Source organism: Ipomoea triloba, chromosome 6 (genome assembly GCF_003576645.1).
Source record: "Ipomoea triloba cultivar NCNSP0323 chromosome 6, ASM357664v1".
NCBI classification, from domain to species: Eukaryota; Viridiplantae; Streptophyta; class Magnoliopsida; order Solanales; family Convolvulaceae; genus Ipomoea; species Ipomoea triloba.
Genome location: NC_044921.1, coordinates 17,265,947 through 17,326,894, shown reverse-complemented (window position 1 = coordinate 17,326,894; position 60,948 = coordinate 17,265,947). Strand labels below are relative to the sequence as shown.

At 32.9% G+C, this 60,948-nt stretch overlaps 6 protein-coding genes, 1 long non-coding RNA gene and 1 pseudogene across 10 annotated transcripts; 2 read left to right on the top strand and 6 right to left on the bottom strand.

Moving 5' to 3' along the window:
* Positions 1–567: 567 nt before the first annotated feature.
* On the bottom strand, positions 568–9,047 carry LOC116022564 (protein EMBRYO SAC DEVELOPMENT ARREST 30). 3 transcript variants are annotated; one of them, XM_031263318.1, is made up of 13 exons: positions 8,865–9,047; positions 8,539–8,691; positions 7,849–8,009; positions 7,281–7,464; positions 7,108–7,192; positions 6,647–6,717; positions 6,474–6,562; positions 6,140–6,383; positions 5,686–5,798; positions 5,277–5,367; positions 4,305–4,433; positions 1,772–2,325; positions 568–1,487 (listed from the first exon to the last, which is right to left on the bottom strand). In XM_031263318.1, the coding sequence occupies exons 4-13, from the start codon at positions 7,440–7,442 to the stop codon at positions 1,061–1,063; spliced, it is 1,965 nt and encodes a 654-aa protein (XP_031119178.1). In that variant the 5' UTR covers positions 7,443–7,464; positions 7,849–8,009; positions 8,539–8,691; positions 8,865–9,047; the 3' UTR covers positions 568–1,060. The 3 variants fall into 3 exon arrangements, with proteins under 3 accessions (XP_031119178.1, XP_031119177.1, XP_031119179.1); XM_031263317.1 differs by lacking the exon at positions 7,849–8,009; XM_031263319.1 differs by lacking the exon at positions 7,849–8,009 and having other exon boundaries at positions 6,140–6,371.
* A 9,614-nt stretch (positions 9,048–18,661) lies between these two features.
* On the top strand, positions 18,662–20,915 carry LOC116022623. Of its 2 annotated transcripts, none has more exons than XR_004099249.1 (2): positions 18,662–19,114; positions 19,859–20,915. It is a non-coding gene; the product is annotated as an uncharacterized LOC116022623 (long non-coding RNA). The 2 variants fall into 2 exon arrangements; XR_004099250.1 differs by having other exon boundaries at positions 19,854–20,915.
* A 723-nt stretch (positions 20,916–21,638) lies between these two features.
* Positions 21,639–22,484, bottom strand: LOC116023582 (agamous-like MADS-box protein AGL62). Its single transcript, XM_031264583.1, has one exon. It carries the CDS (start codon positions 22,482–22,484, stop codon positions 21,639–21,641), a length of 846 nt encoding a protein of 281 aa, XP_031120443.1.
* Positions 22,485–27,996: 5,512 nt separating this feature from the next.
* On the bottom strand, positions 27,997–28,830 carry LOC116023581 (agamous-like MADS-box protein AGL62). The gene has a single exon (XM_031264582.1). It carries the CDS (start codon positions 28,828–28,830, stop codon positions 27,997–27,999), a length of 834 nt encoding a protein of 277 aa, XP_031120442.1.
* Positions 28,831–33,634: 4,804 nt separating this feature from the next.
* LOC116023580 lies at positions 33,635–34,076 on the bottom strand (annotated as a pseudogene).
* A 4,944-nt stretch (positions 34,077–39,020) lies between these two features.
* LOC116023579 (agamous-like MADS-box protein AGL62) lies at positions 39,021–39,830 on the bottom strand. Its single transcript, XM_031264581.1, has one exon. It carries the CDS (start codon positions 39,828–39,830, stop codon positions 39,021–39,023), a length of 810 nt encoding a protein of 269 aa, XP_031120441.1.
* A 3,310-nt stretch (positions 39,831–43,140) lies between these two features.
* On the bottom strand, positions 43,141–44,028 carry LOC116023578 (agamous-like MADS-box protein AGL62). Its single transcript, XM_031264579.1, has one exon. It carries the CDS (start codon positions 44,026–44,028, stop codon positions 43,141–43,143), a length of 888 nt encoding a protein of 295 aa, XP_031120439.1.
* A 1,783-nt stretch (positions 44,029–45,811) lies between these two features.
* Positions 45,812–48,865, top strand: LOC116022571 (CDT1-like protein a, chloroplastic). Its single transcript, XM_031263326.1, has 8 exons — positions 45,812–45,864; positions 46,111–46,458; positions 46,657–46,776; positions 46,888–47,122; positions 47,370–48,032; positions 48,110–48,311; positions 48,395–48,485; positions 48,570–48,865. The coding sequence occupies exons 2-8, from the start codon at positions 46,130–46,132 to the stop codon at positions 48,625–48,627; spliced, it is 1,698 nt and encodes a 565-aa protein (XP_031119186.1). The 5' UTR covers positions 45,812–45,864; positions 46,111–46,129; the 3' UTR covers positions 48,628–48,865.
* Positions 48,866–60,948: the final 12,083 nt, after the last annotated feature.

Here is a 60,948-nt window from a genome sequence, read left to right as displayed (position 1 = left end):
TTTGTTTTGTTAATTCATAATGTTCAGTGTGTGTGTGAATGTGTGTGTGTGTGTATATATATATATATATATATATTGCTGCAGCGACATACATAGGTGATTTTTTTTTTGTTTTGTTCTGTTAATGTTTAGTGCATATGTGATTTTTTTTCTTTTTGTTTTGTTTTGTTAATGTTTAGTTTTGTGATGTAATTGATTTATATAGTTTTGGTTAATGTTTTTTATTTTGTGATGTAATTGATTTATTTTAAAATTTTAATTTATTTTAATTTGAAGAGAAAATAATATTTATTGAGAAAAATATATTAATTTTTTAAAGTGATGTGAAATTGGGTCTACTTTTGAAAGATGAATGGATGGATTTGTAGAGATGTAGTGTAAATAGTAAATGATTTGCAAATTAGGTAATCTGAAAGTGGGACCCATTTTTTAAAGTGAGAAAGTTGCAAGGATAAGGTTAGCCTAAAGTATTCTAAAAAATTTCAGTGAAGTTTAACCAAACAAAATGAATAAATGAATTATTGGGTGTTGTAATTCCACAAAATGAGGAATTTGCAAAATGGATGCTGGCCTGAAATTGTTTGATCTTATTATGAATGTGCTGTGCAGGGTTTCGACAACCAATAAAATTTCACGTCTATATCAACTCATACAAGACAATGAAATTTCAAAGATGACAAATCAAGAATACCTATGCTTAGTAAACGGTTCATTTTCTCTTACTTACAATGATATATAACTCTTGTTTCAGTCTAAACGAACAAAACCAGAGGGTGAAAGGGGGGAGGGAAAAAAGAAGTATACATCTTTCATATTTCCTGTGAAGTTTAAAAAATGCCATTTCCTTTTTGTCTCTCAATAAAAGAATCGCTACCCGGCCGCAAACCTGTGAAAAGAATGAAGAGCTAGCTAGCTGTGAGAGATTCCTGCAATTTTTCAGACAAAATCCAGAAACTGTGCAAATGTTATCAGCAGATCAGCATGCAACTGAAGTCTGTTGCATCAGCAGACATCTGTAATTGAACTGGAATCGGATGGTTCCCAACTTGGGTGGCTGAAATCAATCATCGGGATCCATTTCCTCGTCCTGTTCCAAGGATGGGATTGCATCAGGTCCACTGTTTCCATCAGAGTCTAGTCCCTCCATTTCCATTTCATCTTCGTGAGAGTCACCCTCGTCAGCATCGATCTCCTCAAACTTTACACTTTGCACTATCTCTCTGGGGCATTGCTCTTGTCCTTCATACAACAATTGAAGACTGCTCTTCTTTTCAGAACTCCGAATCTCAGTAGACTTCACGGTTGAACAAGAACATTCTGGTATAGGGTGAGAAAGGAACAACTTGGGTTTCATCCGATTAGATTTCTTCATAAGCCCCTCTTCAGTGATGCTTCTATTGAGATGTTCTCTTACAGTGAGAGTCCAGTTCCGTGGTGGATAGTACAGACGCTCACTGGTAGTATTAAACATCTCTACAAGATATTTCCTGCTTGGTCAAATAGCCATTATCAAACAAAAGCAAAAATATAGGTAATCTGTAACACAAGTAGCCAGGAACATCTCATATTGTTACAAGAAAGGCAATTCACAAGTGGCCCAACAAATAAGCACAATGCCATAATGATAAGGTTGAAGCTGAAAGAAGGATATTTTATATCCTGAATATAGTGATGAGCATAAGATGTGAACATGGAACAAATTGCATTGCTTACACCTACAAGTTCATTTTAGACCAAGCAAATAGAACCATTTGGAATACTTAAGTTTTACCTGTCAGGACGGAATGTTCTAGAAGATGCCATCCTATAAAGCCGGTTTCCCATCACCAAACTGGAAAAATCAGGCCATCCATAATCATCATTATCAAAACCTGGGAAGAACGCATCAGCTTGCACTGAAACAATGTAATCAAGAGCATCCCACAGTAAGCTGTGAGCCTGTTCCCTTAAATCATGAGGTGAAGGGTCTGGCTCAGAATCCTTTTCGGCAATCCAACCATACCAGCCTTCCTTTTCATGGCGATATATAGGTCGATCAGGAGGAGGAGGAAGAGGCCTCGGTCGAGGCCCAGCCTTGTCCCATTCTTCTTTGAGTTGCTTCTGACTTTTCACAGGCAGGAGCTGGATGGGATCTGGAGGAAGTGAGGTTTCTGGGCCAATTAAATTGGCCAGCTCAGTTCTGCTGCACAATGAAGTCCGATCCACTAAGTTGGGGTACATGGCACGTAAAGGAATTAAACTCCGCTGACCACCAAAGGATTCAGAACCTGCCAGGTATATCCTTGTTCTAGGAGGGTAACCCATTGCTCGAAGAAGTAGTCCTACCTACAAATTATAGGCCACTAAAGCATGAGCATAGGCTTCAAAAACAAAGTGAAAGGGCACAATAAACAGTTCTTTCCCATAATGAAAATAGAGAGCATATGAAAAACATTAATATATTTAATCATAATAGTGCAAATTACAATTTTTTTCACCAAAACTTTCTAATTCATTTAATGTTTTAACTTTCCTTCTTCCACAAGTCCTGCAATGATTGAATTTTGAAATACCAAAAGTTTTCTAGTAGAAGTAGGGATTGTATAGCAGTAAATTGCAGGATATTCAATAATTCAATGAGGTAGTCCCTCAGCTTGCGCAGTGTATATAAGAACTCATACTTTAAAATGTTAGGCCATTTGGAGTCTTGGCAAAAACTACAAGGAGATCCTTCAGTTTTAAATAAATGAGATCCTTTTTGTGAAAAGCAGCTTCTAGGAAATGTGGTTTTCCACTTGTCGATGATGAGAAATTTCAACTTCATAGGGTAATAACTTGATAGTCAAGGTTGTTTCTAAGGTCTAGCTTTGATAGGGATCCTTATTCAATTTAGGGGAAATTGCACTTTTAATCCCCAAGATATAAGATAATAATAGATTTGACCTCTGTATTATGGGTCCTTTCAAAAAAAAAAAAAACCCTCTGTATTATGGCCTTATGGGTGTCACGACTTTTAGCTCCCAAGTTATCAGCATGACACTTTTAGTCCTCCTGTTAATGGATCTATCAAAACTCTCCATTACTTTTCAGAAAGTTTAGTTGACCACAACCACTAATAGAATTTTACCTATTATTTCTCTTTTCCCACTAGCACTCTAACTCCACACTTTAGTGGCTAGAAACGCCAAAGATTGAGCATTGACCTTGATTACATGATAACTGATGTTAGTGATCTACATTTCGGCATTTGTAGTCACAAAGTTGGAGTGTAATTTGGGTGGGTAGAAGAAAAAATAGGAGATAACATTCCATTACTAGCTAGCTCTAGTCAATTAAGATTTTTTTTTAAAATAACAATAAATTTTAATAGAATCATTGACAAAAGGATTGAAAGTGCTTCTTTATTGACAACTCAAAGACTAAAAGTGGTGACACCTATAACACATGAACTAAACCCACTATTACCCACTAACTCAAGGACCGAAAGTGCAACTCCCCCTTCAATTTATTCTTGTATCTTTTTTCATTTTCCACTTTATTTACTTTTTCTGTGGCTCTCTTGTCCTCTTTGATTCGACACCTTTTTCCATTAAAACCTTATTTTCATAAATATATCAGGAGAAAGAGCTATTCTCTACATTGATCTATACATTTTTTCATTAGTGACTTCTTTTCATAAATATGTCAATAGAAAAGCTATAATGCATGCCTTGTCATACCAAAAACGCACAGTATCCTTAACTCTCCATTTATGAAAATGAAGAACTAATTTCACTTTTGAATACTTGACCACATGTGAAATTTCACATCTGGTCATTGTGCAGGCGTGCAGCAATGATATAAATTATTGAAAAATGGGAAGTAATGGTCCTTTAGGACTGTTTTTGTCCACTGTAAGCAGTTGGATACTTGGATGGTCACTCATCTACACCTGTCCACAAGGACCAAAAGTATAATTCCACGGTAATTGAGGGCAAAAAGTAGAATTGACTCAAACTACAATCAAAAAGAGATGGAACAACACATTTAATATATTTCATGTTTGTATATTCTTATACATGTTTGTTTGAACATTATCATGCTCTTGCCTAAACATAAGTAGTATACCCATAATCCATAATTATTCAAAAATGATTTCATGCTAATATATTTTGATCTAAAATACTTTACCCCAATTTGGAATGGTATTTTGTTTATCTTTTGATTTTTTAGTGCACTTTTCTCAACACCAAGTACCATCTGAAAAGTATTAGATGTAAAACTATACATTTATGTATTAAGTTATGTCTGAAATAATTAGTGCTAAAAATAAAGATCAATTTTACCTCTTCAGGCATAAGTGGGCATGAGCCATTTCTTCTTCGAGCATGAGAATCCACACTCAACTCATCATTAATGATACCTTCTTTAATCATTTGTGCCCGCCTAGATTGTATAAGCTCTGTGTGGACATCCTTAACCAGTAGAAACCATCATTAGCACTCAACAATCATATATGGAGAAATGTATTAATCCACCAATGATCTTTAGTAGCTAAAATTCTTTTTAAGTGAACAAGGTCTCAAGAAGATAAGAGATATTGACAACAATTCTCCAACAGAAGTATGAATTCAAGTTTTGTCAAACTTCATTAGTACAGGGATAAATAAAAGTAGCAGGGGCTAAGTACTTTTCAAATATGAAAGTGTGGGGGTAAAAAAGATATTTCCAAATTTCACTCGAAAGCAGTTAATTCTAGTCCCTAAGAAACTGCAGACTACTTCATGCAATTTTTAATGTTTACAAGTAGTGAAGAGCAAAATGGGAAAAAAAAAAAAAGTTTATAATTTTAAAACTACTAAAAGTTGCAAGTAATATGGACTTCTACAGAGATTATAGAGTTGTGCATCACTGATTGGAAAAGATCAAAACACTTCCTGCTTATTAACAGAAGACAACATGTTTAGCATTTGAATTCCACTACTACTAAATGGTTACAGTTCATTAAAAATCATGGCCAATAATATTTTGTTACAGGTTAAAATGAAAGAAAATGGTTTAAGTATAAAATGAAAGTTATGAGTTGAAAAAAGGTAAACTGTATAAGTGTATTTGCCAAACAAAATAACAAAAAGAATATCAAAGAGAGTTCCCAATACAAAAGTATAAATTCTTATTTATGTATAAATTCTTATTTATGTGTCAGAGAATGTCAATAAAGCCAAACTGTAGTGCAGAAATATGCTTAAATTTTACAGTAGCAAATTATCAAGAAAATATGTGCATTCAGCAAGCTATCAATTAGGTTTGCTATCAACCTGAAAAAGTTCAGCACAACCATTATATGCTAGGTTGTCTCTCGTAAGCCCTGTATGATAAGCAAGGTAAGGTTGGCCTGCAGCTTGCAACCTGCGTTCAATAAAAGATCTTGATAAGTCTCATAAATAAATAAGTCATCCCTCTTTCCAGCAAGAAGGTTTTAGGAGAATATATATTTAATACAGTTTGGAAAATTATTTTAAGTGGGCATAATCATAAATGTATGTTTTCAAAAAAAAAATCATAAATGTATTAAATAAATAATTAATTTAATTTCAAATTCCTATTTGATGGGCATTTTGTTAAGCCTCTAAATAACCACATTAGAGCATTAATGAATCTTTTCACCAATGAATCCAGATTAAAAAACAATTTAAATCCAGAAGGGCAGAATATTTCATATCTCACCTTTCCACCATCAGCCTGCCAAGAGATAGGATTTCAGTGCGGAATTGAAGTGCATGAAATGCCACACGACATCTAAGCCTTTGATACTCAGCCAAGCTAGGTGGAAGGATGGACTGCAAAGATATGAAACAACATTTGAAAACCACTTTTTGCAGTTCCTACCCCATTTACATGCTTTTGCAGAGGGTACCAAGGCATTGAAGAAAAACTAAAATGAATATTTCCATTGTTTTGGTAAATGAAAATGGACAGGAAAGATGGGATTTAAGTCCATGCAGAATGTCGGGAAAGGTTAAGTCCTAACCCCTTAAGGACTAAAATTGTCAGGCTCATCTAAATTTAAGGCTAGAAGAGAGAAAAGGAATGCATGTAAGCACTGGTTTTTTTTTTTAACTACAACGCACACATGTAAAGGGATCTAGGGTAAAATAGAAAGGAAACTGGATGGAATTACCTGCAGGCATCCTCCATCCGACAAAATTAACCCAATGACCTTTGCTTTCTTCAACTTTGGTAGAACTTCAGAAATATAAAAGGTAGGAGAAGTTGTAATCTTGGGCTTAAAAGTTGCCAACTCTTTTCTTCTCCTTGCATTCTTCAAGGTAGGTGGTAGCTCCTTCACGATGATCACATCATTTGCCAAGCTTGCTATGAACTTTTCCTCATCATAAAGATATGAAAAACTCCTAAATTTTGAACTGAAAATTTTTCAATGCAATTACAAGTCTAAGACATAAGATAGAAATATACAACAAATGTGCTTAACATCTGTGCAAGTTAAAGCAAACCTGATGCCTTTTGATTGAGTACTTTTTTGGATCTCTGGAATGACAAGGGTAGCATTTAGAAGTCTTGCAACAGTGACCAGGTCACAGATCTAAGCAAATGGGTAAGATGTCACAACCTAAGAACTGTAGGGCATGAAAGCTTATGAAACCTTATGAAGTTAATATGAGCATACCGAGTTCCTAATCTTCTCGAAAGAACCAAAAATCTTGGCATAAATGAAGCCATTCCTCTGCTCTACTGGAACTGAAAGAATGAAAACCAATTTCAGATGACAATAAAAGTGTATTTGAAGAAAAAAGAGGAAAAGAGGTTCTAAGTCACCATCAAATGGTTAAAGGATAGTAATTAAATTTTAACATAAAGCAACAAAACCAAAACAAGAGAGTAAAATAAACATAGAATTCCAACATATAGTGTTAATAATTTAGCCTAATTGGAGGTCCTTGGGGAACCCATTGCAGCAATTGCCTGCCTAGAACACAGGATATTAGGTTCTCTTAGATTGTACATGCAAGTAAAAAATAGAAAAACCAAAAAAAAAAAAGAAGGTATCATATAGGAGTATGACACATAATCAGGCAGGATCCATCACACAATTTGAAGCACAAGGCTAGTGTTTATCATGCATATTACCTGGATATGTACTTCTTGGATCTGCAAAATGTTGCAGTGACTCCAAAGACTTGACATTTCCCCACAACCTCCGATATGCAGCACCCTTTTTGAATTTTGAAATGCCAAATCAAGCATAAAATAATATCTAAATAGTACCATTATCATTAAGAAGTGTACAATTTTTTGTTTACCTTTTTAATTGGAAGATTAGGAGTTAGATCATCCGTAAAAACAGTGAAAGCAGTGTACTGTACAAGATCAGCACTAGATTTGGCTAAAAATAAATGAACCAGCAAGGAAACAAATGATAGCACCAGCCCACCTAGTGCCGCCCATTTTATCTTTGATTTCATTGCACTTTAATCAAACTCGAATCTGCAAATGTGATTCCTCAGTTAGTGCACTTGATTAAAGAGCACAGAAGAGAGATGCTTACAATCACAAGCAAAGGTGGTGGGTGTGTATGAGTTAAAGTGTATTATTGTTCCATAATTATGCAAAATTATTGTTTTGCTTAATAATGGTTTAAGAAAATTCATTATGAACCTACATTTTAGATCAGATCTTAAGCTGGGTAGCAAACAGGAAAACATTAAGTATACATGGAAATAATAAAATTATCAGGGAGATGAGTCAGATAGCATACACGTCACTCCTGAAAACTCCAAGAAAATCTTACCAGAAACATCAAGCATGCACAGATTTCTACCATTATCTAAAAGAACTTATAGAATATTTGAAGAGTAACAGCTTCAGTACATGTAAAAGTTTTCTTTTGTGCATGTATGTGGTTGTCAAATTTAGTCTTCAAGTGAGAAGTGGAAGAGATCATCCAAAGCTCTGGTGGAATATATCTATAATCATCATAAATCCATTCCTTGAAACCCTGCCTCACCATCTCTTGAGAATTGAGATTCACCCTAAACATTACGAAAGATTACTATTTGTCAGTTTTACATGTCTCTGGCACGTGAAGATGTTACTATTTGCCAGTTAATCAGTTATACAGGTAAACCATCTTTCTACAAGTGAATGATGGCAAGTGCAAGACCCTGATGTAATGATAGTGTCTCTTTCACCTAATTCAAAAAGACAGCAGGTGCTTTAAATTCACTGGATTTCTCATTCAAATTTCTAAATTGCAGTCACCAAGTGTTCAAATGTGGTCACTAACTCACTATACAAAAGAGTGGAAAACCAAACAATGAAAGAAAAGCAAGCAATAGAAGAAGATTCACGTTCATTAGCCATATTGCAGTTCAAACTTTGATCAATATCAGAACCAAAGGAGCCTTGAATTACAAAATTTGGGCCTAGCTTATTTCCAGCATACATCAAACCAATAATTCTACCACAAAGTCCAAATATCTTATTATCAACCAGCTGAATCAATGGCCACTACAATAACCAAATCAACGGCAAACTAGGCGGTAAAAGAACAGACAGTACCTCATAAGCGGTGAGGATAGGCAAGGGATCGATATGGGAATGGGTGAGATCACAGAGCCTCCTCCGAAATATCCAATTCGAGAAAAGGACGTTCTTTTAGATCCCAGATTGGTTCACGGTTTTCAATAAAGACTTGAGTGCCAGTGAGCAGAGCTGCCATAGTTGCGCCGACAACAGCTTTCGTGGTCAGATTAAAAATAAATAAAATAAAAAAATCATAGGCAAAATACAGCAAAACATAACCATATAATAAGAATAAAACTTCAAATTGTGTAAATTACAAGCGCGATCTTGCGCTTCTAGAAATACACAGACAACAAACAAACCTGAAGCTTGAGAGCGACAGATGGCGCGTCAATGGATCTGGGATTTCTTGAACTGAGAGAGAGAGATAGAGAACGAGAGAGTTGAAGAATGGTGGTCGGAGGAGAAGAGATATGGAATTTCTGAAGAGAGAACGTTTATGAGGAGAGAATCGAGTGCGAAGCGTCACGGTTCAGTAACATGGGTGTGACCAAGTGACCTCACTGGGTTAACTGATTTTAGGGTTTTAACATTTCATAATACCAAATGTTCCATCTGGAATATTAAATAAAATAGTTTAATAACAACGGTTGGGTGAGTGAGATTTGGTGTGATTAAATTGCTTTATTGCATCATCATTTTTATTAAATTTTTATTTTTTCTTCTTCTCCTAAATTTTTATTTCTCTCGTGACAAAATGTAGAATCATTCACTCTAAGCACCTCCCACACCCTGAAACTTTTATTTTTCTAGTTAAATTTTTTATTTTTTTCTTGTGAATGAAGCAATTACAATTGATCGCAAATATTAATTGCAATAAATTCCACTTTTAGTTTTCAATAATAATTACAGTGTTATCACATTTAACCTTACACTTTTAATTTTGTCACATAATATCCCGAATTTAATTTTCTTACTTGATCGATCATATTCTACATAGCTTCGTGTACTTTCACCATTAACAAAAATGACTAAAACATAACTTTATCATTTGTTCAAAGTCCAAATCAAAGCCACTTTTTTTTTACTCCATTATGACATTTCTCCCTCTCTTTTTCGGCTTGTAAGTTCTTCTAGTTACATTCTAACAACTAATGATGAAGTAATAGAATCTTAAATTTTAACAATAGAAAATAACAAAATCTAATAAATAAGTTCAAGTTGAATATCTCTACACATATATATTGTCTATGAGTTGGACACATATATATACCATAGGTGATCAAAACACATGTAATTGGTATCATTATGAAAACTTAAAAATCATATCAAGACGAAATTCTCTAACCATATATCTGTCTATGAGTTAGGCATATGTATACACTAAGTGATCAATATATTATGTAATTGGGAAAATTTAATAAACTAATAAATCAGCTAAACACGAGAATCATTAATCATGTATTCGTCTATGAGTTACATATATATACATATAAATATATAAATATAAATAAATAAATATATATATATATATATATATATATATATAAAATATATCAAGAGGTCACGGGTACTATGTAATTCGTCGATGTCATTGTATTGTTACCTTATCCATTTGTGTGAATATGAGTAGTTATGCAGTGGTGTTGTGTTTGATGTCCTATCCGTGTCTCGATCTTCTTATGTCTGTGTACATGGCCTTAAAGGGGACCATTTTTTTGTCCCTTATTTTGCAGTGAATATGTTTTTTTATGGTGTTTTAATTAATTTTACATGAGCAGTAACTAGTAACAACTAACAAAGAATGTAAATGGGGGCCACTTGTCCCCTTTTAGTACACAACCTAAACTCTAGTAGTCAGTATACTTTTAAATAAATTTTATATTCATACTCATATACTAGGAAACACTCGACAATGGAAGTACGTATTAGGTTGAAACAAGTACAGTCTGGTAATTTATGTTATATTCTTTTATATTTCAACATATAGCATCAGATCACCTTGAGCTATTGCATGGTGGGAAGATGAGCAATACTTCAAGATTCAAGATATAGGGGATGTTTGGTTGCGTGGGATTAGGTAAATGCTAATGAGTGAGGCTTCATTATTTTGATGTGACATTTGGTTCACGAAATTAAAATAGAGAGAATCATAATCTATACTTATAATAAGAGTCAATAATGCTAGAGCCTTAACTGGAACTAAAAAAATGTCGGTGTAATAGTATGCTATAACATATTATACTTTGTGTTCTTCTTATTGTATAACCTCCAATTAAATTCCTAATATATCCTAATCTTTTATAATTTTACCAAATTTTTCCGTTAAATATAACGGAAGTTTAACATTAACAGGGCGTTTGGTTGGGAGGAGGGAATTAGGGGGGAAAAGAATTGTAATTCGGTGGAATTGCAATTCAATGAATAAAGTATGAATTGGAATTACAGTGTTTGGGATGTAGAAATAGGAATACATGGAATTGAGAGGTAAGAAGCGACAAAATGACTAAAATACCCTTAGTACTAATAATAATAATAATAATAATACTAATAATAATAATAATAATAGTAATTCTTTCAAAAAAATATTGATAATAATAATAATAATAATAATAATAATAATAATAATAATAATAATTTCTTTCAAAATAAAATAATAATAATAATAATAATAATAATAATAATTCCTTCAAATTTTTTTTAAAAAAAGGACAAAGAGTATGGGAGGAGGGGCAAAATTGTCTTTACACCAACAAATTGCCCCTCCTCTCCACCACCCCATGAATTGCAATTCAGCATTCGGAGGGAATTGCAATTCTGCGGAATTGCAATTCCCTCCAACCAAATACTGTAGTTTGGAAATTCACTGAATTGTAATTCAATGAATTGCAATTCCAGCCAAACTACATCCAACCAAACAGGCCATAAATTCTTTAGACAATTTGTTTCTTTATTGCAGTTTTTAAACAAATTGGCAATATTCTATAATACAATTCTGTATAGATTCCTAACTTAAAATTAGAATATTGAAGTCTTAATAAGATTCTATTATACAATTTTGTATAGATTCCTAACTAAACCATTATTCTACCCAAAACAACAGTATATAAACACATCCCCTCACTGGTATTCACCCAAAACTAAACCTAACATATTCTGCAACACACCATCTACTTGACATTCTATAGGTATGATTGTCAAAATATTATCATGCTAATTCTATTATTTGTATTCGTACTCATAATGATTACAGTTTTTTTTAAAAAAAAAATAAAAAATCAATGATGGTATACTCATTAATTAGTATAACTTCAATATTGTTATGTAAATATATCTATTGTATAATCTGTTCATCTATACTTGTATCCTTGTATGTAATGTTGTGGTTCTCATTATATTCATCTATAATCTACACATTTTAGTTACTCCTAACTCCCTAATATATGGTTTTTGAATTTATGTTGTGGTTCCCATTATATTATTTCATAACATCCTTTATGAACTTTCTTAAAAAAAAAACATCCTTTATGAACATATTTTCCATGACACAAGGATATTAGTAATGACAAATGTAGTAAAGTTAATTGATATTGATACACAAACTGTGGGCTGGAGTTGTACAGTTCATGTCATTAAGAAAAACAAAACAAAAAAACACTATTGGAACGCTTGAGAAAAAGTATATGCTCATCATACTTGAGGATGAAACAGTAAGTAAATAGTAAAAATTTTCTCCCTTTTCATTATTATTATTATTATTATTATTATTATTATTATTATTATTATCATTATTAGTATTAGTATTATTATTATTATTATTATTATTATTATTATTATGAAGATGCTCTCATTCACCACCAATATCATTGTAAATGCTATATCTAAATGCAAGAAACTCGGGTTCAATCAATAGTGTTTGATAATGACATTGGAATGTATGATATCACTTTACAAACAAACAAATGGTACATCATCTCAAATGTCATTGTCAAACCTGTCCGGGCGAACTATAAAGTACTTGATCACAAATACAATTACACATGGATTTTAAATGGTCGGACTGGTGTCCAAACAAGTGACAATGATGACACGCCATTTGCTCCCATGTAAGTGATTTATTTGTTTCTACTTATTTTAGTTGCAATTTAGTTATTTACAATTTCGTTATGTTTTATTAAAATATATAAGCAACGAGACTATTTCTTTGATTTTTATTAATTTAGCATTTTTTTTCTCTCATTATTATATGACTACTTTAACCAATTAAGGAACACTAATTTAAAAATACGCATTGGGCATTGGTTTAATCGCGCAACGCGCGTGTGATAACTAGTAGAATTTAATAGATAGAAAAGTTATTTCATTATTTGGTAATTATAGAATTACACACAAAAAAATTATATTCAAATATTTTTTTTTGAAAATTATATTCAATTTTTTTTTTGCTGAAATTATATTCAAATATTTAGTTGGTTAAAAAAAAATTTAAAAATATAGTTAAATGACTAAATTACCCATACTCAAAATATATAATAAATAAACACGTGTGCACAAGCGACTATCGAAGTGTGTGTGTGTGAAACGGTTCAGGTAAGAGCCACATGCCCAGGATAGGAATAAGAACCCATTGTACCTGTCCATCTGTTCAAATCTAACGGATCATAAACACTTAAAAAAACACGATGACACTTTTGTAAATAATTTAAACTATGAAGTGCAAGTAAATTGTGTTAAAAGTGCAAGTAATAGTTTCATAGAGTGCACCTAAGTGGAAGTAAAAATATATTAAAAGTGCAACAATATAATATACACTGAGCAACAATATTAACTGCATATAACGTTAGGTGCACCAATGTGAAAAAAGTAAATTACTTGAATTGCACTATTAAGTGAAAATAGTTGCACATTTGAGTATTTTACTTGCACTTTTAACACATGTTAATTCCACCAAAGTTTGAGCTATTTACAAAAATGTCACCACGTTTTTTTAAAAATTACATCTAATCTGCTAGATTTGGACAAATGTACCATTGTGATTGGTTCTCATTATTCTCTTTGGCGCCTGTGATTGGTTCTCGCATGTTCTCGGGTAACCCAACCTTGATTCTCACTTTCCTTTCTGGTCAGTCTAAGTCTAGAGTGACCTCTTCCAACTCGATCGCCGGTTTTAATCGATCAACCGACTTTTCGCTTGCTTAATGGGCGATGGTGTTTATCCGCAAGTCCTTCTTCCCCACTCGCTGGCAGGCTTGTAAATAGCAGGTTATGGCTGTCTTCTGATCGCATCGCACTACGCCGCCTCCTGTCGGTGTGTGGAACTTCATACAGAAGTAGGGATGACCAAGGTTCGGTTCGAACCGAACCGGCCACTGTACAAATCGGACCGAAACTATAACCATATGGGCGGTTCCGATTCCGGTTAAGGTTCCTACGATTCTGGAACCGCCGGTTCTAATTTCAGAATCATGATTAATAATAAAAAATATATGGCCTGGTGTGGTCTACTTCTAGCTACTAGCAATAGCCAGTAGTGGACTGGCGCAAAGGGCAGGCCACGTCTATCCTTTGTGCCAGTCAAAAGACTCAAGTGGAAGTCTAAGACTCATTTGAGTCTTAAAGATGAACTGTTGGCACTTCATTTAATTTAGTGGCTCCCTAGGCACACCTGCACAATGGGAGCTAAAATCTTTCAAAATTTTCGGCTTTAAATCCAAAATTTTGGAATTTTTTTTTAAAAAATTAACCGTTGTTACAGTAACCAAGTTAGAATGTAAGAACGGTTATTTTTTTTGGACACTCTTCATAGGCATTCAGGCTTGATGCTTCAACTGATCAACTCTCACTCTTTTATCCTTTAGTCATTTACTCTATAAATCAGTGAGTTCAAAAAAAATTTTACGCAACTCTCAATATCTAACTCTCTCACTCACTCAATACTCTCTTGCCTACAACTACAATTCTCAATACTTTCTCTCTGAATTCTCAATAGTTAATACCTAATATATTACTTAGAGTTAATTCCAGTAAAGGTCCTCTGAGTATACTGATTTTCCACATTTGGCCCTTGTCTTTTAATTTGGACAAATGTGACACTTGACTTTCAAAATTTTTCCACAACTAGTCCTTCTATCATCTAACTGTTAGTTAGCCGTGAAGTTCATAGGTAAAACTGTCATTTCGTTGCCTGGGTTTCTTCTTCCTCTTTGTTCTCCATTTTGGTCGTTAATGATGCATGGATAGGAACACCAAAGTGGCAAAGCCTCTAAAACAATCGTTTAATCTCCATTCTCAACCCATAATAATAATAAATGAAAGTTCTACTTAGCAGCAATCATTGAATTAACAAACAAAACAAACTTAATCCAATAGCATTAGGGCCTTTCATGATCTTCAATCATTTGCAGGACTTTATAAACATGTTGTAGTAGAAGCAGAGGATAACATATGGGGGACGGAAACTATTTTCTGGACATTTTTAAACCATAAATGAGTATGCCAAGTGTCTACTGGACAAATGTCTTATGAATCAAGCTACTGGACAAATGCCTTATGAATCATAAATCCTCAAACTATAAAGCATCAAGCATAAAAGAAGAGAAAAACAGATAAGGGTAGTAGGAATGTAGGATGCTATTCTGTTATTTCATCGAGCAAAAATGACATGCGCTGAGATCAACAGGCTACAAATCCTTTCCAGCTAATAGGCTAAAATCATTAATTTAAAAAACAAATTGATCGCAAAATCTCCAGCTACAAATCCTTTCTCCCCAATTTGATTGGACAAATACTTTTCTCCACCACCATTAAGAAGCTCATGTTCGCACTTAAGGACGAAACCATGCGTTGAGATCAACAGCAGCGCCGTCCACGGCGGTGCATTTTAGAGACCCAATCAAGAGAGAAACATCTTGCCTCCGCATGGATTGCATAGAGTTGATCTTGTGACTGCTCAGAAGCTGCAAAGTGCACATTTTCCAAACGTTGTGCCAATGAGAACCATACTTTGAGAAGATCAGTTCCTCTGGCTGTACGCGATATATATGGAAGTCTCATGGTACGACCTATCGGTGGAAACATGATCGCAGGTTCGCAGGTCTTGAACACCAGTTCAACTATCTCTGGGGAAGAAACATGACGATAGGGACCGAAATCCAATGCATATACATAATAACACCATGTTTCTTGGCTATCTTATGAAGATCTTGGTGTGGAGTTTTGCCCAGCAAATGAACATGTCCCAAAAGGGGAATACCCTTTGCACCAGGAGGGAGTTTTTTCTTGATGTTCAGCAGCTCATGGAAAAGATAGACAGAGATGGCTACTAGTACGGTTGTCCATATCCAAGAAGCCATTGCTGTAGTGATATGAAGTTTTTTCAGTTTATAGAATTTGTGTTCTTCATATGACTATGGAGAACGAGGAGGAAGAAGAAACTCAGCCAAAAAAAAAGATGATTTTACCCTGGACTTCACGGCTAACTAACACTAAGATGACGGAAGGACTAATGGTGGAAAGATTTTGATAGTTAAGTGTCACATTTGTCCAAATTAAAAGACGAGGACTAAATGTGGAAAATCAGTATACTCAGAGGACCTTTGCTGGAATTAACTCATATTACTTATCTCTACATTTTTTATATCTCTACACTCTACAGATTACATTTTTATTTCTACCAAGTTCTACCATATTTAATTTTTTATACTTTCCAGTTTCAAATGGATAGTTCAAGCAAAACATCTTTTTCTTATGAAGCCCAAGCTAGTGGTAGTCATGGAAATCGTGGCAAATCTTCTGCTGTAGAACCTCCATGGCATTCTTTCGTGAATTTTTAAGAGAAACTCCTTCTTTTGAATCTCCCCGGCATTCGGTTCATGGATTTTCAAGCGAATATGAATACCACCAATTTTTACAACAACATACTACCAAGACATGAATCCAAACCCTCAAATAGCCATAAATAAACCTCAGTATACCTCTTTTGGCTTTCAACCAATTCATTCTTCTTTTGATTCTAACCATGCTACTTTCTCGGAATTTTTGCAGGGCCAGGACGATGAACCCGAAGAAGTTCAACCTTCTGCTTCTAAACAAAAATCTGATCTCTTTAGAGTACACATGAAAAAATTTGCACACCCTGAAGCAGGACAAAATATTAAAATACTAGATAAAATAAGTAAATAATATTAAAAAAAAAATATTGGTTCTGAGTGTTCGACGAACCAATAATATAACATTCTTAGTATTTTGAATTATGGCATTGTGCCATGCAACAATTATTTTTGAAAAAGATTGCAATAATTAAATGTTTAAAAAAATGCGCGGCCAGCTCCAAAATTACCACATGCATCACTGGTGCCTGCAACCCGGCCATGGAGAGACTGCATTATTGCCACTTGCCATGGAACTAGAACCAGGAAAAGCTGAAGTGGCGACGACGGCGCCACCACTAGTGGAGGGATGAGCTCCAAGGACACCACCAGTGAAAGGAAGAGCTCCAGCGGCGCCACCACTAGTTCCAAAGTTGAATTCAGAAGTTGGGTCCCCGGCAGCCATATTTCTAGAGGGGAAAACGCCGCCTGCATATGTGTTAAATGGCGTGCCATTTTCGTGCACCGTCATAAGCTAATGATGAGCTTTCTGCTGAATTTCGTTCATCAGATTTTCCATGCCAGCTTTCAAAGTTACAAGCTGCTCAAAGCTAAGATCATTGTAAGAACGTAACCTCTCATCCATCCATGAGCTTCTTAACATATAAAATGGCTAGGAACAATCAACCTATACTCCATTATGGTTTTGGTCCATCCTTAATAATTTACTTTATTTGTTTTGTATACTGCCCAGCTTTATACGATGATCGATCAAAGATAAGACCATATTAAAAAATTTTAAATCGTGTGACCCGATCCTCAATCCCGCTAATATGTGATTCATCAACCTTTTTTTTTTTTTTTTTTATTCCTAATAAACTTGAACATGTTTTCTATTAGAAAAGATAATATTAACAATGGAATTTGTACTTGAGTTGAAGCATTAATGTTTTTTTTTTGGGTACATACATATATAACATAAAATGTCCTCTTGTGAAGAGTGTTACAACGTAAATGTATTTTTGTTTACAAATAAATATCACACAGTGCATTTTACAAATAAGAGTTTCCACCAATGACCTTGTGGTTTAGTGGCACCTGGTGTCCCGGTTAACACTCTCACATGGATGATATAGGAGTGGGTTCGAGCAGCCTTAGTGGAGGCAACTGTGACTAGATACTACATTGTAACAGAGTCATTAGTACTCAAAAAAAAAAAGTAAAGAGTCTTCTTTTGTTAAAATTATTCCAATTATTAAATATTTGATTACAAATTTAATTTTAATTCCGATACTCTAACCAAATGTCCCTATGTATTTCTTAGACAACTAATATTTAGGGGCGTCAATAGTAGGAGCAACAGTACTACCTTGCTTGAAGAGGCCTCAACAACAAGATCAGAATTGAGTTGTCTGGAGGGGACAAAACCATATAAACGAATGAAAAAATGTATTTAATCCTTGTAGGCAAATACAACATTGTTGTTAGGAGTCCGAATAACCCATTCACAAATATTTTGAATATTTAAATTTAAAAAATCATTTGAAATTTTGAATAATTTTATCCAAGGAAAATTATAATTTATGCCCTTTCATAATATATTAATTACCCTGAATTATTAGTGGTGTAAATGTTGCCTCTCAATTTTTAAAACGATACATATATTGTCCCTCCTGAATGTAAATGTTGCTCTTCAATTTTCAAAACGGTATATATAAGGGACAGACAATAATGTACTGTTTTGAAAATTGAGGGGCAACATTTACACCACTAATAATTCATAGGTGACATTGATAAGTGACATATTATAGAGGGACATAAATTACAATTTTTCTTTTTATCTAAAATATTAAATTTGGAAAATGAAGTAAAAAAAAGTTATTGTAAAAAGTGTTCTTTTCTTGATTGAAAAAATAGAATTTAAAAAAAAAAGGTGAAAATGCCAAAACACTACACAGTACACACTCCCATTTAGCTCTCTAAACTCAATCCACGTTGTTGTAGTTATTGGGCATTTGGGCTGTGTGGCCCATGCTAGCTGGGCCTAAAAAAAAACTTAAAAAAGACGGTGATTCAATTTGGGCAGCCCATCAGGCGCTAATGGACCAGAGATGCACCGGACTGTTATCCTTCCACTGCTGGGAGGAGGAGGTTATCGCTGCTCTGTGAAGCCAGCCTCACGCGGTGCCCTCCGATCTAAAGACAGAGAAGCCTCCGCCTTCGCAAAGACTCCACTGCCCTACTCGCAACTTGGAACGGGCAGGCCAGACGATAGCACCCCAAGCCCAGCCTTCAGGGCAAGCCCAATTGTTCCACCATCATAAAGCTCCCACTTGGGTTACAGGCTTGCGTTACCAAGCCCAGCGATAAAGTCTTCTAGCTAGGGAGTTATTAAGAGAACATATTCTTCATCTGGTTTCGATGTGGGAAACTGTGCGATGGCTGGTTTGGCTTTCATGGGGAAAAAATGGAACAGACAGTGTACTGATGGTTGTTGCGTTGTATCATTGTTCACAAAAACTCAGGTATGTAGATGAAGCCTTGATTTTTTTTATTTTTTTTTGGGTGATGAAAATTGTATCATTTTTGTTGACTGAATGAAATGGCAGATATCATTGGGTTCTGCTGGCACCGTCCACTCACACCCTATAAGCTTTGCTTCATTTTCATTTCCATCTCACATTATTTCGTATTTAGTTTAAATTGTGGCCGCTAAAGTTTTAGAAATGAATTGAAGTTGCAGCAGCGGTTCTTATAGACTGGTTCTGGTCGGAAAATAGTGAAGGAAGGATTATTAGGAAGCCTTAGTACTGACCATATATATGTAAAATTTAGCAGTTTTGGTCATTTATTGAGTTTAGGGGAAATTAGGGTTGTGATTTGAGATTATGCTGACAGATTTTTTGTGATGCTACTTTGTGTTTGTGTACAATTTGATCCTTTTATGGATAATGGATAAATAATGTAGGCAGTTTACATAGAGGCCCTTGCAATGGTGGAAGAGTATCTCAGTTCAGATTGAAATTCCTCAGGTTCCTTATTGTTGCATTGTATATACTAAAATAATAGGAGTCAATATAACGATCTTGTAAAATCTCATCCTTTTTGTGAACCATTTACCACTTCAATTTAGAAGATGAATTTTGGTGAAAGCATCACCATTAAAACTATACTTTGTAGCATTTTTCATGTTTAGAGGGACAGAAATATGCTCAAAGTAAAATGTGCCAAGAATTTGTTTTGTGATATTTTGGGATTATGAAGCTCAGGATTGTAGCTGCTCAAAGGTGGATGCTGTCTCTTATCTCAGATGGTGAGATTCAAGATGACGAAATTGAGAAGTTGAGTGTACTCTCAAGAAGTTCCGATCCCTTGACAACACGAGTACCAGTGTTACAATGAGTTCCGTTCCAGCTCAAATTCAGCCAATTTCACTAATGTGCTTCAGACCCTTCAATTGGAGGTATTCCCAATCAATATCTTGGAATAACACCTAATTATTTATGGGAAACTCAACTCCATTCAACCATTCTTCCATTTATTTATAGTTTTTGCTCCATTCAACCTTTCTCTGTTTTATATGCTTGCTGATGATGCTTAGGCTATCTTTGTATCCACTATTGTCCACTGGTTGAATGTTATGTTGCCTTTATAGATTGGTGAATGTTTAAGATATATGCTATTGCAAATCAAAATGAATTTGGGCTTATCCTACCAGTCTTGAGCTGTAGAGTTTACATTATGAATAATTTATAATCAACTCTAGTTTATGGATAACTGTGATGCCTGAATATCTCCGGGAAGCCAAAGTTTACCAATTACTGGGATGCTTGGAGAAAAATCCATAGGCCTGATATCGTCCCTATGAGACCTGACACAAATGCTAGATGGAAAAAACCTCCCCAGGGAAGCTTTAAACTGAATGTGGATATGATGCAGCAAATGATACAGGGCTGGGTTTTATTCTGAGAGACTCCAATGGTGAATTCGTAGCTGCTGCTGGAAGGGCGAAACTATTGGGATTAGGGAGGCTTTGAAGTGGTTAAAGACACTTGGTATCCAAACAGCTCAAGTTGAATCTGATGCTCTCTTAGTAATCCAAGGATTGAGAGATCTTAGATATTCGTTTGCTAAGCGATCCGTGAATACGGTAGCCCATTTGTTGGCTAGGAAAGCCGTCTTCAATGGTGATCGTAGGGAATGGAGGACTTTTCCTCCCATTTTCCTTTCTGATCATCTGATGTACTTGCAGTTGATCTTCATTAATGTTATTGACTTATTGTTGTCTTTTTGTTTTTCAGATATATTTATATAGATTGTTATCTCTACAATTCTTCATTGTATAACTCTGATTATCTAAATAGGGTAAAGTTGGTAATTGAGGACATTGAGAGAGAAGATGCATCTTTGCGTGAAGATTTATAATGCATATATGGACTTCTCTGGACTGAATTGTGCCTTTCGCCGAGGTAAAGAACTTTGTTTCTCAGCATACTGACTACTGACTTAATGCTCGCACTTGAGTTATGAGCTCGCGTTACCAAGCCTACCTAGCTAGGTTCTTATTAAGAAAACATATTTCTCATCTGATTTCAATGTGGTGAGTTGTGCGAGGACAGAGAAAAAATTAAAGCAGAGAACTGTCATGTACTGATGTTTGTGCATGGTTTTTGACAGCTATGAGATTTGCGTTGTATCATTTCACCAAAAACATAGGAATGTAGATGAAGCCATTATTATTATTATTGTTTTTGTTTTTGTTATTATTATTATATCGAAAATAATATAAACCTTTGAACATAAATAAACAATCTAATTTAGATTGTAGGTAATAAATTGAACATCATTGAAAACTTTTAGAATACCTTACATTGTAATAGTGAATCAAAGCAGGACAAAATATCAAAATACTAGATAAAATAAGTAAATAATATAAAAATATATATATTGGTTCGACGAACCAATAATATAACATTCTTAGTATTTTGAATGGCCATGCAACAATAATTATTTTTGAAACAGATCAGATTGCCATAATTAAATGCATGTTTAAAAAAATGGGCGCCCAGCTCCAAAATTACCACATGCATCACTACTGGTGCCTGCAGCCCATGGAGAGCCTGCATTATTGCCCCCTGCCATTGAACTACAACCAGGGAAAGCTGATGTGGCGGCGGCACCACCACTAGTGGAAGGATGAGCTCCAGGGACACCACTGGTAAAAGGAAGAGTTCCGGGGGTGCCACCACTAGTTCCAAAGTTGAATTCAGAAGTTGGGTCCCCGGAAATTATATTTCCAGTGGGATAAAAGCCACTTGCATATGGGTTAAATGGCGTGCCATTTCCGTGCACCGCCATAAGCTGATCATGAGCTTTCTGCAGAATTTCTTTCATCAGATTTTCCATCCCACTTTTCAGAGTTACAAGCTGCTCAAAGCTAAGATCATCGTAAGAACTTCTCATCCATCCATGAGCTTCACGATTCGCCTCCACAACTCCATCAATGGCCTCACCCCTCTTCTTCTCAAGCTCAAATATGGCCTCCAGGCGCGTCAGCTCCATGTTCAGCTCCTGGACCCTTGCATTCCGCTGAGCCTCAATAATCTGCTCCGTCGCCAACGCCCCGCCGCCGGTCTCATTAACCGGCGCTGGAATGTTCTCGCCGAGAAACCTCTCCACCACCGCCTCAACAGTGGGGTGGCCAAAGGAGAAAACCTTGTTCCCCGCCGGCGAGAAAACAATAATAGCAACATCAGCGCCGCAAAGGGTGGAAAGCATACTGGCCTTCTTGAAAAGTCCGGCGCGGCGCTTCGAGAAAGTGACTTCAAGACTGCTCTTGTTCTGTATCTTCACCATCTCAATCCTTTGCCTGCCCCTACTTGTTCTCGCCGCCATAGCTAACCTTAGCTTCTCAAGGATATGATATCACAACTTTAATTTTAATTCGCTACTTTATGTTTTCCTGAGCTTATAACATAAGCATATTTATAGGATTATTAAGCTCGTTTTGAAAATTACTATTTACTTTATTCTTAACCTATAAAATGGTTTGGAACAATCAACCTATACTCCATTCTGGTTTTGGTCCATCCTTAATAATTTACTTTATTTGTTTGTTTTGTATACTGCCAACTTTATACGATGATGGTCGATCAAAGATACGGCCGTATTAAAAATGTTTACGTGAGCCATAAATAATATGTATTAGGAAATATAAATGAATTGAAGTACAACTGTATAAGTTTTAAACTGTGTGACCCGATCCTCAATCCCGCTAATATGTGATTCATTAACCTTATTTGATTACAAGTAATTTAATTAATAAATATAAAATGATAACATTTGATACGAATTTAAACATACACTTAATTTGCGTATGTTGTTTAAGACTTATTTACGGCTTGTCAATTAGTCTTTCCAGCCTACATATATAAGAAAGTAATAATAATATTTGGTGACTACATTATTCGTACAATGCATATGCTAAAGATAATATTAACAATGGTATTTGTATTTTAGTTGAAGCATTAATGGTTTTTTTTTTTTGTATTTTGCTTACAAATAAATATTACAATACATATTACAAATAAAAATATCAGTGTCGTAATGTCCTACACGTACGTCTTGGAACAATCAACCTATATTCCATTATGATTTTGGTCCATTCTTAGTAATTTACTTTATTTGTTTTATACATTGCCAACTTGATACGATGATGAAAGATAAGACTGCTTTAAAAACTTTTACGTGACCATAACTAATATGTATTAGGAAATAAAAATAAAGTGAAGTACAACTCTACAAGGTTAAATCCCTATGACGTACTCAATCCCGCTAGTACGTGATGCAACCTTATTTAATTAATTGTTAATATAATGTGGTTGCTCAATATTTACAAGTAATTTAATTAATGAATATAAAATGATAATGTTTAATACGAATTTAGACACTTAATTTGTATATATTGTTTAAGATTTATTTACGACTTGTCATTTGGTCTTTCCGACCTACCTAAGAAAGTAATAATAACGTTTGGAAGGTGACTACTCTATTCGTACAATGTATGCTAAATATCATATCAAATTTGAACATGTTTTCTATTAAAAAAAGACAATATTAACAATGATATTTATACTTGCGTTGAATTAGTAATGTTTTTTTTTTTTTGGATACATACATATAAGAACGTAAAATGTCGATCTTGTGAAGAATGTAATAGCGTAAATGTATTTTGTTTACAAATAAATATCACACTGCATTTTACAAATAAAAATCTCATTATCGTAATGTTCTACACGTATTACATATTAAAGTACATGTATTAGGAGAGTAGGTGATACGTACCATAATAAACATGAACGAATGTAGAATTTTGATTCCTCAACTTTACTATAAGATTATGTTAGTTATAATTGATTATTCTCTCAGCGATTTCAAAATTATTTAAATTTAATTCAACTATTTATGATACTATTAATTTTAGTTACGCTATTGTGCTATATTTTCTGCTATCACACGACTTTATAAAAGTTCAATTTTAATATCTCGATTGTGATTTAATAGTATTTTTTTTAAAAAAATAAATTAGTTTTTGTCTCTAAAATCATATAGTAATAAAGAGATCAAAATTCAACAATTATATTTCATAGTCATGTATAGTAAATGGTACGTACAATCAATTTCTTTGGTATGTGTTAGGTGATACTAATGTGGAAAATATGTTACAAACCATTTTATCCCCTCGCTTCATATGGGCATAATAAATATGACAAAATATGGTAGGAAGATAATTTAATACTAACAAATAAAGAAAAAATTAAACTCGAATTATAATATTTAATTTGGTGATTGTCCATATTTTGACTTTCAATGTTGTGATCGAAAATAATGAAATATTTTAATTCCTAAAATTGTCGGTACGTGCTCAAAAGCTCTAGCTTTCCAATCACCTCCAAAAACGCGAGAATTTGAGTTGTGATTAAATTTTAACACAAATTGAAATTTTGTCTACCCAAAAAATACAATGCAAAAGCCTTTACATTATTTTGTTCAGACTTACAATACGAGAGAGAAAGATGAAGAAGTTAATTGAAAGTTGAAGTTGATAAAAATGAATCTAGAAATGAGAAATATTTATACTAATAATAAGAATAATCGTCTCTACATATTGTTGGGTATAGCATCCACCATGCAGAAGACATGAATTTAACACTAACAAAAATGTTAATAAGAAATTAGACATCATGTGAAAATAGGATAATCAAACAACTACAAATTTGTATAAATTATTTTTGTGGTAAAAAATGATACAATCCAAAAAGTATTTGTCTAATAATAAAATCTAATTTGGTATGTTACAAAAAATATTTTCACAGCGTGCAAACCAAACGGCATTAACACGCACAAGATTTTTGTTTTTCTCCATCTCCCTCTCTATAAAGTTTCAAATCGGGTCACCTGAAAATGCTTTCACATAAAACTAGGGAAAAAGTCTTCTAACGTTCCAATGTAGGACAAAGCGTGAAAGAAAAGCTTTTGATCTATAGACTTTGCATTATTGAAATTGTAAATTGATTCGATGAACTAGCTAGTGACATAATATTCTTAATATTCTTTTATCGGATTTTCCATATCATTTTTCCAAAAAACAAAAAAAAAAAAAAACAAAACAAAAAACAAAAAAAAACTACTACAAATTGAGTTCATCGTCAGAAGCTCTCATATACATCCATGGGCTTCTTGATTTGCTTCCACAATTTCATCAATCGCTTCACTCCTCTTCTTCTCCGACTAATCAATTATATTGCCTCCATGTGTGTCAACTCCATGCTGATGATGAACTTCAAGTTTTACACCAATGGACTTGTAATTTTAAAAGTATCAAACATTATTGCGCTGTTATAACTCATGAACTTATGCAAAATAATAGCTTCATGATAATCTACAGTGAAAATTTTGGAGTTTTCTTTGAACATTATGTTAAGATTGTATTTCGAAAAGACAACGTCACATTAAAAAGAAAAAAAAAACTTATCGGCCATTAAATATTGTCAGAAAAATAAAACAAATTTAATATATATTATTTTGTAAGTCGGTTTTGTCAAGAAACTGACGTAGCATATATTAATTAAAAAATATTTTATACTATAAACGTCGTCGGCTAATCTAATAACAAATATATATATAGTCTTTATTAAATAATAATAATAATAAAATGCTATATCGATTTATGTAGAACCGACGTATATAGTATATAATTTTAAAAATAAATAAATAAATACTATATATTTCAGTTTATAACTTTATATAGAACCGATGTATATAATATTTATTTTTTTTAACATTATATACTACTATACATCAATTTTATTTAAAAACACTAGTACAAAAATGAACAAAGGAGACTCACTTTTGGCCATCTTTCTAAAAAGAATGGTGGTGTATTCTTAAAAAAAGAAAAAAAAAAAACTTGCGGTGGCAAAATTGTAAATATTTGAATAAGAATCCGCGACCATTGCTAACTAAAATGGCCGCGGTGAAAAAAAGCGCGGTTAGTTTCTATGACTGTTTCTTTAACAAACAGTCGCGAAAATTACATGTATTTAAAAAATAATAATAGTTTTCACGACCGTTCCTCTTAGAACATTCGCAGAAACTTAATATTAAAAATAAAAAATAAATTCCGCATCCATTCTTACTGGAACGGTCATCTATCCATCTTCGCAGGTCACTCCTCTCCAAAGCTCCACGCCACTGCCATCGCTCCTTCACCACACCAGCGACGACTACGCCATCGCCAGTGCAGCCTCCACCGCCATCGTTATTGCAGTGAAGCTCTATCGCCTTCGCCATTATTGCAGCGTAGCCAAGCTCCATCGGTCGTCGACGCCCCTGCCCCGCTCTCGTGGTGTATCAATATCTAGCTCTTAAAGCACATAAGCATTTAGGCCCACAATTCATCCCTACTTTTGTAAAAACAAAATGAGTTTGAGCATGGTAAGACTTGATTCTATCACCAAACTCTCATTGAGGTGAAATACTCTCTAAAAACACGTCAATAATTATTACGTACCAAGAATTAATATGGTATCTTGAAGAAAGTATATATCCATAATTACTTAATTAAAAATTAAATATCAAACTTATCGACAATAATATAAACTTTTGAACATAATTGAACAATCTAAATTAGATTGTAGGTAATAAATTGAACATCATTTAAAATTTGTAGAATGAGTTAATACTCAAAATTGTCCTCGACTACAGTGGTTTTTCTCAATTTTGTCCTAAACAACTTTGATGTCATAAAGTGATCCCAGACTTTAGTGTTATCACTCAAAATTGTCCTCCGTTAGTTTAGTTGTCAAAAAGGTGTTAAGTTCAAGGATAATATGGTCATTTCCATTTTAGATCTTCTTGGTCTCCTTAGCTTTATTCCATGTTAACTAAGTGCGAATGTTATTGAATCTTCAACTTGGCGAACAAGAACCCAATTTGCAGTAAATCTGAGGAGTGAGGACAATAATTGCCTAAGAATTACTGCATATTTTCTTGCACCAAATAAGGATTCAAATTAATTGGCAGTGAAGTATATTCATCGCGAAACTGCGATCAATTTTGCCATGTAAATTCTTCCAACAAAAAACCCTAAGGAAGCATTGCATTACTACAAGGACCACTACGGTAACTAGCGACAGGCAGCACCGGTGAATCGTCGTGACGAGGCGGCGGCAAGGCAGTGGCGGTCGGCGTCCTCCCTCAGCGAAGCCGCACCCACGGCGAGCGAAGACCGAGCAGCAGCCATGTCTCCGTCCTCTTCTCTTCTCTCTCTCGTTAGAAGCTCTCTCCTCCACCGACACCAAGCTCGCCACCGCAACCTTTCTCCCTCTCTCGGTGTTAGCCGGCCGTGTGATCAGAACCAACGTAGCAGCGACCTCCCTCCCCTTTTTCCGGCAACGAGCAACTTACGGCGATAGTAGCAAGGTCCGATCCGGCGGTGGTGTTTGGCATTAATGAAGATTTTGTTTTGATTTTTTTTTTTTTTTTTTTAAAATAAGGTAGCATGTTTTGATGAAATGACTATATTATCCTGAACTTAACACCCTTTTGACGGTTAAACTAACGGAGGACAATTTTGAGTGATAACACTTAAGTCTGGGACCACTTTATGACACCAAAATCGTTTAGGATAAAATTGGAAAAAATCACAATAGTCTAGAACAATTTTGGGTATTAACTCTTTGTAGAATACCTTACATTGTAATAATACTAGATAAAATAAGTAAATAACATCACAAAAAATATTGGTTCGACGAACCAATAATATAACATTCCACGTATTTTGAATTATGGCATTGTGCCGTGAACATTGCAATTATTTTTGAAAAAGAATGCCATAATTAAATGTTTAGAAAAATGCATGGCTAGCTCCAAGATTCCCACCTGCAGACTTAGATGCATCACTGGTGCTTGCAACCCATTGAGAAACTGCATTATACCCACTTGCCGCCATGGAAGTAGAACCAGGGAAAGCTGAAGTGGCGGCAGCGGCGGCACCACTAGTGGAGGGATGAGCTCCGGGGACACCACCAGTGAAAGGAAGAGCTCCAGCGGCGCCACCACTAGTGCCAAAGTTGAATTCAGAAGTTGGGTCCCCCGAAACTATATTTCCACCTGCATATGGGTTAAATTGCGTGCCATTTCCGTGCACCGCCATAAGCTGATGATAAGCTTTCTGCTGAATTTCTTTCAACAGATTTTCCATCCCACTTTTCAGAGTTACAAGCTGCTCAAAGCTGAGATCATCGTAAGAGCCTCTCATCCATCCATGAGCTTCACGATTCGCCTCCACAAATCCATCAATGGCCTCACCCCTCTTCTTCTCAAGCTCAAATATGGCCTCTAGGCGCGTCAGCTCCTGGACCCTTGCATTCCGGTGAGCCTCAATAAACTGCTCCGTCGCCAATGCCCCGCTGCCGGTCTCATTAACCGGCGCAGGGTTGTTCTCGCCGATAAACCTCTCCACCACCGCCTCCACAGTGGGGTGGCCGAAGGAGAAAACCTTGTTCCCCGCCGGCGAGAAAACAATAATAGCAACATCAGCGCCGCAGAGGGTGGAAAACACACTAGCCTTCTTGAAAAGTCCGGCGCGGCGCTTCGAGAAAGTGACTTCAAGACTGCTCTTATTCTGTATCTTCACCATCTCAATCCTTTGCCTGCCCCTACTTGTTCTCGCCGCCATAGCTAAACTTAGCTTCTCAAGGATATGATATTATTACAACTTTAATTTTAATTTGCTACTTTATGTTTTCCTAAGCTTATAACATAAGCATATTTATAGGATTATTAAGCTGGTTTTGAGAATTACTATTTACTTTATTTCTTAACATATAAAATGGCTTGGGACAATCAACCTATACTCCATTATGGTTTTGGTCCATCCTTAATAATTTACTTTATTTGATTTGTATACTGCCAGCTGTATACGATGGTCCACCGAAGATAAGACCGTATTAAAAACTTTTACGTGAGCCATAAATAATATGTATTAGGAAATAAAAATGAATTGAACTACAAGGTTTAAACCTTTTGACCCAATCCCGCTAATATGTCATAGATGCAACTTTATTTGATAAATTTATAATGTATATGATTACTCAATATTTACAACTAATTTAATTAATGAATACAAAATGATAACGTTTGATACGAATTTAAACACTTAATTTGTATACGTTGTTTAGGACTTATTTACCGCGTACTTGTCATTTAGTTTGTCCAATATTCGTAAGGATGTAATAATAACATTTGGTGACTACACTATTCGTACAATTCAATGTATACTAAATATCATCCCAATTCAAGCTTGACCATGTTTTCTATTAGAAATTAAAAGATAATATCAATGATATTTGTACTTGAAATAGTAATGTTTTTTTTTTTTTTTGGGGTTATGTGTATGTATATATAAGAACGTAAAATGTCCATTTTGTGAAGAGCAACGCAAATGTATTTTGTTTACAAATAAATATCACAGTGCATTTTACAAATAAAAATCATACTATCATAATGTCCTGGCCTATACGTATTACATATATTAAAGTACATGCATGTATTAGGAAAGTAGGCTATGCATATAATACTAATTACTAAATTAAACATGAACGAATATAGAATTTTGATCCTCAACTTGACTGTAAAATTTTGTTAGTTATAATTGATCAATCTTTCAGTGATTTCAAAATTATTCAATGATTTAATTTTGCTACTTTATGTTGTCCTAAGCTTATAACATAAGCATATTTATAGGATTATTAAGCTCGCTTTGATGAGAATTACTATTATTTACTATATTTCTTAATATATATATATATATATATATATATATATATATATATATATATATATATAATGGTTTGGGACAATCAACATATACTCCATTATAGTTTTAGTCCATCCTTAATAATTTACTTTATTTGTTTTGTATATTGTCAACTTTATTCGATAGTCAAAGATAAGAGCGTATTAAAAGCTGTTACGTGGACCATAAATAACGTATACTAAGAAATAAAAATGAATTGAAGTACCACTGTACATGGTTGAAACTTTGCAACCCGATTCCCAATAATCCTGCTAATGTATAATTCAACCTTATTTGATTACAACTAATTTAATTAATGAATATAAAATAATAGTGTTTTACGAATTTAGACACTTATAATTGATTTTTTTTTTTTGAATACTATTGACCCTATTACATGTAGTATCTGTTCACTGAAACCCAACAAAGTCAACATTTCCCCCACTGAGACTTGAGAACCCATGACCTCCCACTTGGAAGAATCACTTCATGCCGCTTGACCACAAGGCCTTTGGCAGACACTTATAATTGATTATGTTAGTTATAATTGATTATTCTCTCACCGATTTCAAAATTATTTAAATTTAATTCAACTATTATGATAATATTAATTTTAGTTACGCTATTGTGCTACATTTTCTTACTCAACTTTATAAAGTTCAATAATTTTAATATCTCGATTGTGATTTAATAGTATTTAAAAAAAATAAATTAGTTCTTGTCTTTAAAATTAATTATATAGTAATTAATAAAGAGATCAAAATTGAACAATTATATTTCATAGTCATGTAAAACAATCAATTTCTTTGGTATGTGTTAGGTGATACTAATGTGGAAAATATGCTACAAACCTTTTTATCCACTCACTTCATTTTTTTTTGGTGCGCATGAGGGGCTGAAGCACCGATAGAGAGCTAATAGATCCTCCTGGTAGAAGCACTTGAGACATCACGAGCGAGGATTTCCTTAATGCCATCCGGTGGCAGATTCAAGATATAGAAGTACTCCCACGGAGTAGCTTGACCCATGTTAGTCAGGTAGTCCGCGCATTGGTATGAAGATAATTTAATACCAATCATCTAACAAATAAAGAAAAAATTGAAATTATGATATTTGGTGATTGTCGATGTTTTCAACGACTTTCAATGGGGTGATTGGAAATAATGGAAATCATTTTTTTTAATTCTCAAAGTTCCCGGTACAATCATTTATGCTCGATCAAAATCTCTAATTTTCCAGTCACCTTCAAACAATTCTAGAATTTCAGTTGTGCTTCTAACTCAACTAATTGCAATTTTAATTTGTGTACCCAATAAAAATACAATGCAAAACACTTTACATTATTTTGTTCAGACTTAGAATATGAGAGAGAGGCGAAGAAGTTGAAAGTTGAAGTTGGTAAAAATGAATCTGGAAATGAGAAATATTTATGCTAACAATGAGAATAACTTTACTGTGTCTACATATTGTTGGGTTTTAGTATAGCATCCACCATGCAAAAGAAATGAATTTAACACTAACAAAAATGCTAATAAGAAATTAGACACCATGCAAAAATAGGATAATCGAACAATTACAAATTTGTATAAATTATTTGTCTAATAAAAACTAATTAATTGGTATGTTACAAAAAATATTTTCACACCATGCACGCGTGCAAACCAAATGGCATAAGCGCGCAAGATTTTTTATTTTGTCTATCTCGATCTCGCTCTATAAAGTTTTAAACCCACTTAAAAATGCTTTCACGTAAAACTAAGAAAAAAGTCTTCTAACCTTCCAATGTAGGACAAAGCCTTAAAGAAAAGCTTTTGATCTTTAGACTTGGCATTATTGAAATTGCAAATTTATTCGAAGAACTAGCTAGTGACATAATATTCTTTTATTGGATTTTTAATATCGTTTAACAAAAGATAGGGGTGAGCTTTTCAGGATTTGGTTCAATTTTTTCAGTTTTGATATTTTTTAAAAAATGATATCATTCAGTTTAACATTATAGTTCGGTTTGGTTTGAAAAAGAATATTTTGATTTGAGATTAGTTCAGTTCGGTTTAAGAACCCCAATTTTCAACATTTCTTAATTTTCCTAACACACTATCAAACAATACATATTCACCTAGTCCGAATCCAAAGTCTTAAATATTATATAACAAAATAACCATTCCAAGTTCAAAAACTAATTATCAAACATCAGCTGGCTTTTTTGCCCAACCGACGAATCTTCAGTTGGCTCACTTTGAATATTTTGTTGCCAAGATGAAGAATCATCTATCTATATAGCTAATATTTGGAGAACAAGTGTCAAGTACTGTATAGTTAATTTTTGGACATAATCCATCATTGCTTGGCAAAATATATTTTCACCCTGGAATATTATTTTTCACTACACTGAAAATTTATATATTAGTACTTAAAAGTAATATTTCAGTGCACTAGAAATATATTTTCAAGAAATCAAAATTAGAATGATGTTGAAGCACATAAATTTCTTAGGAACATAAAACTAATGAAAATACTGAATATAGTAAAAATAACTCAAGTTAGAGATGATTGTGAGGCGAAGAACAAATGCGACAAATAGCAAAAGTGGAAAGTAAAGAACAAGCCATAATGACATCATATCAAATGAAAAATTTAAGAAAAATATAGTGAGAATATTAGCTGAACAGTGGGGCAGGCAGCAAAGCAAAAGACTTGGATTTTACTTATTATTATTATTATTATTATTATTATTATTATTATTATTATTATTAAAAACAAACGGTATTCGATTCAGTTTGGTTTTTTACCGAACCGTTTAATCGGTTAAGTTTTTGACCGAATTGTTTGATATATAAGAACCCATTACTGTTCGGTTGTTTGGTACAATTCGATTCGAAAACAATTGACAGACCTAAATGGTGATTTCCCCAACTTATTGTTTAGTGTTATAAGTTTGGTGCTTGAATTTTTTCTTACATAATATGGGATCTTGAAGAAAGTATATATCCATAATTACTTAATTAAAAATTAAATATCAAACACATCAACAATAATATAAACTTTTGAACATAAATAAACAATCTAATTTAGATTGTAAGTAATAAAATGAACTTCATTGAAAATTTTTAGAATACGTCATCACATTGTAATAATGGATCGAAGCAGGACAAAATATCAAAATACTAATAAGTAAATAATATCAAAAACAAATATTGGTTCGAAGAACCAATAATATAACATTCTTTTTTTTTTTGAGGAAATAATATAACATTCTTAGTATTTTGAATTATGCCATTGTGCCATGCAACAATTATTTTTGAAAAAGATCGCCATAATTAAACGTTTAGAAAAATGCATGGCTAGCTCCAAGATTACCACCTGCAGAGTTAGATGCACCACTAGTGCTTGCAACCCATGGAGAAACGTTTGAACTAGAACCACTAGTGAAGGGATGAGCTCCAGGGACACCACTAGTGAAAGGAAGAGCTCCCGAGGCGCCACCATTAGTGCCAAAGTTGAATTCAGAAGTTGGGTGCCCGGAAACCATATTCCCAGTGGGGAAAACGCCACTTGCATATGGGTTAAATGGCGTGCCATTTCCGTGCATCGCCATAAGCTGATGATGAGCTTTCTGCTGAATTTCTTTCATCAGATTTTCCATCCCACTTTTCAGAGTTAAGAGCTGCTGGAAGCTAAGATCATCCTAAGAGCCTCTCATCCATCCATGAGCTTCACGATTCGCCTCCACAAATCCATCAATGGCCTCGCCCCTCTTCTTCTCAAACTCAAATACGGCCTCCAGTCAGCTCCACGTTCAGCTCTTGGACCCTTGCATTCCGCTGAGCCTCAACAAACTGCTCCGTCGCCAACGCCCCGCCACCGGTCTCATTAACCGGCGCAGGGTTGTCCTCTCCGAGAAACCTCTCCACCACCGCCTCCACAGTGGGGTGGCCGAAGGAGAAAACCTTGTTCCCCGCCGGCGAGAAAACAATAATAGCAATATCAGCACAGCAAAGGGTGGAAAGCACACTAGCCTTCTTGAAAAGTCCAATGCGGCGCTTCGAGAAAGTGACTTCAAGATTGCTCTTCCTCTCTATCTTCACCATCTCAATCCTTTGCCTGCCCCTACTTGTTCTCGCCGCCATAGCTAACCTTCTCTTCTCAAGGATATGATATCACAACTTTAATTTTGCTACTTTTTGTTTTCCTATGCTTATAACATAAGCATATTTATAGGATTATTAAGCTGGCTTTCAGAATTACTATTTACTTTATTTCTTAATTTCTTAATATATAAAATGGTTTGGAACAATCAACCTTTATTCCATTATGGTTTTGGTCCATCCTTAATAATTTACTTTATTTGTTTTAATTTGTATATTGCCAGCTATATACGATGATGAAAGATAATTAAGACCGTATTAGAAACTATTACTATTACGTGGACCATAAATAATATAGATTAGGAAATAAAAAAGAATCGAAGTACAACTGTACAAGGTTTAAACCCTATGACGTATTCAATCCCGCTAATATATATGATGCAACCTTATTTGATTAATTTATAATATAATGTGATTGCTCAATATGTACAAGTAATTTAATTAATGAATATTAAATGATAACGTTTGATACGAATTTAGACACTTAATTTGTATATATTGTTTAAGATTTATTTAGGACTTGTCATTTGGTCTTTCCGACCTACGTAAGAAAGTAATAATAACGCTTGGTGACTATACTATTCGTACAATATGTATGCTAAATATCATCCTAAACTTGAACATGTTTTCTATTAGAAAAAGATAATATTAACAATGATATTTATACTTGCGTTAAAATAGTAATGTTTTTTTTTTTTTGGTACATACAAATAAGATTTTACATATAAGAAAGTAAAATGTCAATCACATGAAGAAAGTAATAGCATAAATGTATTTTGTTTACAAATAAATATCACAGTGCATTTTACAAATAAAAATCTCCCTATCGTAATGTCCTACACGTATTACATATTAAAGTGCACGTATTACGATAGTATGTGATACATACAATAATAAAAAATGCAGGTATTACGATAGTATGTGATACATACAATAATAAACGTGAATGAATGTAGAATTTTGATCCCTCAACTTGATTATAAGGTTATGTCAGTTATAGTGGATTATTCTCTCAATGATTTCAAAATTATTTAAATTTAATTCAACTATTATGATAATATTAATTTTAGTTACTTAGTAAAAGTTCAATTTTAATATCTCACCTCGATTGTGATTTAATAAAGAGATCAAAATTGAACAATTATATATATATATATATATATATATATATATATATATATATATATATATCCCATAATCATGTAAAACGTATATCGTACAATCAATTTCTTTGGTATGTGTTAGGTGATACTAATTTGGAAAATATGAACCCAGTGGGGTAGCTCAAGTGGCAAGTGAGCTCTCTTTGTGGGGAGGAATTTCGGGAGAACCTGAGTTTAAAAACGGACAGAGAGAAAGACCATGTAATTTTACCCAAAAAAAAAATTGGAAAATATGCTAAAAACCATTTTATCCACATTAAACATGACAAATTAGGGTAGGAAGATAATTTAATACGAACGGTCTAACAAATAAAGAAAAAATTCAAATTATGATATTTGGTAATTGTCCATATTTTCAGCGACTTTCAATTGGGTGATCGAAAATAATGAAAATATTTTAAAAAAAAAAAATTCCCAAAGTTGTCCGTACGACCATTCCTGCCCAAAAGCTCTAGCTTTCCAATCACCTCCAAAAAATGTGAGAATTTGAGTTGTGAAAAAAATGATTCTAGACATGGGAAATATGAGTTTTTTCCAAAATAGTCACTCAACTATTGCTCATTCTTAATTTTGCATTTTGACTTTCATTATTATCGAAATGGTTCCTCGACTATTGTGAAATTACCAATTTGGTTCACAACAATTTTTCATGCCCAATTAAGTCCTGAACTTTGAAAATTTTAACTATTTTGGTCCTCCGTTCATTTAAACGTTAGTAGTCTATTTATTTTGAGGGCATTAATGGAATTTCGCACCTATTATGGCTACAGAGAAGCAGTTGCGGTAGCTTAGGGAATTGCTTCATTTGTTCATATAGATTAGTGCTCTAAGCAATTAATATACGCCTCTAAAAGCTTGGGATAAGAAGGATGAGAAGCGATTTTAACTTTGATCAAGCTGATACTGTAGTCGTTAGCGCTCTCTTGAAAGAGACCGTCGGCCTTTTCACCGTATTACTGGGTATTCCGCTTTGTTCATTAGCAGGGTTGTTTCCGTTACTCAGCGGATCAACCGTATCTTCCCCTTCCATCTCCATGGGATCATTATCCCTCTTCGATAAGCCTCTTTTCGTTTTCTTCTTGCTACGTCTAAGTAGATCAGTCTCTTCCGTCGAAGCGCCGGCCATCGGCTGGTTTTCCGACGAGCTAGAGAGCATTTTTTTGATAAATCCCTTAGCTTCTTATGATAATATTAATTTAGTTACGCTATTGTGCTACATTTTCTTACTCAACTTTATAAAGTTCAATAATTTTAATATCTCGATTGTGATTTAATAGTATTTTTAAAAAAATAAATTAGTTCTTGTCTTTAAAATTAATTATATTGTAATTAATAAAGAGATCAAAATTGAACAATTATATTTCATAGTCATGTAAAACAATCAATTTCTTTGGTATGTGTTAGGTGATACTAATGTGGAAAATATGCTACAAACCATTTTATCCACTCACTTCATTTTTTTTATTTATTTATTTTTTTGTTTTGATGCGCATGAGGGGCCGAAGCACCGATAGAGAGCTAATAGATCCTCCTGGTAGAAGCACTTGAGAGTTGAGACATCATGAGCGAGGATTTCCTTAATGCCATCCGGTGGCAGATTCAAGATAGAAGTACCCCCACGGAGTAGCTTGACACATGTTAGTCAGGTAGTCCGCGCATTGGTATGAAGATAATTTAATACCAATCATCTAACAAATAAAGAAAAAAATTCAAATTATGATATTTGGTGATTGTATGTTTTCAACGACTATCAATGGGGTGATTGAAAATAATGGAAATCATTTTTTTTAATTCCCAAAGTTGCCGGTACGATCATTTATGCTCGATCAAAATCTCTAATTTTCCAGTCACCTTCAAACAATTCTAGAATTTCAGTTGTGCTTCTAACTCAACTAATTGCAATTTTAATTTGTGTACCCAATAAAAATACAATGCAAACTAGAACTAACCCTTTACATTATTTTGTTTAGACTTAGAATATGAGAAAGAAAGACGAAGAAGTTGAAAGTTGAAGTTGATAAAAATGAATCTGGAAATGAGAAATATTTATGCTAACAATGAGAATAACTTTACTGTGTCTACATATTGTTGGGTATAGCATCCACCATGCAAAAGAAATGAATTTAACACTAACAAAAATGCTAATAGGAAATTTGTCTATCTCTCGCTCTATAAAGTTTCAAACCCACTTAAAAAATTCTTTCACGTAAAATTAGGAAAAAAGTCTTCTAACGTTCTAATGTAGGACAAAGCCTTAAAGAAAAGTTTTTGATCTTTAGACTTGGCATTATTGAAATTGCAAATTTATTCGACGAACTAGCTAGTGACATAATATTCTTTTATTGGATTTTCAATATTGTTTAACAAAAGATAGGGGTGGGCTTTTCAGGATTTGGTTTAATTTTTTCAATTTCGATATTTAAAAAAAAAAAAGATATCATTCGGTTTAACATTATACTTCGATTCAGTTTGAAAAAGTTCGATTTTGATTTGAGGTTAGTTCAGTTCGTATTCATTCGGTTTAAGAACCCCAATTTTCAACATTTCTTATTAATTTTCCTAACACACTATCAAACAATACATATTCACCTAGTCCAAATCCAAAGTCTAAATATTATATAGCAAAATAACAATTCCAAGATCAAAAACTAATTATCAAACATCAGCTAGCTTTTTTTGCCCAACCGATGAATCTTCAGTTGGCTCACTTAGAATATTTTGTTGACAAGGTGAAGAATCATCTATCTATATATAGCTAATATTTGGAGAACAAGTGTCAATATAGTTAATTTTTGGACATAATACATCATTGCTTGACAAAATATATTTCCACCGCACTGGAATATTATTTTTCACTACACTGAAAAATTATTCTAGTACTGAAAAGTAATATTTCAGTGCACAAGAAATATATTTTCAATGTTTCGAAGCACTAGAAATCAAAATTAGAATGATGTTGAAGCACATTAATTTATTAGAAACATAAAACTAATGAAAATACTGAATATTGTAAGAATAACTCAAGTTAGAGATGATTGTGAGGCGAAGAACTAATGCGACAAATAGCAAAAGTGAAAAGTAAAGAACAAGCCATAAATACATCAAATAAAAAATTTAAGAAAGATACTAGTGAGAATATGAGCCGAACACTGGGGCAGGCAGTGAAGACTTGGATTTAGTTATTATTATTATTATTATTATTATTATTATTATTTTTATTATTAAAAACAAACAGTATTCGGTTCAGTTTGGTTTTTTACCGAACCATTTAATCGGTTAAGTTTTTTACCGAACTGTTCGATATACAAGAACCCATTACTGTTCGGTTGTTTAGTAGGATTCGATTCGAAAACAATTGACGGACCTAAATGGTGATTTCCCCTTCTTATTATTTGGTGTTATAAGTTTGGTACTTGAATTCTTTCTTACTTAATATGGGATCATGAAGAAAGTATATATCCATAATTACTTAATTAAAAATCAAATATCAAACATATCAACAATAATATAAACTTTTGAACATAAATAAACAATCTAATTTAGATTGTAGGTAATAAAATGAACTTCATTGAAAATTTTTAGAATACCTCACATTGTAATAATAGATTGAAACAGGACAAAATATCAAAATACTAATAAGTACGGAGTAAATAATATAAAAAAAAAATATTGGTTCGAAGAACCAATAATATAACAATTTTTGAATTATGACATTGTGCCATGCAACAATTATTTTTTGAAAAAGATGGGCATAATTAAACGTTTAGAAAAATGCATGGGTAGCTCCAAGATTACCACCTGCAGAGTTAGATGCACCACTGGTGCTTGCAACCCATGGAGAAACTGTATTATAGCCACCTGCCATGGAACTAGAACCACTAGTGGAGGGATGAGCTCCAGGGACACCACTAGTGAAAGGAAGAGCTCCAGAGGCGCCACCATTAGTGCCAAAGTTGAATTCAGAAGTTGGGTCCCCGAAAATCATATTTTCACTTGCATATGTGTTAAATAGCGTGCCATTTCCGTGCACCGCCATAAGCTGATGATGAGCTTTCTGCTGAATTTCTTTCATCAGATTTTCCATTCCACTTTTCAAAGTTAAGAGCTGCTGGAAGCTAAGATCATCGTAAGAGCCTCTCATCCATCCATGAGCTTCACGATTCGCCTCCACAAATCCATCAATGGCCTCGCCTCTCTTCTTCTCAAACTCAAATACGGCCTCCGGGCGCGTCAGCTCCATGTTCAGCTCCTGGACCCTTGCATTCCGTTGAGCCTCAATAAACTGCTCCGTCGCCAACCCCCCGCCGCCGGTCTCATTTACCGGCTCAGGGTTGTTCTCGCCGAGAAACCTCTCCAGCACCGCCTCAACAGTGGGGTAGCCGAAGGAGAAAACCTTGTTCCCCGCCGGGGAGAAAACAATAGTAGCAACATCAGCGTCGCAGAGGGTGGAAAGCACACTGGCCTTCTTGAAAAGTCCGATCCGGCGCTTCGAGAACGTGACTTCAAGACTGCTCTTCTTCTGTATCTTCACCATATCAATCCTTTGCCTGCCCCTACTTGTTCTCGCCGCCATACCTAACCTTAGCTTCTCAAGGATATGATATAACAACTTTAATTTTAATTTGGTACTTTATGTTTTCCTATGCTTATAACATAAGCATATTTATAGGATTATTAAGTTGGTTTTGAGAATTACTATTTACTTTATTTCTTTAACATATAAAATGGCTTGGACAATCAACCTATACTCCATTATGGTTTTGGTCCATCTTAATAATTTACTTTTTTTGTTTTGTATACTGCCAGCTTTATACGATGGTCCATCAAAGATAAGACCGTATTAAAAACTTTTACATGAGCCATAAATAATATGTATTAGGAAATAAAAATGAATTGAAGTACAAGGTTTAAACACTTTGACCCAATCCCGCTAATATGTGATAGATGCAACTTTATTTGATTAATTTATAATGTACATGATTACTCAATATTTACAACTAATTTAATTAATGAATACAAAATGATAACGTTTGATACGAATTTAAACACTTAATTTGTATACGCTGTTTAACACTTATTTACGGCATACTGGTCATTTAGTTTGTCCAATGTTCGTAAGAATGTAATAATAACATTTGGTAACTACACTATTTGTACAATTCAATGTATGCTAAATATCATCCCAATTCAAACTTGAACATGTTTTCTATTAGAAATTAAAAGATAATATTAACAATGATATTTGTACTTGCGTTGAAATAGTAATGTTTTTTTTGGGGGGTTATGTGTATGTATATATAAGAACGTAAAATGTCCATTTTGTGAAGAGTGTAACAACGCAAATGTATTTTGTTTACAAATAAATATCATAGTGCATTTTACAAATACAAATCGTACTATCGTAATGTCCTGGCCTATACGTATTACATATATTAAAGTACATGCATGTATTAGGAAAGTAGGCGATGCATATAATACTAAATTAAATATGAACGAATATAGAATTTTGATCCCTCAACTTGACTGTAAAATTTTGTTAGTTATAATTGATCAATCTCTTAGCGATTTCAAAATTTTTCAATGATTTAATTTTGCTACTTTATGTTTTCCTAAGCTTATAACATAAGCATATTTATAGGATTATTAAGCTCGCTTTGAGAATTACTATTTACTTTATTTCTTAATATATATAAAATGGCTTGGAACAATCAACCTATACTCCATTATAGTTTTGGTCCATCCTTAATAATTTACTTTATTTGTTTTGTATATTGCCAACTTTATGCGATAGTCAAAGATAATAGCGTATTAAAAACTGTTACGTGGACCATAAATAATGTATTTTAAGAAATAAAAATGAATTGAAGTACAACAGTACATGGTTTTAACTCTGTAACCCGATTCCCAATCCCGCTAATGTATAATTCAACCTTATTTGATTACAACTAATTTAATTAATGAATATAAAATAATAATGTTTTACGAATTTAGACACTTATAATTGAATATGTTAGTTATAATTGATTATTCTCTCACCATATTTCAAAATTATTTAAATTTAATTCAACTATTATGACAATATTAATTTTAGTTACGCTATTGTGCTACATTTTCTTACTCAACTTTATAAAGTTCAATAATTTTAATATCTCGATATATTGTGATTTAATAGTATTTTTTTAAAAATAAATTAGTTCTTGTCTTTAAAATTAATTATATAGTAATTAATAAAGAGATCAAAATTGAACAATTATATTTCATAGTCATGTAAAACAATCAATTTCTTTGGTATGTGTTAGGTGATACTAATGTGAAAAATATGCTACAAACCATTTTATCCACTCACTTCATTTTTTTGGTGCGCATGAGGGGCCGAAACTCCGATAGAGAGCTAATAGATCCTCCTGGTAGAAGCACTTGAGACATCACGAGCGAGGATTTCCTTAATGCCATCCGGTGGCAGATTCAAGATAGAAGTACCCCACGGAGTAGCTTGACTCATGCCCGCTACAATCATTTATGCTCGATCAAAATCTCTAATTTTCCAGTCCCCTTCAAACAATTCTAGAATTGACGAAATTTAATTTTAAACAATTCGAGAATCAAATTAGTTGAAACTAAAAACTGAAAACCAAGGATACATACATCAACAATTGAGAACAATTGAGGAACCTAAATGGTGATTTCCCCTTCTTATTATATAGTGTTATAAGTTCAATTTGGTACTTGACAGGGTGTTTGGTGGGAGAGAATTACAATTCCTTTCCCACTAAATTGCACCTAATTCCGAAGGCAACTAAATTCAGAATTGCAATTCCCTCATTTTCATGGAATTAGAATCCCATGCCCCCCTTGGGATTTTAATTCCATGGATTTTAGGAAGAAAAAAATATAACACTGAGACAAAATGACCCTCCCTTATTTTAACCTAAAATTGATGTCTAACCTTCCCTTCAAAATTATAGAGTGTATTATTCTTCGACTCTCCTTTGTGTATGTTCCTTTAAATATTTATATGCAGCAACTATTCAAATTTTGCATTCTTTATATGCATTGTTTATATACAGCTACTTTCGTGTGTATTCCTTTGAATTCTTTATATGCATAACTCTTCAAAATTTTTGACTACCCAAATCAAATGCTTGTGTTTTTTTAGTTCAAGAGATACATTAGATGAGTGCTTTTGAATTTAATATGTTATATTTTTTGGGGTTTGAATATGCAAATGGGTCCAATAGATACTTGTCATTTAATAATAATAATAATAATAATAATAATAATAATAATAATAATAATAACAACAACAACAACAACAACAACAACAACAATGGACATTTTGGACTTTATACAACTTATTCCCTCTCAATTCCAATGTATACCAAACATTGGAATTGAAATTCCCAGTAATTTTATTCCTGCATACTAAACACTGGAATTTAAACTCCCACTTTATTTCCGCATTATTCTTTTCCCATGAAATTACAATTCTTTTCCACCTAATTCCCCCCTCCAACCAAACGCCCCGTCAATTCTTTCTTACTTGATATGGTATGTTGAAAAAAGTATATATCCATAATATAATTACTTAATTAAAAATTAAATATCAAACATATTGACAATAATATAAACTTTTGAACATAAATAAACAATCTAATTTAGATTGTAGGTAATAAATTGAACTTCAATTCATTGAAATTTTTTAGAATACCGCCATACATTGTAATAATGGATAGAAGTAGGATAAAATATCAAAATACTAGATAAAATAAGTAAATAATATAAAAAAAAAAATTGGTTCTACGAACCAATAATATAGCATTCTTAGTATTTTGAATTATGCCATGCAACAATTATTTTTGAAAAAGATTGGCATAATTAAACGTTTAGAAAAATGCATGGGTAGCTCCAAGATTACCACCTGCAGAGTTAGATGCACCACTGGTGCTTGCAACCCATGGAGAAACTGTATTATAGCCACCTGCCATGGAACTAGAACCACTAGTGGAGAGATGAGCTCCTGGGACACCACTAGTGAAAGGAAGAGCTCCAGCGGCGCCACCACTAGTGAAGGGATGAGCTCCAGGGACACCACTAGTAAAAGGAAGAGCTCCGGCAGCGCCACCATTAGTGCCAAAGTTGAATGCAAAAGTTTGGTCCCCGGAAACCATATTTCCAGAGGGGAAAACGCCACCTGCATATGGATTAAATGGCGTGCCATTTCCGTGCACTGCCATAAGCTGATGATGAGCTTTCCGCTGAATTTCTTTCATCAGATTTTCCATACCAATTTTCAGAGTTACAAGCTGCTGAAAGCTAAGCTCATCGTAAGAGCCTCTCATCCATCCATGAGCTTCACGATTCGCCTCCACAAATCCATCAATGGCCTCGCCCCTCTTCTTCTCAAACTCAAATACGGCCTCCAGGCGCGTCAGCTCCATGTTCAGTTCCTGGACCCTTGCATTCCGCTGAGCCTCAATAAACTGCTCCGTCGCCAACGCCCCGCCGCCGGTCTCGTTAACCGGCGCAGGGTTGTCCTCGCCAAGAAACCTCTCCATCACCGCCTCCACAGTGGGGTGGCCGAATGAGAAAACTTTGTTCCCCGCCGGCGAGAAAACAATAATAGCAACATCAGCGCCGCAAAGGGTGGAAAGCACACTGGCCTTCTTGAAAAGTCCAATGCGGCGCTTCGAGAACGTGACTTCAAGATTGCTCTTCCTCTCTATCTTCACCATCTCAATCCTTTGCCTGCCCCTACTTGTTCTCGCCGCCATAGCTAACCTTCTCTTCTCAAGGATATGATATCACAACTTTAATTTTAATTTGCTACTTTATGTTTTCCTAAGCTTATAACATAAGCATATTTATAGGATTATTAAGCTGGTTTTGAGAATTACTATTTACTTTATTTCTTAATTTCTTAATATATAAAATGGCTTAGAACAATCAACCTAATTTACTTTATTTGTTTTAATTTGTATATTGCCAGCTTTATAGGATGATGAAAGATAATTAAGACCGTATTAGAAACTATTACGTGGACCATAAATAATATATATTAGGGAATAAAAAAGAATTGAAGTACAGCTGTATAAGGTTTAAACCCTATGACATACTCAATCCCGCTATGACGTACTCAATCCCGCTAATATGTGATGCAACCTTATTTGGTTAGTTTAATTATAATATAATGTGATTGCTCAATATGTACAAGTAATTTAATTAATGAATATTAAATGATAACGCTTGATACGAATTTAGACACTTAATTTGTATATATTGTTTAAGATTTATTTAGCACTTGTCATTTGGTCTTTCCGACCTATGTAAGAAAGTAATAATAACGTTTGGTGAGTACACTATTCGTACAATATGTATGCTAAATATCATCCTAAACTTGAACATGTTTTCTATTAGAAAAAGATAATATTAACAATGATATTTATACTTGCGTTAAAATAGTAATGTTTTTTTTGGTACACACATATATATGTATATACATATAAGAAAGTAAAATATCAATCACGCGAAGAAATTAAAGTAATAGCGTAAATGTATTTTGTTTACAGTTAAATATCACAATGCATTTTACAAATAAAAATCTCCCTATCGTAATGTCTTACACGTATTATATATTAAAGTACATTATTACGATAGTAGGTGATACATACAATAATAAACGTGAATAAATGTAGAATTTTAATCCTTCAACTTGACTATAAGGTTATGTCAATTATTCTCTCAATAATTTCAAAATTATTTAAATTTAATTCAACTATTATGATAATATTAATTTTAGTTACTTTGTAAAAGTTCAATTTTAACATCTCACCTCGATTGTGATTTAATAGTATTTAAAAAAAAATAGTTCTCGTCTTTAAAATTATATAGTAATAAAGAGATCAAAATTGAACAATTATATATATATTCCATAGTCCTGTAAAACGTATATAGTACAATCAATTTCTTTGGTATGTGTTAGGTGATACTAATTTGGAAAATATGCTACGAACCATTTTGTTATTCAGTCATAATATTTTGAGGTAATTTACTAACTAATTCTATAATTGAAAAATCGAATTCGGTTGAAAATAAATTTTATATAATTATATAAATAAATTTAACAAATTGAGTAATGAACAGATATTACAATATTGCAAAGTCAGTAATACTAAAAAACTCAAATAAATTGCATTACTAATTCTGCTAACTTGGGGAGGCTTTTTAGTCTTTTATTTTTCTTCAAATGTTAAAAAAAAAAAGATTTAATAAATAATTCACGAAAATATGAATTTGTTTTATCGGAGAAGGAAAAATATTAGTTCCCAACGGTCCAATATCTATATAAATAGAAAATAAAATTTATTTCTTTTTTTATGAGTTGCCCCAACGGTCATATTCTAGGAAATATAATCAGGCCCAGCCCACAATCCCACTCACAATAGAATTTGGCGCGAATCCTTACGTGGCAAGGGGACACGTCGCTTGCCACCTCAGAATTCCCGCCAAAGCCCTAAGGTAAATGCCGCGCCAAAGCCCATTGCTGAGCCTCCTTCTTCCATCCCAGCCTCAAGAACGACAAGAAGATAGAGAGGCGTTTCTTAACGGAGGTTAGTCAATCCTTTGATCGATTCCATGGAGTTATCTTCGCTTTTCTGTGATTTTATAGCGCGCGCTTTTGAACTGAAAGTTTTGGTCTTTGATCGAATTATTTCTGGCAGATTTTTCAGTCTGGATTTTATTATTATTTTTCTGTTTGTAGATTATCTCATTATCTGCGTAGCTTGATTTTGGAAATGGAAGTTATAGTTTGATCGATATTTGCATTGTTTAATGAGGGAGTTTTGGTTTTACAGTGAATAGTGAATTTTTGTAATGGAATCCACTGAGCCGTCATTGCTCGAATCGTTTAAGACGAAGAAGGTGCTGCATTCCAGTTCGAAACCAAATCCTTCGCCGGAGATTAAGTCTCCGGACCAGGATCCATGGAGTTCCAAGACCCCTGAGAAGCCGGTCAATGCTCCTCGCCGGAGTCGAAATCGCAGCTCCGCGCTCTCCTTGAAAGAAGTCCGACAGGCGGCGCTAAAGCTCCGGAAATCTGATCCGAAACCACCAGCTCAAGCCGCAGGGCAGATTGGTTCCCAGCCTGAATCTCCGCCTGCAAAGCCTAACAAGTCCGAGGGTTCAGCAAAGCTGCCGGAAAAGTAACAACTTCCCCCCTTTTAGTTTTGCTATTTTGGCTGGAATATCTATTTGCTGGATAATCAATCTTGTACAGTTTCCCATATTTTTCTGTTTAATCTATAGTTTTTGGGTTTCAAATAATTATTCCAATTTCTAATCCGAAATTGGAGTGTCTGAGTTGATTCTATTGAATATTAATGTTAGTGACTATGTTTCAGGTATGAGATTTTGGGTGAATTCTTCAATAGCTTGGATAGTTCTATCCGGCTGCTACGAATGAAGGGATCAAAGACAACATTTACAAACATTAGTCCCAAAATCGAGTGTTTAACTGACAGGTACACATATCAAATTGAGACTTAGCTGCATTTCTTTAATCTCTTCAAGATATTACTGTGATTAGGTTATGGCCATTATGCTAATTTATTGGTTTTGGTTTGATTTTGTAGGAGGTTTTCTCATGGTCATCTAGCTCAGTTGAAGTTTATTTTACCTGAAGCCATTGAGGTAACGAAGATCCTCGTGCATGATGAGTGCACGAGCTGTATGAAGCCTGATCTTCGCATTACGCTAAATGCCAGCGCGGTTGGAGACAATGGAAAGGTGAAATCTGGCAGTGGGAATTTGGAGTTGAGGAAAGTGTTCCGGGCTCGGCTTTTGGATTTCTTCAAATCCCATCCAGAGGTATGCATTTACTTTTATGCAAACTAGTTTTTGTTGTAAATACTAGTGCATAATGATTTGCTGAAACTTGATGAGAATTCAAGCTTTATTGATGTATGATTGTTTATGTTATTAGTTTTCTGTTGTGATTAGCATTTCATGGATAGTGTTTGGTGGAATGAACATTGTTGCAGATTGTTCTTTTTAATGATTTTGGAAGACAATGTTTGCAAATGAATGATGTTTGTTGACTATGATGTGTGCTTAGGGAGATGACATTCCAGAGGAGGAATTACCACATCCCTTCAATCAATCAAAGCCACCAGTGCCTTCTGGTTCATCCTTTATGGGTGGTGAGGCCAGAAATGAAGCTGTGTCTGAGATTGGTGGCATCGTCGTCAATCTGTCTAAACCCCCGGCTTCAACGTCCCACCTCTCTCGTTCTTTTGGACGGAGCTTCTCCCAGCGCAGCACGCTTTGCAGGGTGGAGGACATCAAACAAGAACAAACAGTTGCTGTCAATCTTTCCCCCGAGAGGAAACCTTCTAAACCTTGTGCTGGATGCTCGCCTAATGCTGTTGCTGTTTCTGCTAGTTTGCTACCTTCCCATCCAAATGCAACCCCTGTGAAGAAGGATTTGCATCTCTCTAAAGTCGAGGAAGGTTCGTTCTTGACTGCTGAAGGAACACCATCTAAACTCGCATCCACCCCAGCAAAACCGATGAGCTCCACACCTGCTCTTCGACCTCCCAAGAGATGTTATATGACTCCAGAAGACAACGATTCAGCTAAATCTCCAAACAAACTAGTTAGGCGCCCTTCCCGGGGCAGGCTGATCTTTGACACACCAGTGAAGAATGCAGGTAGTGAGACTGAAAGACTTTCAGCTCATGATGATATATATGATCTCCCCGAGGATCTCCTGCAATCAGTAAGTACATATCAAGCTCCTCGCTTAGTTCGTTTCAAACTAATTTTCAAGAAAAACTAACCATGGTGCTTATGCAGATAAGAGAAAAGGAAAGGAAAGCGCTTGAGGAAAAAGATCCCGCCATCTCACAAGCAAAGTGGAGGAAACAAATGCTTGCAGGACTACCAAAACTGTTTGACATGATTTATTTCCTGTTTCAATCGATCAGACGCTCTGTCATCACCAAGGAGGAACTTATGCACAAGATCATTTCAAGCCACCTAGGAACTGTTGATACAAGTAAGCCTCGCACCAAATCTCGAGCCAACTGATGCTAAAGAAGCCTTTTTTGTTTCCAAGTTAAAACTGTTCCATTTCTGCAGGAGAAATCGAAGAGCAACTCAGATTACTGCATGAACTAGCCCCAGAATGGATCTATGAAAAGCCAGCATCAAGCGGCGATCTCCTCATATGGTAAGTCCTAATTTTTTCTCCTTTTACTATCATTTCAATAATTCCTATAGTCGAAAGCATGGTCACTCATTCCACGCTTTGCAGTGTTAACAAGATCCCGGGCCCTGAATCAATACGCTCGAGACTTGCAGATGCAAAGTGAAAGTGGGGAGGAGAGCAGTAGGATGAAGTAACAGTTGTAGATAATCTTGTTTGAGGCTTATTAGATGGGGTTACCATGGAAGAAGAAGAAGAGGAATGCAGCCTTGATGGCTTGCTGACTTAAATTTTACTTTCTATTTCAATATTTATTGTAGTGATAAGCTTATTGTAAAGTTGATTGACATTGTGATGATAAGTTTACTAATTTATGTATATGATTGAATGTTATAGGTTTGAAATTCTTTCTTTTTCTACTTAATTGTTTGTCCTGATTGAATTAAATTTGCATTGTTAACACACAAAGTGGATTTGGAAGTTTCGAAACTTGAAGTTGGGGCCTTTGATAGTGTATCTTGTTGTTAATTTATGTGTCAGCAGCTTCTGATAATTCCAATTACATATTGGTAGCTCTACTTTTGGTTTCCATTTCATACTTGTATGGAAATGCACAAATTATATCACATTTATGGGGAACTGTCTTCATAACTTCCTAATTTCTGTCAATGATTATATGGGTGCTGGTAAAGATTATTGTAATTGGACAATTTAGTCTGTAGATTCTGCTTTTCACATGTTTGCTAAGGATTATAAATTATGGTTTGTATAACACTTTTCAATGTTTTTTAGCCAATAAAACATAAGTAACTCTTATTTATTGTTATTGCGTAATACAAGTATACAACATTAGAGGAAATTGTCTTCTTAGAAATTTAAATAGCAATCGAGGATCTTATGATGTTAATGACAATCTTGGAATCAAAACTCGTGTACCCATACTACTTCCTGACCTCACTTTCGCTTCAAAAACTTGATCTCCCAATTTAGTAATGACCAACTCATACCATTGCACAAACCAAGACCAATATGGTCAATGTTCCGCAAAAATTATAACTGGAGATCCAACTTGCAAGCTAAGACAATGATTTGGAATATCTGAGCATTTCAAAGTGTTGAAAAATTCCATGTTATGTAAATAAAAACAAACGCCGCAGCAACCGCAACGTCACCAAGAATTATGTCATAGACATGTCGTTGTTCATCTGTCAGTTCTCTAACCAAATTATCATGTTCAGTCTTAAGAACATCACAATCATATGACAATTTCTCATACAACAATTGATTTCCATGCGAAGCTAAGCAATTGGTATCTCGCATAGGTATAGAAGAAAAGCAAGACAAAGTCTTTTCCCATGCACTTAAAAGCTTTTCAATTTCAAGCAAAACATAATTAACATTTTCATTATCTGTTAGCATTAATCCTAAAAATAAAAAGAAAAAAAAAATCAAAGTGATACTTACATACATCTCATAATCCAATATAGCATAATCAAGTAAACAAATTCTATAGATTTACGAATTGTTAAAGACTTCCTTGTACATAACATTTGTCGTTGAAGAAAAGTATTCTCCATTTTGGCTTAAAATAAAAATTTAAGACCCTTAGAGTTGCTAGATAGAGCCATACACCAGTTGTCTATGTACAAAAACATGTTTCTTCAAAAGTAATCCAAGATTCAAAAGACTTTAACCTTGGCTCTTATTTATTGTCATTGTATTGTATAACATTAGATGAAATTGTCTCCTTTGGAACTTAAATGATAACCGAGGATCTAATGGAGTCAATGTTAATCTCAGGATCAAAATTCAAGTACCCAAATTATTTCTTGACATAATTTTTGCTTCAATAACACGATCCCCTAATTTACTAATTATAAACCAATCTCATGCCATTACACAAACTCAGTGAATTGACAATGTTTTGTAAAAAGCCTGATTGGAGATCGCAGATTGAAAGCACGAGAATGATTTGGAATCCCTGAGCATTTTAACCCATTCAAAACTCTAGATATGCAATTGGAACAATGTATGAACCAAATCCGATTGACAAACATAATAAGAGCTAATATATGTCTTACCCTCAGTTGAATTCGAGCTACTCATATACTCATTGGTCTCATCAAGTACATCTAATGTTAGTGCTAAAATAGCACGGCCATTTAAATATTCCAAATCACAAGTACCATAAAAAAACATATCGTGAGACAAGTGCGACTAATGATCGTTTTGCAAATATAAAAATACCTAATATTTAAATCCAACTCATTGCAATAATATGTACTATTACAATATTAAAATCTACCCCAATATAAACTATGACCCATATTGTCAAAAAAAAAAAAGAAAAAGAAAAAAAAAAAACTATGACCCAAAATCGGTCTAACTCAACTAACCCAAAACCCAACAATCCATCCTATAAATGCTACAATTCACTCGTATGAAACTCTAGATACCCATTATTCAATTGTTCCGCAGAGCATAGCGTATCCCTTCAGTCTCCTCCATATTTTTGTAATGTCAAAAAATATTAAACTAAATGTACATCATATGTATTTGCGTTCATTTTATTGTTGGTTTATAATGTTATTTCTATATATCAATAAAAATAAAAGCTTAATTTATATAAATGTCACACTAAAGTAATGACTTGATGTACAATATAAAATAAAATAAAAAATCAATATGGATGTCATTTAAAAGATCTTAATTAGAGCTTTTTAATGATATACTTTTTATATGTTAGTTTTATTTGTACAAAAAGATAAAGTGAAAAATAAACTCAAGTCGAAAAAAAATGAAATGAACCAAATTAAGAATTGTTTGGTAGATGTATAATTTCATTGGTCAAGTACATTGAATTGTAATATTTAATTTGATATTTTTATATTTGGAAGGTAGTTTTGAGGAAAAATATTTAATTTGATATTTTTATATTTGGAAGGTAGTTTTGAGGAAAAATATAATGGAAGAAGTTTATTGGGCAAGATCTCTTGGCTTTTACTATTCATTTGAGCCGGAATTTGAGAGCAAAAAACATTTGGCTTTGTTATATATAGGATAGGATTAGAAACACCGTTAGTACTACAAATACATAGGGCTATTAGCCAACAGAGCTTTCGACAAACTACTTGTGTTCGAGCTCGGTAAGTGTTTGTTTATGTTCGTTTATTACGGTAAATGAACATTAACAAACAAAATTTAGAGCTCGGTTAATAAACAAACAGAGTCTGAACAGTAGTAAGCTCGTTTGCTAAGTGTTCGCGAACAAACTCGTTTGTGTTCGTTTAGTAGTATTCGTAAACAAGCTCGTTTGTGTTCATTTAGTAGTGTTCGCGAGCAAGCTCGTTTAGTGTTTGTTTAATAATGTTCGCAAACATGTTTATAAACATACATACATACATATATATATATATATATATATATATAATTGTTCGTGAACATAGATTATTTATTGTTCACGAACAAAATGTGTTCATGAACATGTACAGGTGCTTGGTTATTAAGTGTTCACGAACGTGTTAATGAACGTAAATGAACATGTTTGTGAACGTGTTCGTTAACGTTTGCGAACACGTTCTTGAACTTGTTCGTTAACGTGTTCGTGAACGTTAACGAACACTAACACGAACATGAACATGATTTTCAAAAACCTTAACAAACGAACACGAACACGAACACCCCAAAATCCTTAACAAACGAACACAAACATCCTCCGTTCATTTATGTTCGATTCGTTAACAGCTCTACAAATATATACAGAATAATATATTAATTACATATACATAAATAATAAAATAAAAAAATATAAAAATGCATGGAAAACAAAAAATATATATATATATATATATATATTTTTTTTTTGTTATGAAGAGGTTGGTCCTAAAACGCAAGGCAAAAAAGAACGGAATTTAGTTCAAAATGACATCATTGATCATTTTATATTAATATTTAATAATATTATATTCTACTATGTTCATAATATATATATATATATATATATATATATATATATATATATATATATATATATTTTCGTTCATTCTATAGTATGTTCATAATGTTTACTCTACAAGTGCAGGAAAATGTTAGACATGTATGTCTTAGGAGCCAACATTTATTGTTATAGGCATTAATTTCTTATTAAATAAATATAATAAATAATTATTTTATTTATTTTATTTTGGCTTAGTTAATATTTGATATTATTCCGTACAATTTTCTTAATTCTTCATTCTTAAGAGTTAAGAATATGAGTGACGAAGAATTAATAAATGAAGAATTGTAAAAATGTTCATAGTCCTAGGAATTCTAATTGGGCATTAGAATTCCGATAAGACTAGCACATTGTCCTTTTTATGGTGAGTCACATGCCATTCTGTATGAGATATAGAGAGTGGACATGTGGATGATTGTTAGAGAACAAGTCATTGAACAATGATTTACTACAACGTACTGCATGGTGTTTACCTGCGTATCATCAGTATGTTGTATGTTACAAGTATGCAATAATCCTTTGACTTGAGACGACATGGTTGTCTCGTACATATGGTGGATTAGTTTTTGTCAGTATACGCCTTTTGTTCCTTATGGGACTATAACTGTACTTGGTGGCCTAGTTCAGTATTGTACGAAGACAAGTGTGCGTTCAATAGAGAATCCACCGCCTTGAGGTAACAAGGATGTTCCAGTCTATTCAATAATCATACAACAAGAATCTCTGGCCAGAGTAAAATGAAGTTGGACTTCAGGTTAAGAATATTGAATAGACATATTGACCAGGTTTATGAGTTTGACCAAGTTTGACCATGCCATTTACTTGGTTTGGAACAAGTGTTGTGTGGAAATAATGTTGCATGATATTTGTAACGGAAATGTTCATTATAATATTACCAAATTAAATATTAGATATTTTTGGTGATATTAATTATTATCATATTTGGAAAATTTCTATATTGATAATTGGAAATTAATTACTACTAATAAAATATGAGATATTTTGGTAGTATTAATTATTACCATAATGATTTTTTCTATATTTGAAAATTAATATTTTGGAAGATTAGATGATAATATATTATTGTTACCATTTAAAATATGATTTTTATGGTAGTAATAATTATCTTATTATAATCTTGAAATATTTATTTTTCTCCTTAAATAGCGATTCTTTATGTGATAATTGAATGCTATTTATTTAAGTTTCCATGATTATAATATTTTAGATTAAACTGTTTAATTTAAAATAAAATTATAAGGTAATTGATTGATTTCATGGAAATATATAAGCCTTACCCTATTTCTTTAGTGAGAGAGGTGATACAGAGATAAGTCAGAAACATAGTTTTCACGTAGAAATCTCTGAGAGTTCTCGTGTGCCCGACCGGTGGACGAACAAGAGGCCGGACAATTGGACGGTTCAAGCTAAGCTATTGATTCTGCCAAAGCAAGCTTCAAGGGTAAAATCCTTCTAACTCCCTCTTTTACATAGAATCATAGAAAATGTGTTTTTTATGCTTCCGTTGCGCATGTATGATTTTCCTAACCGAAAATGGATTCATTCTTTCGAGGCTTGCATGCTTTAAACCCTAAACATGATGAGGGTCTGTCATTTCCTGTCTTGGTGTAAATCATAGGATGTCTCTCAGTGACGTAGGGTCTGAGTGCTTGCTTTTTGCTCAAGACTAAGATTCATGAGATCCTGGGTATTTGCTAGGTCACTACACACACTCAACCTTTAGAACTCACCTTTAGAACTCTGAGCTATGTTCAGGGCACTAACATAAACTATTTGAGGTCAATTTTAAAAGTGAGAATCAAAAGTGAAAGTATAATTATAAAAAAAGAAAATTTTGAATACTATTGACTCTGTTACAATGTAGTATATCAACTCGTATTTATTTCTTTAATTACTAATTTACATTGTTGTATTTGTTCATACATACTTTCTCAATCTATTGAAGCACAAAGATTTAACAATGCCTCCACTGAGACTCGATCTCATGACCTCCCATATAGGAGAGTCAGTACATGCTTAGCACTTTTTGTTTAAGTTTAATTTTACCTTATTTCAAATGTGATTTTGTACAACCAGTGTTTCTAAATAGATGTATGAGTTATTTTGAAAAAAAAAAAAAAATAGATGTATGAGTTACATATTACCAGAGTAACACAAAAAGAGGTATGGCTTCAAACCAAAAATCCAACTAAACTATCACTATATAGATTAAGAATAGTTCATTCTTTCTAGCCAAATATTTGGCATGAAAGACATCATTTAATGTTTCAATTGCTTTTCTCATAATTAAAATTAAAAAAAACATTAATTTTATAAATTTCAAATTGTACATATTTAAACATTAATTTTAATAATGATTTCAATTTCAATTTATTAATTAAAAAAAAAGCTACTTTTAGTAAAATATTTTTTTTTTTGAAATTCTAATTGTTATATTTGAACAAACTCCGCTTAATGTTTCCGTTCAATTCAACTTGAAGATTTTTAGTATTTCTATACTAATTGAAATATTTTTGTTGTTGCACATTCACTTTAATATAATTTATACATGTTTGATTTAAAACACAATGTTTAGCATCGGCCGAGTTGACCGAGTTCAGCTCTTGCTTGATTTGAACATGGCGTTGCGACTTACCACGAAGGGAAACGGTTAAATGGTTAATGTCCACCTACTTATTAGCAATTGACTTTATGTAGGATATAACAACCATATAGCTAAAGTGGTTGAGCGTACTTAAATACATAAGTCAGATGATAAGTGACTCACTAGGAAGTAAGCATAATGCAACGCTGAAATTCATCACTTAATATGATATATTAATTTACTTCTTTTTTATATCATTTTTATGTTTTAAGGTTAGAGATGATAATTTTTTTGTCAACGTCTTATAATGATGAATCACAAATGCAAAGTTGCTTCCCTCTTTTTATATTGTTGGCTAGAGATATTTTATCTCCAACAACTAAGGTAATTTTTCTTATTTTGATCTCATTTATATTTCTCCACTCTTAATTACCTTGTTATTCTTGTGATAGGTAAAGTTTATAATAAAACCACATATACGTACTTAATTATCTATATATATGCATCCAAATAAACATATATATATATATATATATATATATATATATATATATATATATAAAAGTACGTGTATGTGGTTTTATCATAAACCTTAATTTACCTATCTCAAGAGTAACAAGGTAATTAAGAGTGGAGAGAAATATAAATGATATCAAAGTAAGAAAAATTACCTTAGTTGTTGGAGTTGAAATATCTCTAGCCAACAATATAAAAAGAGGGAAGCAACTTTGCATTTGTGATTCATCATTATAAGCCCTTGGCAAAGAAATTATCATCTCTAACCTTAAAACATAAAAATAATATAAAAAAAGAAGTTAATATATCATTGTGAGTGATGAATCTCAGCTTTGCATTATGTTTAGTCACTCATCATCATGTGACTATGTATCTTAACCACATAGTTCTTTGGCTATCTGGTTGTTATATCCTACTTAAAATCAATTGGTGATAAGTAGGTACGCTTAACAATTCTTTGTCTATCTGGTTGTCATATCCTACTTAAAATCAATTGGTAATAAGTAGGTGGTGAACACCAACCATTTAACTGCATCCCTCCATGGTAAGCCACATCGCCACGTTTGAATCAAGCATGGGCTGAACTTGGCCAATTCGGCCGATGCTCAATATTGATTTTTAAATCAAACATGTATAAATTATATTAAAAGTAAATGTGCACCAACAAAAATATTTCAATTAGAAATACTAAAAATCTTCTTGAATTGAACGAAAACATTAAGGGAAGTTTGTTCAATATAACAATTAGATTTATTTTTTAAAATAAAGTTTTACTAAAAAATGTAGCTTGTTTTTTGATTAATAAACTGAAATCAAAATCATTATTAACATTATTGTTTTTTTTTTAAGACAACTAACCCTATTACATTGTAGTATCTATTTATATATATTTTTCTCAACATATTGAGGTACAAAGAGTCAATTCGTCTCCACTGAGGCTCGATCTCATATGGGAGAGTCACTATATACCATCTGAACACAAGTTGTTTGGCTATTAACATTATTGTTTAAATATGTACAATTTGAAATTTATAAAATTAATGTTTTTTTTTAATTTTATTTATGAAAAAGCAATTGAAACATTAAATGATGTCTTTCATGCCAAATGTTTGGCTAGAAAGAACTATTATTCTTACATATTGAGTTGTGAAAAACCATTCTTAATCGACATATATAGTGATAGTTTAGGTGGATTTTTTTGGTTTGAAGGCATACCTGATGAGGGTCTGTCACTCCCAGTCTTGGTGTAAATTGTAGGATGTCTCTCTCTGCCGCAGGGTCTGAGTGCTTGCTTTTTGTCTCAAGACTAAGATTCCTGAGATCCTGGATATTTGCTAGGTCACTACACTCACACTCAACCTTTAGAACTCTGAGTTATGTTCAGGGCACTAACATCAACTATTTGATCATAAAAATTTGTGCCAATTCCTCAATCAAAATAGGACAATACATGCGTATTTATTGAATTTTCTCTTCTTTTTTTTTTTTAAATTTAAAATTTTTTACTTCAAAAGAGTAGATTTAGTATCTGGTTAGGACTAAAAGTGGTAAGTTTTTTAAAGTTTAGTGTCAAATTTGGCCAATTTTAAAAGTGAGAATCGAAAGTGAAAGTATAATGATATAATTTATGAATTAGAAATGAAGTTAATTAACTCGTATTTATTTCTTTAATTACTAATTTCTTGTTCTTCAATACTAATTAATTATATAGAGAGGTTTGTCAAAAAATTATATAGAGGGGTTACTTTAATTACCTGTTGTTTAAGTTTAATTTTACCTTAGCTTACTTCAAATGTGATTTTGTGCAGCCAGTGTTTCTAAATAGAAGTATGAGTTACATATTACCAGAGGAACACAAAAAGAGGTATGCCTTCAAACCAAAAATCTACCTAAACTATCACTATATAGATTAATTAAGAATATTTCATTCTTTCTAGCCAAACATTTGTCATGAAAAGACATCATTTAATGTTTCAATTGCTTTTTTCATATAAGTAAAATTAAAAAAACATTAATTTTATAAATTTTAAATTGTACATATTGAAACAATAATGTGAATAATGATTTCGATTTCAGTTTATTAATTTTTAAACAAAAAAAGCTACTTTTAGTAAAACATTTTTTAAAAAAATTCTAATTGTTATATTTGAACAAACTCCCCTTAATGTTTTCGTTCAATTCAACTTGAAGATTTTTAGTATTTCTAATTGAAATATTTTTGTTGCACATTCACTTTTAATATAATTTATACATGTTTGATTTAAAACTCAATGTTGAGCATCGGTCAAGTTGACCAAGTTCAGCCCTTGCTTGATTCGAACATGGCGTTGTGCTTACCATGAAAGGATTAGGTTAAATGGTTAAATGGTTAATGTTCACCTATTTATCGTCAATTGATTTTAAGTAGGATATGATAACCAGATAGCCAAAGTGGTTGAGCGTACTTAAATACATCAGTCACATGATGAGTGACTCACTAGGAAGTAATCATAGTGCAACGCTGAGATTCATTATCACTTAATATGATATATTAATTTAACTTCTTTTTTATATCATTTTTATGTTTTAAGGTTAGAGATGATAATTAATTTGCCAAGGGCATATAATGATGGATCTCAAATTGAGAGTTGCTTCCCTCTTTTCATATTGTTGGCTAGAGATATTTCTACTCCAACAACTAAGGTAATTTTTCTTATTTTGATCTCATTTATATTTCTCCACTACTCTTAATTACCTTTTTATTCTTGTGATAGGTAAAGTTTATGATAAAACCACATATACGTACTTAATTATCTATATATATATGCATCCATTTGGGATAACAAATTACATTAGTATTAATTCTAATTCATTGCAAATGAGTTTCATGTTTATTTGGATTATATATATGTACATGTTATTGGCTTTGCCAAATAGACCTAACGCAAATAAGAGTTAAAGCAAATAATGGAAGAGCACAACTATCAAGCATCGTAGGGGAAAGTAAAACTTTTTTGAAGGATAACTAAAAATGAATAATATGCATGATTTTTATGGCTTAAATAATCCTTCAAAAAAGTGTTAATTAAAATGAAATTTATCAGGATTGAGAATGATGCTAACTTAATTGGATACATGTGTGAAAAAAGTAAATTGCAATATCTAAGGTCCGTATACTAACTAGAGAACTTCTCCAGTTTTTTAGAAAATTGAAAAATTAGAGAATATAAAACATAACTATTTTTTTAACATAGAAAAAGACTAAGAGACTAACAAAGTTTCACTACTCTATAGTTCACTTTTCAAGACTAAGCATTTAAAGTGTGTGCATATGCATATATCGGTGTCATTATTTCTAGTGCCATCTACCAAAAAAAACAAAGAGGGTGTTTGTATTTTGGTTAAGAGATCGATGCATGACATGTAAATTTTGAGCATTTAGCATAACTTATAAATACATACAACATATCATATTAATATATGGTTAATTAGCTTTTAATACGTGTGTGCAATACCTAGGAAATTGAAGCTTTTGAGTATTCAATCGGAGGAATGTGGAGACTTGGCGCTTGTCCTGCCGGAAAGGAAAGTGAGAGATGCACCGATGTTAAGTTTGTTTTGCCTCAAGTAGAAGAAACATCGAGGAAAATAAAAGAAGAGTCTCTTTCCATTTTATTCATTAGCGCCGGTATGTTACTACATACTTATTATATTTCCTAATTATAATTAATTAATTTATCTAAATAAAAATAAACTTGACATTTATTATATATATGTAATAACAATATTATTTTCTTATTTTTTTACAGCTGAAATTGCTAAGAATCATAAGGATTTGTCCTCGTTTCCTTGTAAGTACACAAAATCCATAACTTTGTATATATGTCATAGTTGAAATGCATGTCTTTGTTTATTATTATTATTATTGAAATAATTAATTACTATAATGATCTATACATACAGATAATGTCTTTTTTTTTTCTTTTTTTTTTATATACAGATAATGTGGAATTTGAATTTAGGGTTCTATATTAAATAAGGTGTTCTTGTCTTCTAGATACCAACTTGACTACATAAATGTTGATATATAAATAGAAGTTTAGTAAAGATATATACTTTTGCAAAATTCTAGACATTTAAAAATAGCTTTAAATTGTATCATTATTGTGGGATTAGAAATATAGTGTATTGACAAATATCTTGTGGTCATGCAGTATAATTGTGGGTTTAGAATATATATATATATATAGACATATACTACATTGTAATAGAGTCTTTAATTTGTTTACTTAGAAATTGAGAGATCACGTACATTTCAAAATAAAAAATAATTGAGAGATTAAAAATTGTGTTTTTCCAATTTAATTTTCACAAAATCTTTTGAAAGCGAAATAATTTTTATCCCGCAACTATAATAACATTATTAGTTATCAAATTTGAAATTGTACGTCTAATTACAATAAGTTGATTTTGAGAATATCATTATTGGGAACTAAAATCAAACTTTTTCTTTGTAGGATTTGAACCTCATCATCTATATACTAAATAAGTACCTTTTAATCCTTCAATTTTGAATTTTGGTTAGTCCATAATTCAAATAAGATGTAACTTTTTGATTCGAGGAAAAATATAAATTTTATATAAAAAAACACAAAACATAATTCAAATAAAGTTTTTATTTATTTATTTATTTTTAATACTAAAATAATAAAATTAGCTTTAGTAAAAATATTTGTCCATCACAAAGATTTTTCTCTTCTACGTTTTCTTATGACAAAATGAATCAATTCTTGTATCAATGATTTTGATTTTCTCTCTATCTTCTTTGCCTTTTTTTTTTTTCTTGGTCATTCTATAAACTTTTTTGTTTTTTTTTGTTTTTAATAGTTCTAATTTAATGCTTTGTGGAATGATAGCAAACGTTGAAGGGAAATGCTTGGTGGGAAAGGTGCCATTTGAATTAGTTTTTAACTCATGGATGAATACTCCCAACTTTGCTTCCGGAGAAACTGCTGATCTCCATAAATCGATTAAATTATATCCATATTTTATACAGGTATGATATATCTATACTAATATTTTCGTTAAACACTTTATACTCCAATTATTTTCAACCTAAAATAAGCTGATATTTCTATGATATAAAAGATTAAAAGTAAGTATAGTGAACAAATAATTTTTTTTTTTTTAAATTACATTATGTTTTACTCCAGTACTTTTTAAAAATAAAAAATATGGATATTTTGATTATATTAACTGGGTTGACAAAAGAAAATACAATAGTATAATAATGTAACGTGGACAAAATTTTTCCATTTATTTTTTATTTTTACAGAAAAGACATTATAGTAAAATGTATCGTAGAAACTCTCATTTTATTAAGAAAAATG

Excerpts from the sequence above, each read along its gene's own strand:
- LOC116022564 (XM_031263318.1), bottom strand. The coding sequence starts at position 7,442 with ATGAAATCAAAGATAAAATGGGCGGCACTAGGTGGGCTGGTGCTATCA. Across the intron at positions 5,799-6,139 it reads CGGATGGAGGATGCCTGCAG|TCCATCCTTCCACCTAGCTT; the intron begins GTAATTCCATCC and ends ATATCTTTGCAG. Across the intron at positions 5,368-5,685 it reads GGCAGGCTGATGGTGGAAAG|GTTGCAAGCTGCAGGCCAAC; the intron begins GTGAGATATGAA and ends TATTGAACGCAG.
- LOC116023582 (XM_031264583.1), bottom strand. The coding sequence starts at position 22,484 with ATGGCGGCGAGAACAAGTAGGGGCAGGCAAAGGATTGAGATGGTGAAG.
- LOC116023581 (XM_031264582.1), bottom strand. The coding sequence starts at position 28,830 with ATGGCGGCGAGAACAAGTAGGGGCAGGCAAAGGATTGAGATGGTGAAG.
- LOC116023579 (XM_031264581.1), bottom strand. The coding sequence starts at position 39,830 with ATGGCGGCGAGAACAAGTAGGGGCAGGCAAAGGATTGATATGGTGAAG.
- LOC116023578 (XM_031264579.1), bottom strand. The coding sequence starts at position 44,028 with ATGGCGGCGAGAACAAGTAGGGGCAGGCAAAGGATTGAGATGGTGAAG.
- LOC116022571 (XM_031263326.1), top strand. The coding sequence starts at position 46,130 with ATGGAATCCACTGAGCCGTCATTGCTCGAATCGTTTAAGACGAAGAAG. Across the intron at positions 46,459-46,656 it reads TCAGCAAAGCTGCCGGAAAA|GTATGAGATTTTGGGTGAAT; the intron begins GTAACAACTTCC and ends ACTATGTTTCAG. Across the intron at positions 47,123-47,369 it reads TCTTCAAATCCCATCCAGAG|GGAGATGACATTCCAGAGGA; the intron begins GTATGCATTTAC and ends ATGTGTGCTTAG.